The following is a 72089-nucleotide window of genomic DNA, read 5'->3' on the forward strand; positions in this document are numbered from 1 at the left end:
GGCTATATCTTTTTTAAGATATGGTGATCGGAATTGCACACAGTACTCAAGGTGTGGCTGCACCATGGAGTGATACAGAGGCATTATAATTTTCTTTGTCTTATTTTCTCTCCCTTTCCTAATAATTCCTAGCATTGTTTCATAGGACCCTAAATTTGGCTTCCAGAACCTTATTCCCACATTTTCCTATGTTGTTGGTACCCATATGTACCAAGACGGCCGGCTCCTCCCCAGCACTGTCTAAAATCTTATCTAGGTGATGCATGAGGTCTGCCACCTTTACACCAGGCAGGCAAGTAACCAAGCGATTGCCATGTCCACCAGCCCACCCAGGTATCTGCATACCTAATGATTGAATCTCCAATTAATGATTGACTCTCCAATTAATATGGCCATTCTAACCCTTCCCTCCTAGGTAGAAGCTTCTGGAGAAATCCTGGGTGCAAGAGGATGTTGCATCCCCTGGAGGCAGGTCCTGGCTACATTGGAGGTTCTGGAGTTAGCTTTCTGTAATATAAGTACACTTCCTGCCTCTCCAAGGTGATCCTCTCCTGTCAGATGACCTATCTCCTCCATGGCAGCACAGAGGTTGCCAGACTGGAGGTGGAAGTTCTCTACTATGTCCTTGTAGGCCTCCTCTGTCTGCCTCAGCTCCTCCAAATCTGCTACTCTAGCCTCCGTTCTCTGAGTGCTAGGAGCTCTTTGCATCAAGTACACACATATGACCTCTCACCAAGTGTGTTTTCTCACGAATCTACCATTTCTGCCACGTTTTGGCACTTTGCATCCGTTAGAATGCTTTCCTGAACTGAAAATTTGGCGCGAAGTAGGGTCTAATATTTGGCACCTTATATAGAATTCTCTGTATATTTGCAATGCGGTCATCACACTACAACTATCCATTTAGGAGGCAATTCTATAACTAGGAGCCTAAATGCAGCTCGCTGAGCACGAATTCTGTAACAGTATCTGCGCACCAAGATTCCATTAAAGAATACTAGCGCAAATTAGCAGCTGCCTATAGTTATGCATGCCTGCATATGCCATGTCAATAGCAGGTGTAAATGCACACACCTAAATGCAGCACGTCACTTCTATAAGTTACGTGCATAAGTGGGAGCCCTACCTATGCCCCACCCATATACCACTCATATGTTTGCTTCCTTGCATTTATACACAAAGGGGTAGATTCAAGAAAGGGCACCTAAGCTTAGGCACCAGGATGCAGCGTGCTATATGCGAATTCTATAACAGCAATTGCACGTGCAATCGCCATTAAAGTTACTAGAAGAACTTTGACCCCCCCCCCCCCCCCCCCCCCCCCCGGCTAGAAAACGTATATTGAACAGATAAGCTAAATGGCTATAGCTAGAGTTCCGAGAACAGATTGTATGTAGACACTTGCAAGAAGGAGGAGAGGGTAGGGGAGGGAGGTAGGGAAGGGAGGGAAGAGTTGGGGGGAAAAGGGGGGGAAGGGGGGATTGGTTGGTTTGTATAAAAGATGGTAAGATGAAAGCATTATGTTAATAAGTACTGCATAGTTGTTTGATAATTTGTATCTTGCCTAATAAATATAATTTAAACATAAAGTTACTAGAAGAAATCTGCATATATGCTCCTAACTTCAAAGGCCGGTGTAAGTGCTCGCGTCTAACCGTAGGCAGCTAGGCGTGTATTCTATAATGTAAGCGCATAACTGCTAGGAACGCCCTGATCCGCCCTGACCCTTCCCATGGCTGCACCCTCCGACTACGTGCATGTTATAGAAACACCGACTAAGGGCAGATGCACATGTAACTGCTAATTGGCAGCAATTAGTATCAATTGCAGCCTATCATTGCTCATTTATACCAATTATCAGCTCATTATTTACAGGCGTAACTCGCCTTATTCTGTAACTTGCATGCACAACTTTCAGCACTACATATAAAGTTGGGTGCATACATTTATAGAATCTGGAGGTAAGCGAATTGTGGACCTAAAGTATAGAATAGCTCTGAGCAAGCACGCTTCAGCGTACACTTACCTGCTTACATGCTAGTATTCTATCATTTTAGCATGCAAATGGCTCTTACATTTAGGTGCTAAAGTTGTAAAGCCCACCTTTTTGATGCAGCTTTTAACTCCTAACCCTTATTCACTTGTTCAGAACCCTTATTTTATCATCCTCACTTTAATATTCCCTTATCTCTTGTTTGTCCTGTTTGTCTGTCCTAATTAGATTGTAAGCTCTGTCGAGCAGGGACTGTCTCTTCATGTTCAAGTGTACAGCGCTGCGTACGTCTAGTAGCGCTTTAGAAATGATAAGTAGTAGTAGTAGTAGGTTAGTGTAGGCATGCCCAAACATACAACTTAACTGAATAGTGGCTGAATATTACCCCTACCTAGATAATCTGAACCTGTCTTCAGTCCACCCCAAACCCAGCTCCTTACCATGCGGATCGTATAGGGAGTTTCAGATGGATTTTTGGCCCGTGATGATCCAAATGAGTGTCAAAATTCCTCAGAAAGTAAGCTATGCATTCTCTTGCCACTGGTACACGTATAACCCAGTTCCTTTTAGCACAAGAAAATGATTAGAATGCAGAAAAAGGTACATTTTGGAGATTGCTGGGACTGCCAGCACTGGTGGTCTCTAGTGTACAATTCGCTGTTCCGAGATCAGTCTGCAGAAGATGACGGTGTACAACCTACTCAAGATTAAACTCCAACCAGGTAAAGTTCAGTCAAGTTTGAGTTTGAAAGAAAAAAAATAAGGGGCCTTTTACTAAGCCACGTTAAGTGCCTACGTGCGCCCAACATGCGCCAATTCCAACTCACCACCTGGCTACCACGTGGCCCTTGCAGTAATTTCATTTTTGGTGTGCATCCGGTACGTGCGTCTGAAAAATATTTTTTATTTTCAGGCATGCGTCACATGGCCATTTGACGCACGTAGGTCATTATCGCTCAGTTACCACATGAGACCTTACTGCTAAGTCAATGGCTGGTGGTAAGGTCTCAGACCCAAAATGGACGCGCACCAATTTTAATTTTGCAGCACGTCCATTTTCAGCGAAAATTTTTAAAAGGCCTTTTTTACAGGCGCGCTGAAAAATGGATCAGCGTGCGCCCAAAACTTGCGCCTACACTACTGCAGGCCATTTTTCAGCGCATATTAGTAAAAGGACCCCTAAATTTCGCCTTACTCCCTGGAAAACCCCATTAAATCTTTCCCTCTAGATCACAGGAAGATCCAGCTTAGACCCACTAGGACAAATTTCCTTAAGTTCATTTGCATTTTCCACAGATTTTTCCTGCGTGTGTCTTTTGCCATTAAATAAAAAGGAATGTTGAATGGATTCAATGAACTCACACACATCCACAGATTTAGAGGACTGGACATCAAAATCTCTCATGAAGAGAGTTGGACATCCCTAGCTGTAGGATTATCAACTCTATCTTTACTGGCACAAAATCTTTCTGTTTGGAATAAGTCATCCAGGTCAGCCATCTATTTCACTTCTTGTCTCTGTGAGTGCTCATCACTGTTACCAGACTCCCGTGTGTCCAGTTGCAAGAGGCAAAACATAAGAGCAAGTGACTCTTAATCAGAGGTGTCTAATAGGCCAGACTGACTCATACTGACGGGCACAAGACAGTCATAGAAAAAAGAGAAGCAGACGACCCAAAGCAACAGCAAAACAGTGCAATCACTAGATGCTTTGTGTTCAGATGTTTATGTTTCTTAGATTCTTGATCTATGACCATTCTGTGGTACAACCAACGTAGTTTATACAATTATATGCAGGTACTTTCTCTGTCCTCAGAGGGCTCACACTTAAGTTTTTGTACCTAAGACAATAGAAGGTTAGGTGACTTAACCAGGGTCACAAGGAGAATTGGATCTCTTCCCCCTCCCCCAGTTCTTAGCCCACTGCACTAACCATTAGGTTACTCCTCCATGTCTGATGATCAGCTGTAAGCCCTACCTCCAAGTCACTTTCCTACCACCACCCCTTACCCACCAACAAGCTCAGCAGGGTGCTTTGACCTCAAGAATAGTCCCTCAGTGTAGATATTCTGATGTTCCTCTCGCGAGATTGGGGAGCACCTCAAATTGACCTGTTTACCAGTCAGAATGCAAAGCTTCCTCTCAACTGCTCCATCCTATTTTCTCTCTTACATCACACAGCAGACGCATTAACAATTCCATAGACTTGGTCATTTCTTTACACTTACCCTTCAGTTCCACTCATACCGAGAGTACTGCACAAATTCTTTACAAACATTGGCGTAATGATTCACATAGCACCCTATTGGTATTGACAAACTGGTTCCCTCTCCTCCAAAACCTGGAAGTTCTACCTCCAGTTCCAAGCACTGATCAGATAAAAGGAGGGCCAACTATTTCATCCAGACTCCAAGTCTCTAACCTTCAGAGCTTGGAAATTGAGCAGTATCTAGCTTCTATCCTTAGAGTTCCACAACCCATTCAGGACATCTTAATAGCTTTCCATTAGGTGAATGTACACATTCAAGTGGAAACGATTTTCAGTCTACTAAAGGCCATGATCCTACTTCGTGCTTTTCTACAATGATTCTACAGTACTTATACCACTTTTATTATCTTGGACTTCAAACCTCTTCTATATCACAATATAGTCCACTTTCTCTGGAGGCCAATTATATTGTAAACAGAGCCTCGCTTCTTCTTCAAATCCCACCAAGCAAATTGATTCAAAAAAGTAAGTAATAGTTATTGATTTGACACACTTTTGTAAGTACTAATCAAAAACTACTGCCCCCCACCAAAGAACCCTGCTAGGCTATCTGCTTTTACCACATTCTGTGGCAATGAATACCAGAGTTTAACTACACATTGAGTGAGGACATATTTTCTCTGGTTTGTTTTAAATTTACTACTTTGTAGCTTCATTGCGTGCCCCCTAGTCCTAATATTTTTGGAAAGAGTAAACAAGCGATTCACAACTACCTGTTCCAATCCACTCAGTATTTTATAGACCTCTATCACATCTCCCTTCAGCCATCTCTTTAGCCTTTCTCATAGGGAAGTCATCCCATCCCCTTTATCATCTTCGTCACCCTTCTCTGTACCTTTTCTAATTCCGCTATATCATTTTTCAGATGTGGTGACCAGAAATTTAACACAGTAGTCGAGGTTTGGTCGCACCATAGACCAATACAAAGGCATTATAACACTGTCAATTCTGTTTTCCATTCCTTTCCTAATAATTCCTAACATTCTGTTTGCTTTCTTAGCTGCTGCTGAACACTGAGCGGAATGTTTCAATGTATCATCAATGCATCCTTTTTCCTTGGGCAGTGACTCCTAATGTGGAACCTTGCATCACGTAGCTATAGTTTGGGTTCCTCTTTCCCACATGTATCACTTTGCACTTGCTCACATTAAACGTCATCTTCCATTTGGATGCCCAGTTCTCCCAGTCTCGTAAGGTCCTCTTGTAATTGTTCACAATCCTCTTGTGATTCAACAGCTTTGAATAACTTTGTGTCATCAGCAAATTTAATTACTTCACTACTTATTCCCATCTCTAGATCATTTATAAATATGTTAAAAAGCAATGGTCCCAGTCCGCTATCTAGCCTCCTCCATTGAGAATGCTGACCATTTAACCCTACTCTTTTAACCAGTTCTTAATCCACAATAGGACATTACCTCCTATCCCATGACTTTCTAATTTCTGCAGGAGCCTTTCATGAGGTACTTTCTCAAATGCCCTTTGAAAATCCAGATACACAACATTGTTTATTCACCCCTTCAAAGAAATGTAGTAGATTGGTGAGGCAAGATTTCTTTTGACTAAATCTATGTTGGCTTTGACTCATTAATCCATGCTTACGCATATGCTCTGTAATTTTGTTCTTTATAATTGTCTCTACCATTTTGCCTGGCACAGACATCAGGTTCACAGGTCTATAATTTCCCAGATCACCTCTGGAACCCTTTTTAAAAATTGGCATTACATTGGCCACCCTCCAATCTTCTGGTACTATGCTGGATTTTAAAGATAAATTATATATTACTAGCAATTGCTCTTCAAGTTCATTTCTGGGATTTTTATTTTAGTTACATTTGTACCCCATGCTTTCCCACTCATGGCAGGCTCAATGTGGCTTACATATTGTATACAGGTACTTATTTGTACCTGGGGCAATGGAGGGTTAAGTGACTTGCCTAGAGTCACAAGGAGCTCCCTGTGCCTGAAGTGGGAATCGAACTCAGTTTCCCAAGACCAAAGTCCACCACCCTAACCACTAGGCCACCCCACTTGGATGTATACCAACCGGACCAGGCAATTTGCTACTCTATTTGTCAAATTGCCCTATTACATCTTCCAGGTTTAAAGAGATTTGTTTCAGTTTCTCTGACTCATCAACATTAAATACAATTTCTGGCACTGGTATCTCTCCCACATCTCCCTTGGTGAAGACTGAAGCAAAGAATTCATTTAATCTCTCCACTATGGCCTTGTCTTCCCTGAGTCCTCCTTTTACCCCTCAGTCATCTAATAGTCCAACTGATTCTTTTACCAGCTTCTTGCTTCTAATATAACTAAAAAGGTTTTTACTGTGTTTTTGCCTTCAACTCAGCCTTCTTTTCAAAGTAAAGAAGGCTGAGTTGAAGGCAAAAACACAGTAAAAACCAGTGGTGGGAGGCGGGGCTGGTGGTTGGGAAGCGGGGATAGTGCTGGGCAGACTTATACGGTCTGTGCCCTGAAAAGGACAGGTACAAATCAAGGTAAGGTATACACAAAAAGGAGCACATGTGAGTTTATCTTGTTGGGCAGACTGGGTGGACCGTGCAGGTCTTTTTCTGCCGTCATCTACTATGTTACTATGTTATGTTTTTAGTTATATTAGAAGCAAGAAGCTGGTAAAAGAATCAGTTGGATTATTAGATGACTGAGGGGTAAAGTCAAATCCAAAGTGCTGATAAGGAAGACAAAAAGTATTTTCTGGTATTTTTGAACAACATCTATGCATGATGTACATTTTTGACCTTTGCAGGGGCTCCTCTAAGGTTTTTTTTTTACCACTCTCCTAATTTTATCATAGTCTCCTTTTGAAAGTTGAATGGTAACGTATTGGATTTCCTGTGTGTACTTACTCCAGTTATTTTATGAAATCTGATCATGTTATGGTCACTAATTATCAAGTGGCCCCAGCACCATTACCTCCTGCACCAGATCATGCGCTTGACTAATGACTAGGTTTAGAATTGTTCCCCCTCTTGTTGGTTCCTGGACCAGCTGTTCCATAAAGCAGTCCTTGATTTCATCAAGGAATTTTACCTTCCTAGCATGCCCTGATGTTACATTTACCCAGTCAATATTGAGGTAATTGAAATCACCCATTATTATTGCGTAGCATAATATGAGGAATTTTCAGAGTTATTGATTTTGATGGAATCTGATACAAATGTATATATATATAAAATATACAGCTGCAAAGACTTTATCAAATAAAGTGGTCTAACTGTCACCTTCCCCCTGGAGACTACTGATAACAAAAGCTAGCTGGGTGGATACTTACAGTCAATCATCACATCTCCAAAGAACAAAATCTGCAATTTCGGATAACCTAAAAATTCTTGGGGTTACCATCGATCGACACCTAACACTTGAGAGCCATGCGAAAAACACAACCAAGAAGATGTTCCACTCAATGTGGAAATTAAAAAGAGTAAGACCTTTCTTCCCTAGGACTGCTTCCCGCAACCTGGTACAATCAATGGTGCTTAGCCATCTAGACTACTGCAACACACTCTACGCCGGTTGCAAAGAGCAAATAATCAAAAAACTTCAGACAGCCCAGAACACTGCAGCCAGACTCATATTCGGCAAAACAAAATATGAAAGTGCTAAACCACTACGAGAAAAGCTACAATGGCTCCCACTCAAAGAACGAATCACATTCAAAATTTGCTCCCTAGTTCACAAAATCATTCATGGAGAAGCACCAGCCTACATGTCAGACCTGATAGACCTACCAACCAGGAATGCTAAAAGATCATCCCGCACATTCCTTAACCTGCACTTCCCAAACTGAAAAGGTCTAAAATACAAACTAATGCATGCATCGAATTTCACCTACTTCAGAACACAGTCATGGAACGCATTGCCGCGCAACTTAAAAACGATTTACGAACTAACCAACTTCTGAAAACTACTGAAGACTCATCTCTTTGACAAAGCATACCACAAAGATCAACAAATGTGAACATACACATTTCCTCCATATATATTCAGAACTGTCTTATAATATCTGTTTGTTACTCTACTATCATGTTCTATCATTATCATGTTACCATGATTCTTCTGTTAACTAAATTGTCTATTCTTCTAATATATCTTCACCATTCATGATGTATTGTAAGCCACATTGAGCCTGCAAAGAGGTGGGAAAATATGGGATACAAATTCAATAAATAAATAAATAAATATTGACAGCAATCACTGAAGTTAACAAAAGACAGCGAAACTCCACCTAATCTGACAAAAGAAAGCCCATCTACTCTCAGACAAAGACTCTTTTAATCCTGTCAGATACCTTCTGGATGTTTATCACAGCAGATGTCCATATAGAAACTCTTATGGTATCATTAAAACATGTGACCAGTTACCATGCTCTATCTCAAAACTAGATGGAACCAGTTTTCAGATATCCCTTTTATTGGAACTAGTGCATCCCATCTGACTTCAGCCTATGGTCCAACAAGAAAATATTAAACTCTGGAAAATTCTCAGATCTCTCTCTGCCTCTTTGTCCTCTCTGCTGCTTCCTGATGGACCTTCACTGAATCCCTGGGCCTTGCTGGCCTTCACACACATCCAAGATAAGACTCTCTCCAGGCTCCAGCACCAACTCTGCAACAAAAAGGCTTCTTTTCCAGCAAGGACCTCCTTCATCACTCCAACCAGCAGCCTCCATCAAAGTGAGTTACCATTAATCCAGCCTAATTTATAATTTAGACTTTTCTAATCTTGTAGCACATTTCCCTTGTGTAAGATCCCTAAAAACTGCCTCTTTTTAATATTATTGCAATACCTGTACTGTAAATAAACCTTTTAAAGTTAAATATCTGGTCTTTATGTTCTGAGCACATGTCCTTAAACCTTACAGTACAGGTTAATGTAATTCCCCAAAAATATATCCTTTCACAGTGGCGTTCCTAGGGGGCACCCCCCCTGGCGAAAGAACCCCCGGGTGCACGCCGCTGGGGGGGGGGGGGTGCCACGCACCTGTCCGCTTCATTCGTTTCCATGCTCCCTCTGCCCCGGAACAGGAAGTAACCTGTTCCGGGGCAGAGGGAGCACAGAACGAACATAGTGGACAGGCACGCGGCCCCCCCCCCCCCCCAGTGGCGTGCACCCGGGGTGGACCACACTCACCGCCCCCCCCCCCCCCCCCCTTGGTACGCCACTGTCCTTTCATTCCTCTTTCTTACATATTATTATTTTTACAGTTAATAATTGTATTGCCCAGTTTGTTGACCTCCCTAATTTCTGGTAACATTTCTGCATCTGTTCATCCTGGCCAGGTGGATGGTAGTACACTCCTGTCACTATCCTTTTCCACTTTACACATGGAATTTCTATCCATGAAGATTCCAAGATGTGTTTTGTGTCCTGCAGAATTTTTAGTCTATTTGATTCAAGGCCATCCTTAACATATAATGCTACCCCTCCACCAATTCGATCCACTGAGATATAATTTGTACCTTGGTATGACAGCGTCCCATTGGTTATCATCCTTCCACAAGGTCTCAGAGATGCCTATATCTATCTTTTCATTTGATGCAATATATCCCCCATCTCATTTCTTAGGCTTCTGGCACTTGCCCTTTCAAATAATGTTTGTTGTTCCTATTTACAACGCGCTCACAGTGATAATTTGCAATCTTTAAAATCGATCTGCTCTTTATTTAAAGACACTTAGAGGCTCGTTTTCAAAGCACTTGGACTTACAAAGTTCCATAGGGAATTGCTGAAAAAAAGACTTAAGGATTTAAATAACAAATTTTATATCAAGAAGGGAGTAGGAAAGTAGACAGGAACTGGAGGGCAGGGGGAGGGGAGGGGCAAGTGGAGTGGCTGACTAGGATATCATACAGCAAGAGGTGTCAGACCACTTTCCTTCCTGCAACACTAGTTGCTCTGATGCACCTCCCTAGTGCATTTACCCTGAGTCAACAGCAGGACAAACATTTCTTCACATGTCCTCATTTTTGGTCTCAAGGTCAGTCTTGTGATAAATGTTGTGGGAGCCTGGGGCTCTTATCACAAAACTGGTCTTGGCACTGAAGATTGTGGTATTCTGGAACCTTGTTATACATTTTTCTTTGTTGAATTCTTAGGCTTACGGGGGGGGGGGGGGAATTCTATAAGTGGTGCTGGAAAAAAATCAGCGCTAAGTGTGATTTGATAAAGGGCATGGGCCCTTTATAAAATAATGAGGAGTGTCAATTCCCGCACCTAACTGTGGGCGCCAGACCAGGGGCGTAGTCAGACAGCCAGTTTTGGGTAGGCCTGAGCCTAAAATGGATGGGCACAGAATTCAAACCCTCCTGACCTCCCCCCCCCCCCCCTCCACTCTGCTGCCTGCTCTCCCCCTACCTTCAAACACAAAATTTTAAATATCTGAGCTGGTGTGGATCCCCAGATTGCACCAGCTGAAGATTTCTTCCTCCTTGGGCAGCCAGTGCCAGAAGTCCATACATGCTCAGTGCTTCCGCCTGGTGAAAACTGAGCATGTGCAGAGGGGCCGGTGTGTGGTGCCAGCTGCCGTTTGGAAGAGCATTGGCTGCCTGACGAGAGGAAATCTTTAGCTGTGGAATTTGAGGATTCCCACCAGCCATAGCAAGAGAGCCACAATTTTGGGTGGGCCACAGCCCACCCGTAGCTACGCCACTGTCACTGAAACCTGTCTGGTAGCTAAGATAGGCACGCTGAGGTCGTACTCTGTAACTATGTGCACAATTTTTGGGAACACCCCTGTCACACACAGGGTCGCACCCCTTTTTGAGTTAGACGCTAGTAGAATCAGGTGCCGTGTCTTATACAGTAGTGCATAGCCAGATGTGCGTGCAAATTTTAATGCTTGCCAGTTAACTTCAATAATTGGTTGATAGTTTTGTCTGGCCACATATGACCCAGCAGTGAATATCCGGGTCATAAAGCCAATGGTGGTCGGCGAAACACTATGGGGACCTTTTACTAAGCTGTGGGAAAAAGGACACAACGGTAGTGGCAGGGGCCATTTTCCTATGCGCCAGGGCCCTTTTTATCGCAGCAGCTAAAAAGCCCCCCCCCCCCCAAAAAAAAATGGCCATGCGGAAAGATACCTCTCACCGCATGGCCATGCAATGAGGAGCACTTACTGCCACCCACTGAGGTGGAAGGGCTCATGATGGCTGATTACTGCCGGGTTAGCGACAGTGGCGTAGCTACGTGGGGCCAGGGGGGCCTGGGCCCCCGTAGATTTAGCCCTGGACCTCCCTGCCGACGACCCTCTCGACCTTCCCTCCCGCCGCCAACCTGCCGTCAACCCGCTGTTGCCTGCTTTTGCTGGCGGGGGACCCCAACCCCCACCAGCCGAGGTCCTCTTCTTCCGCAAAAGGCTTCCTTCTGTTTCTGATGTTCTGCACGCAGGACATCAGAAACAGAAGGAAGCCTTTTGCGAGAAGAGGACCTCGGCTGGCGGGGGTAGGGGTCCCCCGCCAGCAAAGGTAGGTGATGGTGGGTTGGCGGCGGGAGGGGGATCGAGAGGGTCGTCGGCCGGGGGGGGGGGGGGCAAAGTTGGTGGTGGCGGCGGCGGCGGGGGCGGCAATGGCGGGGGGGGGGGGGGGGGGTCGGCGGCGCCGGGGGGGGCAAAAATGTGCCCCCTCACCTCGGGCTCTGGACCCCCCTCCCACCGGTCTGGCTACGCCCCTGGTTAGCGCAGTGCTAGACAACAAAAAATTCCAGGAAGTACCGGAAATAGCGCACACTTAACCTGGAACTACTGCCAGCGACCGCATTGCCCTGGCTGTAGTTCAGTTTTAGCATGTGGTGAGCTCGCATTGGGCTTACCGCCGCTTTGGAAAAGGGCCTGAGTGCTGCAAGCTGAATATCGAACCCTTAGTGCCTACCAGGCAAACGCACAATTGACCTGCAGCCACCAGTAAGAAACCCTTCAAAAGTTGCAAAGTGTACTTTTCCCTGCATTTTATACAGATCTGTGTTAGTCACAGGTCTGTGTGTTCTGTGAATGCTTTTTGTTGTTGTTGTTGTTGGGGTTTTTTTTTTACACCCTCTCCACTTCAAGAAAGGAAATGTTTTGCTGACGCATTGAAGCAAGCAAAGGATCTCATCCCATGGTGTCCATTCCTGACATCATCACCCATGGGTTTTGGTTAAGTCGGGAAGGGACAGGCTTGTTTGGCTGCTTGTTGTAGTTTCAAAATGATTGACTGAAGTGCCTCTTTACTTGTGATTTGTCGCTTTCTTATTTTCCCGCTCTCAGCATGGCTCCAATACATTCACAGCTGCATTTCTGCTGAAAAGGAATGAAATGAATGGGGATTCATTTTTAATGGAGGACTTTTCGTTGGGTTTGGCACTGATGAAACAAACCAAAGATCCCTCCCATTCAACACGTTTTACCACTCATCTGAAAACAAACGCACATTTCTACTATGCTGTCACTGGAGAAATCTGAATTCTCTGTGGGTTGTGCAATACATTTTGTCAGACCAGTGTAAGAATTACTACAAATGTTGCTCATAACCTTTTGATACCATATAGGACTGTTCTTCGGGTGTCATCTTCGAGGTTCTCAAAACCACACGTTCTCTAAACATTCGTAAAACATTGGTCCAATTCAAGACATACAACCTATAAAGAATTCAGCTGTATTTAACTACCACATCCAAAGGTCAAGCAGTACCTCCATGACAATTATGATGAGGGAACTGTTCAGACCTGACAAAATAACCTTCATTGAATGGTCTTGTTCAATAAGCACTTTGTCCAAGGGCACAGAATAAACACAGTGTCCTTTTAAAGCAAGACTCAAGGACTATCAGAACAGGCCTAGGCCAGGAATAGGAAGGCAGGAGAATTTCTACCCCAAAGAGTTTAGTTTGGAATGAAAGGTGAACAACACAGACAAGAGAATGAATTCACTGGCTAAACAGCTGCAGTATGGCTGGAATCGTTCTTGTGTGGCGCGCTTTTTTCTGACGGCGTTAACAGCTTGCTGGGGGTTTTTCCACAGTCTGATGTTGCGGGGTTCTCTCTCCCTGATGAAGCCCCAGGTGGCGAAACGGGACCATTGGGGAGGCCCTTAAGCAAGCAGCAATAAGCTAAGTAGCTGCGGTTTAAAGCACACGAACTGAACATCTAGGGAGGTGGTTGGTAGAAGACCAGTAACATAGTAGATGACGGCAGAAAAAGACCTGCACGGTCCATCCAGTCTGCCCAACAAGACAAACATACCTTACCTTGATGTGTACCTGCCTTATTCAGGGCACAGACCGTACACGTCTGCCCAGCAGTACTTCCCGCCTCCCAACCACCAGTCCTGCCTCCCATCACCGGCTCTGGCACAGACCGTATAAGTCTGCCCTCCACTATCCTCGCCTCCCAACCACCAACCCCTCTTCCCCCCACCTGCTCCGCCACCCAATTTCGGCTAAGCTTCTGAGGATCCATTCCTTCTGCACAGGATTCCTTTATGCATATCCCACGCATGTTTACATAGAGGTGATTACATAGAGGTCACAGGTCACAAAAATTGTCACAGGTCTGAGGTCTTCTTCCCCTCCGTTACTGAAGAATCTATCTCACAATTTTTGCATGCTGGAATCATTCTTGCAAATTATTATTAGGGGATATGTGATAAGAAGATATTCCTTGCAATACAGTACTCAGAAATCAAACCATGTAGCTTTAATTTGGCATTTCCAACTTATCACTCTAATTGTTGGCCTGAATGATGAAAAAAACAGATGCAGATCCTGCATCATCTTTAGCTCAGAGATCTGTTTTCTGACTCTTTGAAGCTGCTTAAGGCTTCAGATTTTCCTACAGCAGTTCGCCAGTGTTCCAGCTAAATGAGATCATGAAAAATCTGTCCTAAAAGTTACATTTCCTCTGCTGCACTATTTTCAGAGCTGCAATCTGGGTCTGTACTCATACTCCTGCTAATTTAATAGGGGTTATTGGCTCCTCTTCCCTCTCCTGGTCAGAGACACACACAGAGATGGCACAAAGCTAGAGGAGCTGAATAGAATTTCTTGAGCCAAGCTCTACATGCTTTCCTCACTTGTTGACTTTGGCTTCAACCACAGGTCCAAACGGTTTGCTAATGACTCATTGTGAAATGCTCCCAATAAAAAAAAACAAAAATTCCCATGAGAAGAAATTGTATAAACCACAAGACTCCTCAATAACTACCAATAGACTTATCTGAGCAATACTAGTTTATGTCAATATTCTACAAAAGTTGCTTACGTTTGCATCTAACTCTAGAAAAGTTTAAAACATATTTAAGAGGAGACCATCAGCACAATGACTAAACCAGCAGCAACTTTTCAATAAGATGGTTATAAGTCAGCATTAAAATCGGCAAAAATACATTACTAGTCTCCAGTTAAATTATTGGGCTCGTTTTTGAAAGAGAAGGACGCCCATCTTTCGACATAAATCGGTATAAACAAAAGCAGATTTTGGATATCCCCAACTGCTTTCCGTCGCAGGGACGGCGAAAGTTCAAGGGGGCGTGTTGGAAGCATAGCGAAGGCGGGACTTGGGCGTGCCTAACATTTGGACGTCCTTGACCCATAATCGAAAGAAACAAGGTCGTCCCTGACGAACACTTGGACAACTTTACCTGGTCATGTTTTTCTTATGACCAAGGCACAAAAAAGTGCCTGAAATGACCAAATGACCACCAGAAAGAATCGGGGATTACCTTCCCTTATTCCCCCAGTGGTCACTAACCCCCTCCCACCCTCAAAAAATATCTTTTAAAATATTGATTGCCAGCCTCTTTACCAGCCTCAGATGTCATACTGAGGTCCATCACAGCAGTATGCAAGTCCCTGGAGCAGCAGTTTTAGCGACTGCAGTGCACCTCAGGCAGGCGGACCCAGGCCCATACACCCCCCCCCCCCCACCTGTTACGTTTGTGGAGGAAACAGCAAGCCCTTAAAAACCCACCAGAAACCCACTATACCCACATCTAGGTGCCCCCCCTTCACCCGTAAGGGCTATAGTAGTGGTGTACAGTTGTGGGGAGTGGGTTTGGTTTTTTTTTTGGGAGGCTCAGCACACAAGGTAAGGGAGCTATGTACCTGGGAGCAATTTATGAAGTCCACTGCAGTGCCCCCTAGGGTGCCCGGTTGGTGTCCTGGCATGTCAGGAGGACCAGTGCACTACAAATGCTGGCTCCTTCCACGACCAAATGGTTTGCATTTGGTCGTTTCTGAGATGGATGTCCTTGGTTTCGAAAATCGCTGAAAATCAGAAATGTCCATGTCTAGGGACGACCATCTCTAAGGACGACCAAATTTAAGGATTTGGACGTCCCTGGCCGTATTATCGAAATGAAAGATGGAGATCCATCTTGTTTCAAAAATACGGGTTTCCCCGCCCTTGGATCAGGACGTTTTGCGAGGACGTCCAAACCGAAACGTGGACATCCCTTTCGAAAATGCCCCTCCACGTGTCTAATGTCCAGTGTCTAACAAAATATCCATGAACCTTCAAACTCCATGAAAGGCGCCCAAAATGAAGTGCACAATCGGACACAGGTATAGAAGAGGGCTAGTTACACGTGTAACATAATTAACTAATTGGCACTAAATTGGCAATACCAATATTTGGAATTGCTGCTAATTAGATACCAAACAAACCGGGGTATCAAATGAAATAGTAGACCACACAATTTTAAGTTAATACAATACAAAAAAAAAGAAAGAAGGCTCTTTTTTAAAGTACAAATAAATAAAAAAATTATTTATTAAATTGAAAAACAATTACATGTAAAACCCTCCCCAGAAATCTTAATGACTTGGTCATGAGAATGAAGCTAATCACAAAACTGATGAAAAAAAAGCACATTCTCCCTTTAATTTATACAAGAATCTTGAGATGAAATCAACAATCCTCTTTTAAAGGTTATAACAAATAATACAATTAGCTACAATACTTAATTCAACATAGCAATTAAATCCTATCAATACAGTTACTAAATCAGAGCCAGTACAGCCTTTAACAGCAATCTTAAATTATCAGGGGCAGTCAGCATTTGTTCCATGCATTCAAAAAGATCCCTAATTAACTCTAAATGATACCAGCTGTTCTCTATAAGGATTTTAAATCAACATCTTGATTCCCTCTCAGCGTCTAAATTTAGCTAGAAGCAAAGCGGCAGATAAAGCAAATAACGAGAGAAAACAAAACACTGTTCAAATCATTCAAGAAATCCTTAGGCAGTTTAAAAAGCACTCCAACTGCTTCCCTGTAAAGCTTCAATTCAGCATCTTAGGTCCTTCGTGGCATCCCGATTCAGCTGACACGTGCTACTCACATGGTAATCAGGCAGCGCGTGGCAATATGGCCGCACTCTCAATTACTGCTGTGAACACCCCCACAGTAGACTATAGAAAACTAGTAAAACAGGCCCGTTTCTGACACAAATGAAACGGGCGCTAGCAAGGTTTTCCTCGGAGTGTGTATGTTTGAGAGAGAGAGAGAGAGAGAGAGAGAGAGAGAGAGAGAGAGTGTGTGTGTGTGTGAGAGAGAGAAAGTGTGTATGAGAGATGGAGTGTGTGTGTGAGTGAGAGAGAGACAGACAGACAGAATGTGTGTTTGTGTCAGAGAGAGAGAGAGTGTGTGAGAGACAGAGTGTGTGTGTGTGTGAGAGAGAGAGAGAGAGAGAGAGTGTATGTGAGAGACAGAGAGTGAGTGTGTGTGTGTGGGGCTCCGAGTTCCATGACCCCCTCCTTCCCTCCCTCTCCTCCGAGTTCAAGGCCCCCCTTCCGTCCGAGGTGCAGGCCCCCTCTCTCCCTCCCTCTCCTCTCCCTCTCTCTCCTCTCCCTCCTCTCGCTCCTCCCCTCTGAGTTCTTGCCCCCCCTCCCTCTCCTCCCCAGCATGTTCCATGCCCCCCTTTCCTCAGAGTGTGTATGTTTGAGAGAGAGTGTTTGGGTGACACATGGAGTGTGTATGTGAGAGAGAATGAGTAAGAGAGAAAGAGAGAGAGACAGAGTGTGTGTGTGTGTTTGTGTTAGAGAGAGAGAGAGAGAGAGAGAGAGAGAGAGAGTGTGAGAGACAGAGTGTGTGTGTGTGAGAAAGTGTATTTGACAGTGAGTGTGTGTGTGTGTGAGAGAAAGTGAAGCCTTCAAGCCTTGAAGCATTCGTGTGCTCTGTAAGGCTCTATCTCCTCAATTGACAACACGTAATTCCGGAACGTTGCAGGAATGCTTCAAGGCTTGAAGGCTTCACTTTCTCGGCTTCAGAATGTTGGAGGTGTGTTTTATTATATAAGGATTATTTTCCACCATTGGAAACTCTGGAATTACCACTGGGCGCCTGCGCTACCTCAGCGGTAGGGTCGATATAGCACACGCTACTCACATATTAGCCCTGCCGCTGCTTAGTAGGGACTGTCCTTCTATGTTAAATTGTACAGCGCTGCGTAACCCTAGTAGCACTTTAGAAATGCTAAATAGTAGTAGTAGTAAAAGGGTCCCTCAGACACGGATCAACCTAATTCTATAATTCCACATACAACTTTTGGAAACGTCTCCGACATGCCCTTAGCCACGTCCCTTTTTAGATACACGTTATAGAAGTTGCACGCAGACCTTTAGAGAATAGCGTGTGGCAAGAGGTGTGTGCAACTGCCAAAGCCAATTTTCCTGCAATAATTGGTTGCTAATGCCCAATTATTGATAGTTAAGGGCTCATTAATCAATTCAGTTGCCTGTACATCTTGGGTGCACGCCCACAATTTGGCACGGAACTCGGTACAATATATAGAATCCAGGGGTAAGTTCTTGACACGGTTTAGTTAAAGGGCCCCTTTATGACTTGTCTATATCTACTTGTACTTTTAGGGGTCGACATTCAAAGCGATTCAACGGGCAGGAGAGGATCCTGTTAAGTCACCTGTGCGTGGCTAACCGGAGACAGTTAGTGCCGCTGAATATCTCCTCTAACCGCCTAAGCCAAAATTGGCTATGTTGTGAAGTCAGGGGAGGAGCCAGCACTAAACCAGATTAGGTAACTGGACAAACTGGACCACATACAACACAGTCCTATCTTTGTCCAGCTTCAATTGTCTGGTTAAGGGCTGAATATTGGCCTCAAATGGATAAGTACTGGCTGGTTGCACATACCCTGGATAGTCAATGCTGGTAGCTGGCCATGACTACTCAAGCATAAAGCTGTCAGAAGCTAAAACATCGCTCACTGCCACCAGTTGGATATTCACCCCTTAGTCATCTTCTTTCACTTCTCTAATCTGATAATTGAGCTACTGTTTAAAAATGTTTCTTCTCTTTTCTTCCCTTTATTGGTTTTGGATATCTCAAGACGTGAGCTGGATCTGCTTCTCCATAGGCAATCTTTCCTTGGAATGATGGTTTGCACTTTTTCTTTTTACAGTTTATTAATTTATATTCTGCCTATTAACTAAGCAGATTCCCAAAAATATACATAATCATAAAATCAACATACATAAACAAACAAACAAGTAACCAGAAAGTAAGGCTGCAAGTCAACCCTGCCTGAAACAAACAAGAAATAATAGCCATCAATACCAATGGCTATAATGCCTACATTAAAAAGCTAAACAGCAAGGTAGGGTAATACAAATAGACTTCCAAGTAAAATCCAAAAGACAACTCCAAGGATGGAAACAGAGGTCAATTTTATTGATGCATCAAGCTAAGTCAAGACGCGACACGGAGCCGGGTTTCAGCATGAAATATCTGCTTCAGGAGTCACAAGAACTACACACACACAAAAAAACATATCAATAAACATATATAGAAGTGAATATCATGATGGTACAAAATGTTGGACCTTCATCAGGTTACACCCTCTTTTTTCTCTTTGTATTAAAAAGTTGCTAAAAACAAATGCGTTTTCAGCAACTTCTTGAAAATGTTGGTGTCATTCAGTTTCCTGATCTGTACTGGAAGTCTATTCTACAGAGTAGGCCCTGCCAAGGAGAATGTTCTCTGCCTAGTCTCCTCAAAATGAACTTTCCTCACTGCTGGAATGATAAACCTACAAGCGCCTTCAGATCTGAGGGTTCTGATTGGACGATAAATTCTCCAACAACTCCACTCCTTTCTTCACAGGCAACCAATGAAAGTCTTTCAAAATGGGACCGATATGCTGTAGCTGTGAACATCCACTTACAATTCTTGCTGCTGTATTTTGAACAATCTGCAATGCTCTTAATCTAGACCTTGTGAGGCCCAAAAACAATGAGTTACAATAACCTAACCCACTAATTATTAAACTCTGAACTGTCAATCTGAAATCCTCTACAGGGATATTGCCTTTTCCTCTACTTAACATTCTCAATTTACAAAATGAGGTTTGAACAAGCTTACGAATATATGGTTTAAACGACAACTAAGCATCAAAAATTACACCCAAATTCCGAACTTGATGCACTAAACGGATCTCTTCATCACACAACTTAATCCGATCTGGCACTTGATCTCCAAAAAACACTCCCAGTCAGCAGAGCCTCTGTCTTCTGAAAAGCCAGCTTATTTTCTTTTAACCACTCAGAAATGAGCACAGAAATAGATTGTAACTGATCAATCACCCTATCCATCTGAATATCAATAGAAAAGAAAAACTGAATATCATCCGCATAGACCCTGTGGTGTACATTTAAGGTCTTCAATAGATGGCACAACGGTAAGAAATAGATATTAAATAAAAATGGTGACAATGAGAAGCCTTGTGGCACTCTCATATTGACATCTCTTAATTCTGACACCTGGTCGCCAATCCGACTTCTTGCTTTCTATGTTCCAGAAAAGATGAGAACCATTCCAGATATTCCACATGCCTTAAGTCTATTAATCAAAATACTATGGTTAACCATGTCAAACACCGCCGAAAGATCTAGCATACCAGAAAATAACAAGAGGAATGATCCAACCCTTGACTCATGATATCAACAGTAGACAGCAATAAAGATTCTGTACTATGCGTTCTGCAAAATCGATACTGAAATGGGTCCATAATTTTTGTCTCTAATTGTTTCAACACTAGTTTCTCAAGCATTCTCACAATCAAGGTTAAAGATGAAACTGGTCTAAAGTTGCTCAACACAGACTGATCCAATGAGGCCTTCTTAAAAAAACGGTCTCTGCTACTGTCTGAAGCACTAATGGGGAACACCTACCCTCAGAGGAATTAGTTAAGTCGGACAGTCTTCAAAATAGACTGCACCTCTGCAGGTACCGCCAGTTCAAAACAATTCCAGGTAAATTCATCACCAGATAACTGAACCTCGTCAGGTAACCGGGAATAAAATACATTACCTAGTTTTCTAACTTTTTCTTTAAAGAAATCTCCACATTGCTGTGGTGAAGTAATACTCAAATTTCCCTGAGAAATAGATGCCTGGGTAAGGAATCTAATCACTCCAAAAAGTTCTTTGAGGTCTATTTAATGCACACCAAACCTTATCTTGAAAATAAAGACCCCTTGCCTGGTTCATGCATTCTCTGTACACATCCAACTTTAAATAATATAAAGCCTTGACATGCCAACATTTGTTTTTCTTGCTGTTTTTGATGATATACAGATTCAAACAGGTCAGCCTGAAACAATAAGTAGGAAGTTGTATGAACTTCTGAAATACTATTGTGCATCTCAACCTAATGTGATCACCCTGTCCTTTAGGAACTGTCCCCCAAGACTTTTAATTGATTGGGAAGTTTTTTCTGCGTCACAATGGAGCTGTGGGGGTTTATTTTGCATTCATATAGTTCTCCATCTGGCAATTGCTCAGGAAATGTTTAACAAAGAAAGGTCAAGAGGATAGAGTTATATTGTACATCCACCACAGACCTATCAATAGAGTACATCATTTTATTAAGATGTTTTAACGGCTTTACTTTATATGATATCACGCTTCACCACACCGCCTGAAGCATGTTGCAATAATACATTCAACTATAAGTTGACAATAAAAGCAACCCTACAGTCCTCTCACTATCAACTAAACAGACCTCTTCTGACTAAAATCCTTCTCATAAAACAATGTTTCCAATTTGTTTTAAAAGTAAAATAATAATTTTCACAACCCATCTCTAATGGCAATGAATTCCACAACTCAGATCCCATCACCATTCTCAGAAGCTGAAGAAGTGAAACTGAATTTAATTCCCAAGTTGACGCTTCTGTGTTTGACTTGCCATCAGCTAGGATGATGAGTGGATGGGCCTTCGTAAGATCCTAGGCAGCACCATACACACCCTCTTCTGCATAGTCTCTGACTGCCGATTCTGTTACGGTTGCAAGGTCTCATAGCTGGGTGGTGGTGTGGCATACATAGTACTGGGATCGGTCCTTGTCTCTGGCTCAGCCCCAGGCCGCGTACTTCTGAGCAGTGCGCTGTCTGACAAGCTGCGTTTGTGGCCACTGGCACCGGTGTCCTCATTTAATGCCCGATATGTGGGTGGCAAGTTCTCTTCTTTCACAACATGAGGGGATGTCACACATCGCGTATGGTATGCCAGGCTGCAGTTCATAACCTCCTCATAGGTTGGCACTGTGCCAGCATTCATGTTACTGAAAAAAATTAAAGATGCCAGTCAACTAAAACACCTTAACATTTAGTAAACAGTTAACAGTGCTAAGTACTCCTCACACCACGGAATCCTGCATGCTCCCTTATAGCATCACTGCATTCTTCTGGTTTCATTTCTATGGGGTCAGATTTACAATTCACATGACCCTAGGCTCAAAATCATTGGTGTCTTCCCCTATGTCCCCCTCCCTCATTGCTGGCAGGAGAGAGGGAAGATGGCTTGGTTGGGGGAGGGAAAAGAGAAGGGGAGAGTATCCTGCCCAGAAGAAGTACACATCCTAACAACAGTGACCATTGGGAAATTCAGCCCTGCACTTCCACTGTCTGTAGCCAATAATTTTTCTAACTGCTGTCCTGCCCGTGTACACTTATACCACCCAATCAGTATGTAGCTGTGAGCCTCAGAGGGGCCTGCAAGCTTTACTGTTACCCATGGCTGAATACCTCAAGCTCACAGCTCACCTCTAAGTTCAGAGACAATTAAACTAACTTTGTCTCCAAAGTTCTAAACAACAGAGAGGAATGATATTTAAAAAGGATTTTGAGACCCAATAACCAGAGAGATGGTAAGTATAAATTACTTTTTATTTAAAACCTAACCTAGGGTATTGAAAATATGTTCAGGTTAACAAAGTTAGTTCTTTCACTCATAAACATATATTCAAAACAATTCTTCATGTAGAGCAATTTAACCAGCAGTTTTTAAATTTCTTTAACAGTTACAGTAATACAGTGAAACCATCAGATAAGTACTGACCAAGTTATCTTACTTTCTTTCTTTTACTCTATAGCTATAACTTTCTTTTGTAGTGTGTGTTTTATGAATTGATTCTTTGTGATCTATTTTATGTTTTCCAGGTGCAGGCACCCAGAACCAGTCCCCAGAAAAGGTAAGTTTTACTAAACCCAGTGACTTTTCAATGTTCTTTCCTTTGCTGTATGAGGAGGTGTAGACTTATCTTTACTTTGGTCTCTCTTGAGGTTTCTTTTCTTCACCTTGCTTGACCGTGGGAGCTCTTTTCCAGCAGCTTTAGAACCTACTGCCTTGCACTTTTAAACAAATAAATAAGAGAAACTGTCTAACACCAGGAACAGCCATAACTAGTGCACAGGGATTACTGGGGCTTTCTAGCTGAGAAAATAAATGTTAATTTTGCAACCCTAAATAATTTTCCTATACTTTCATTGGATACCCTAAGTAAAGAAGGGCACTCTTCTTTGAACACTGCAGTCACACTGCCCACAGCAACTAGGTCTCTCCAAAGATAGAGTATACACACACACATACACAGGCTTCCATTAGGTAAAGTAGATCAAAATAATAGTCTGATAAGGCCAAAAATCACCAAGGACTTAGAACAGAGGGATCTACAATTGAAAGAAGAAAGAAAGAGGACTAGAGGTTAATGTTTCAGAAGGCTACAATGAACAAATAGTGTTTGTAAGGGGACAAATCGGGCAAGGAATAAGATAACTAACCTCATGCCTCCAGTACATACTTGGAAGATGAGCTGGACAATAGCTCCACAGCATCGTAAAAGGAGCCCTTAGTGTGACGAAGTGAGATGCAGGAACGCTTCCCTCCCCAAATAAATTTCCTAATCAGACCATTCCATATGCTCGAATCCCCGGGTTTAATGATAAGGGGTAAATGTTGGAAAATATATATTCACTTTTGGCAAAAGCACCATCTTTAGAAGATGAATACAATCCCCCAAGGAAAGTGGTAAAGGCATCCATTTTGACAAAAGCAACTTAGTGTCTTGCAATAATTTAGTGATATTCCATTGATAAGGATAGTTCAGATACCCCAGGATTCTCAAATCTAAATATCTCAATGTAGGACCTGCCCAACGCAATGGAAAAACTCCTGGCCAGGAGTTACTTAAATTCTCCCATGGGGCAAGGCTTCAGGCTTATTTTGATTAATCCACAAACCAGAATACCCGCCAAAGTCCTCCAGAATTGATAGTACTCTAACTAAAGACTGCGAGGGGGTTGACAACGCAATCAAAGTGTTGTGAGCAAACAGTGCTAGTTTGAATTATGTACATCCCACTCTAATGCCACAAATCACCTGACCATTCAATAGCTTTAATGCTAAGGGCTCTATTCCCAAAAGGAATAATGTGGGGGATAAGGGGCAACCTTGGCGTGTGCTCATCTGGATGTCAAACTTCAAGGACAACAACCCATTGACCAACACCTGCACCCACAGCTGTTTATAAAGAAGCTGTATCATGTACAAAGTAGGTCCCTGGAACCCATAACACAAGAATACCTCCCACAAATAAGACCAAGACAGGGGTGTCAAAGGCTTTTTCAATATCGAAACCAACAAGCATGAAAGCTACTCCATGGGTGTTAGCGTATTCGTGTTAGTGTATTCCATTGCAGTGAACATATACCTTACATTCGCTACTGCGTTACCACCTTTGACAAACCCAGCCTGATGGGAACCCACCAGCTTTGGAACAATGTCTAATAAATGATTAGCTAATAATTTAGCATAAATGTTTGCATCTACATTGAGAAGAGAGATCGGTCGATACAAAGACTTAAGCTGAGGATCTCAACCAGGTTTCACAATAGGCAGCACTGTGGCGCCATGCATCGTTTCAGGAAGTAGGTCTCGCTGTACTACTGCCTCATACACAGCCCACAATGTTGGGGGTTACACGCTGAGCCAAAAGCTGATAGTATTCAATAGGTAACCCATCAGGTCCAGGGGTCTTCTGAAATGACATAGTTTTTATAGCAAAACCCTATTTTTTAATAGAGGTCCTTAATGATTGTGTACTAATTTTCCAATTAATTTTCCAACTGACGTGGGGCCATTTACTGCCTGAGCCACCTATTTAGAAGGAGATAGGGGCTCACACAATTCTCCCATGGGAAATAGCGCATGCCAAAAACAGAACTATCATAGGGCGCCTGGGCGTGCCTGACGGCAGTGTTATTTTCCCGTGGGGTAGCCCTATCACCCTTTTGTAAAAGGGCCCCATAGATTTTATCTATTGTGCTAAAGGTTACATTTTCATATTTTAGTATATGGATGCATAATTCTGATTTGTGCTGGTGCAAAAGAATTATGACCTTATGAAGTAAACTAATTGTCCTCCCTCTTTTTATATGGATGAAATAATTTTCATACGTATGTATTTCTCACATATACACAATTTTTGGATACGAGGTACTATGGGGGGGCTCATTTTCAAAAACAGAAAATCATCCAAAAAATGGCACAAAGTGGCAGACGGACGTATTTCTTAGAAAAACATCCAAATCGCTATTTTTTAAAACACATTTTTAAGACTTCTTCTATACAGTTCATCTGTAGTGTGTTCGAATCACAAGGGGGAACGTCAGGGGAGCAATATGGGCATTCCCACAACTTCAATGCTTTTCTGCCATAATGGAACAAAGCAAAAACGTCCAGGCCTAAAAAAATCTATGTTTTGGTCTGGACCTATTTCAATAATGAATAAGTCATAAAAAGGTGCCCTAAATGACCAGATGACCACTGGAGGGATTAAGGCATGATTTCCCCCTTACTTCCCCAGTGGTCACTGACCCCCCTCCCACCCCCAAAAATGTGAATGAGTACCAGTGGCGTAGGAAGGGTGGGGCAGTGGGGGCGGTCCGCCCCGGGTGCACGCTGCAGGAGGGTGCAGAGAGCGGCCGTGTGCCTATCGGCTCTGCTGGTTCCCTGCTCCCTCTGCCCCGGAACAGGTTACTTCCTGTTCTGAGGCAGAGGGAGCAGGGGGCCACTGGAGCCGACAGGCGCGTGGCTGCTCTCTGCACCCTCTAGCAGGTGTCATTGCACCTGGGGGGGGGGTGTTATCGTGCTGCACCCTGGGGGGACGGACCCCGCTGCACCTGGGGGGGGGGGGTGCGCAGCGGCAATCCGCCCCGGGTGGCAGCCGACCTAGGAACGCCACTGATGAGTGCATACCAGCCTGTATGACAGGCATCAGATGTTACGGCCAGTCCTATTTGAGCAGCAAGCAGGTCCCTGGAGTAGCCTAGTGGTCGGTGCAGTGCACTGTAGAGAAGGGGACCCAGGCCCATATCCCACTCTAACTGTTACACTTGTGAAGGAAAGGGTGAGTCATCCTAAACCCACCAAAAACCTACTACACCCACATATAGGTGACACCTGCAGACATAAGGGCTATTGTAGTGATGTACAGTTGGGTACAATAGGTTTTTGGTAAGTTTTGGAGGGCTCACCATATAATATAAGGGGGTAACAGTGAGATGTGTACCTGGGATCTTTTATGCAAAGCCCTCTGCTGCACCCCTTAGAGTGCCCCACTGCTCTGCTGGAATGTCTGCGGTTCCAGTCTACTAAGATTGCTGACAACTCAGAAATCCCAATGGCTTATTATTGTGCGTTTTTCCTTGGACATTTTTTTTTAATGGTCACAAAGGAAAAATGCACTGAGCAAATAACGTCTAAAAACGCCTAGGAAATGGCCATTTTCAAAAGATACACATTTTTCAGGTTCAAAAATGGCTATTTTCACCACTTGATCTTTGGACGTTTTCAGCAAAATGTCCAAAGTTGGATTTAGAAAATGCCCTTCCACAGGTTTAAAGTTTTCACTATACTTTGAGGTAAAATTCTTATTTGAGAGGAGGAGTGGCCTAGTGGTTAGAGTGGTGGACTTTGATTCTGGGGAACTGAGTTCAATTCCCACTGCAGCTCCTTGTGACTCTGGGCAAGTCACTTAACCCTCCATTGCCCCAGGTACAAATAAGTACCTGTATATAATATGTAAGCTGCATTGAACCTGCTACGAGTGGGAAAGCGCGGGGCACAAATGTAAGAAAAATAAATATTGGAGATTCTAGATGGAATGCTGCTACTATTGGAGATTCTACATGGAATGTTGCTACTATTTGAGATTCTACATGGAATGTTGCTATTCCACTAGCAACATTCCATGTAGAATCCTGCCCTTGCAGATCAGCTGCGCAGGCTTCTGTTTCTGTGAGTCTGACGTCCTGCAAGTACGTGCAGGATGTCAGACTCACAGAAACAGAAGCCTGTGCGGCTGCATTGCTGATCTGCAAGGGCAGGCTTCTACATGGAATGTTGCTAGTGGAGGAGAGCCTAGTGGTTAGTGCAGTGGACTTTGATCCTGGGGAACTGAGTTCAATTCCCACTGCAGCTCCTTGTGACTCTGGGCCAGTCACTTAACCCTCCATTGCCCCAGGTACAAATAAGTACCTGTATATAATATGTAAGCTGCATTGAGCCTGCTATGAGTGGGAAAGCGCAGGGTATAAATGTAATAAAAATAAAAATTTGGCTCATAGGTTTGTGCAGGCAGAAGCCAAAGCATGGTCATGTAAGATCATTTTAAAACTTGATATTTTATTGAAATTTTTTAAATAAAAAATATTTTAAAATAAAATTCATTTTCTTCATCTTCTATAAAACTTTCCATATTTTGCTCTCTTTCCCAGTCCAATCAAATTAGGAAGTGAAATAACTTGTCTGTTATCTTATGGTCCTTGACTCATGATCAGGAAAGGACCTGCGCTTCCCACAGACCATGGAATCACACTGCCGGAACTTGACTTGGCTGAATCACTAGAGACCTAAACCCACACAACCAGTGGTTTCTACATACCCTTGGACTGAATATTTTAATGACTGTATAAACCTATCTTTAAGCATTCATTCAACTGTGGTCGTTAGCCCCTTGAGAACAAATTCCTCGCTTCCTGTGTATTTATGTTATCTAGTAACCAGGGGCGTAGCCAGACTTCGGCGGGAGGGGGGGTCCAGAGCCCCCCGCCGCCACAGTCACCACCACCAACAACAACTTTGACCCCCCCTGCCGACGACCCTCTCGACCCCCCCCTCCGCTGCCAACCTTCCTCCGCTGCCACCTACCTTTGCTGGCGGGGGACCCCAACCCCCGCCAGCCGAGGTCCTCTTCTTCCCACGCAAGGCTTCGTTCTGACTGTTTCTGATGTCCTGCAGGACAGCGACGGCGGGTTGGCAGCGGGAGGGGGGTCGAGAGGGTCATCAGCAGTGGGGTTCAGGGCCAAATCTATGGGGGCCCAGGCCCCCATGGCCTCACGTGGCTACGCCACTGCTAGTAACAGAGAGAGAAGGTGTGTAGGACCAATCCTGTTGATTTGGGGGATGAGCACAAAGATGCCAAGGGCAGGCCATCCTAAAGTGTGAGATTTACCAACTCAGGGGCCCTTTTACTAAGCCGTGTAGGCGCCTACGTGTGCCCACTTCATGTCAATTTAGAGTTACCGCCCGGCTACCGTGTGGCCCTTGCGCTAATTTCATTTTTGACGTACGTCCACCACGTGCGCCGGAAAATAATTTTTATTTTCTGGCGCACGGCAAAAACCGGGCAGCAATTGTCATTCTACACGCGTAGACGATTACCAAATGGTTATCGCGTGAGACCTTACCACTAAGTCAATAGCTGGCGGTAAGGTCTCAGACCCAAAATGGACACGCGCCAATTTTACAAGACTCTCCTCTGCACCCCATTTGACCGCTTCCCATACCCCTTGTAGGTGGGCATTACTGGTTAAGAACCCCTGTTTTAGATGAATAACCTTTGGCCAGATATCAAGTTGTGCAGCCAAAGGTTATGTGTTCCCCAGCCCCAAAATTTCAACATCAATCATTTATGTGGTTAACTCTAAATACTGACCTTGTTGGATCACTACAGCAGTGGTTCTCAACCGTGTCTTGAAAATACACCTAACCACTCATGCTACTTATTAAGGGCGTCCTAAAAATTAGTTGTGCCTTCAGAACAAGGCATTGTATTTATACTTGGCATAAAAAGGCACAGTAGTTTGGCAGACATGATAGCTTGATAGGGCATGCTTTCCGAAATGGCTCCTTTCCGAGAACCGAATGGCCTCCTAGTGCAGTGCTTCTCAACCCAGTCCTTGAGGCACACCCAGCTCGTCAGATTTTCAGAATATCCACAATGACTATACATGAGATAGATTTGCATGCATTGCCTTCATTATTTATTTATTTGTTTGTTAGTTACACTTATACCCTGCGCTTTCCCACTCATAGCAGGTTCAGTGCGGCTTACATAGTGGTAGGTTACAAAGTGTAGTAGACAGAACGTATATTACAGTACATGTGAGATGAACAGGGGAAGGGGTAGTATTGGCAGGAGAGAGGCGGGGGATAGAGTGGAATTAGTAGGGGATGGGGTATGACGTAGATGTGGGATAGGTAGGGCAAGGATAAGGGCATTAATAGAGGACAAAGTCTAAGATAATATGGATTGTTGACTGATCTGTTGTTGTGTGGGAGGGCCCCTAGGTTAAGTCGGGTCATGGCTTCACTCCTGCGTGGATTCTCTGGTGTATTGTGATGGATAACCTGAAAATCTGTGCCTCAAGGACTGGGTTGAGAAGCACTGTACTAGGAGGCCATTCCTTAGGTGGTTCTCGGAAAGGACCCATTTCGGAAAGCATGCCCTATCGAGCTATCATGTCTTCCAAACTACTGTTTGCCTATAAACGCTTGTTGCACCTGTCCTCAAAACCCAACACACAATGGGTTGAAAACCAGAATTGGCTTGTATACCTTCTGCAGACTTGGGGACTCTATGGAAATCCTTTAAAACATTAATTGGGATTGGATACATGATTATAAATATGTGATTCCTTCCCATTGCTTTGGCTTGACCATTTGTCCAATAAGATTTTGCTAAAAGTGTAAGTTGATTGGTGTGTTCACTAACTCATTTCTTCATTACTGTTTGCTAATGCCATTTTTAGTAATCTGGGGTAAATATTCAGCTGGCGGCGGTGAGTGTTTTGCTGATCGCCGCCAGCGCTATTCCCTGGATAGACAATACTGAGCCATGTCCGGGCTTTGGCACGGAATATCTGGTTTATGCAGTACTGGCTAACACATAGCTGGTGAAGTTGAATTTCAGAACTTAACTGGCCATGGGTTGCCGCAGTGCTGGCCCAAGGCAAGATGCTGCCTGAAGCGGAGCTAAAATGCCACCCCCCAGGGCCGAGATGTGTTTACCTGTTTCATCACGTTCCAAACCCGGCAGCGATTCCCATACACTGCCCTGCCGCCGGCACCTGCCTCTTCCCTTTAGTGAGGCTGCCTGAGCCTCTGATCAGGAAGTTACATCAGAGAGGCGGCCGCAGTAAAGGGAAGAGGCGGGTGCCGCCGGCAGGGTAGCAAATGGGAATCGCTGTCGCTGCCGGGTTTGGAACGTGACGGAACAAGTAAATGCCACAAACGGGGTGGCTGCTCCCTGAAGAGTGGGGAGATGCCACCCCTGGAGTGCCGCCTGAGGCCCCCCGCCTCAGGTGGACTAATGGTCGGGCCACCCCTGGGTTGCCGCATAATGATAGGACTGTGTTTTATGCGATTACCCTGGTCTGTGAAGTGCTGAATATAGGCACACCCAGAACGCTCCTAAAAGTGCAGGTTCTCACTTAGGCACTAACCACTAATTTTCAGCAGTGATAACCAGTAAGTACCACTGAAAATGAGCAGATATCCCTAAACAAGTGGCCATTTGTGGCTGGATAAATCCTTTTGAACATCAACCAGATAGTATTCAGTGGGTGCATGGTTGTATTCTAGGGATGTGAAAAGTAGTAGTTATTCTAAGTTCCAGTGCTCCCAAAAGCTGAATACACCCTGCTGTTGTCAAAATATTAGTGCCCCATTCCTACTCAGCCAGGAATCCCATCTATACTGCGTATTGTACTGGTTGAGTTTAGTGGTGGATCAATAGAAACACTAAAACACAGGTCTGGTGTTAGACATTCAGGGGCCCAGGGCAGAAACCGGAGAGGGGGGTCCCAAAAGCTACCCTTCAGCCTTTGCCTTCTTTAGCTTGAGGCAGGTTTGAGGTCCCCTGTGGAATGGGACCCAGGGCAATTGCCCTGTTTGCCACCCCCTAATGCCAGCCCTGCAGAAACACAAGAAGAATTTGGAATGCACCCACTTTGCGATCCACTGGAAGCATACACTTCTCTAATTTCTTATAACTGCCATTATTACTGACCTGTTTGTTAGTTTCTTACAGGGCTCGGTGCTGAGATAATGAAGTGCTCTAGGACGGCGATACTGGTACCTTTGTGACACTGGCCCAGCATTGGCTTTCACAGACCAGAGCAATCCAAAAAAGAGCAGGAATCCACCAACCCCACAACAGAAGAAGCTGACAGACCGGAGTAATGCACTGGGGGAGGTCTGCAAGGCTTGGCTTTCTCTTCCAGGTGCAGTGTTGGAATTATTAGCAGGAACAGGATCCACCTCTCCATCGCTCCACCAGGCAAAGCAAAGGGTTCCTGTCACCAGAAGCACCGCACCAGTGATGGTCACACCATAACGCAAGGAAGAAGTCATTCCGAGCATGCAGACAAAAGGTCAAATCTCAGAGGGCTCAATATGTAAATGCAACGGGGCCTGTGACATGCTGTAATGAGGGGAAAAGTATAAGTCTGTTGACATGACTTCTCCAGCACTGCTGATTTGGAGCCAAGTAGCTCACTGCTCATCAATGGCCACGTTTGCTATGCATACTGTAGATAAAGAAAAGCCAATATTAATTCTCTATGACCTGCTTCAGACCCTGGTCCACCCTAAGCATGATCTTATTGATTTTAACAACTTTCTATCATACTTAAAGTTCCTACAATCTCCTCAACATCTCGACTACGTGTTTGGACTAGATTGTAAGCTCTACAGGGTAATGGCTGTCTCTTACGTATGTCTGTAGAGGGCTGCAAACCTTGTAGTACTATGAAAATAGTAAGTAGAAATATAGAACATGATGGCAGAAAAAGACCATTCCCCGGAGTCTACAAATGGGGCACAAATTTCCACATAATCTTGAGATGAGCGTGCAACTAAACTGGTTGACAAACCAATTACTGCCAATAAGTGGGTGCTAACAATTATCGGCGTTAATTGGCAACATTTTGGATTTGCACATGCATCTTGCTAGGCGTTATTCTATAAAGATCCATGCGCAGTTATTATAGCGCGCATGGGAGGGTCATGGGCAGGTCAGGGGTGTCCACTAAAGACGCACGCAAGGGATCCGCACCGAACTTACACGCCAGGGTTTACATCAGGTTTCAACTGGTGTAAATCCTTGCACCCAAAGTTTGGTACAGAAATCAACTGTACATGCTATTCTATAAACGGCATGCAACTCAGAGAGCTGTTTAGTTCTTCACACGTTTTTTTCAGCGCTGTTTTTTTTTTTTGAGTGCTGCTTACTAAATCTAGTCCGTATGACCTATTCAGCCTGTCCATCCAAAACAATGTTCCAGTGTCTAGAAACCTGTCCTCTCCCTTGGAGCACATCTGTATTTGCTCCATACTTTCTTGTTTCTGATCCTCTAGGCGTATAATTGAGCCACTCCTTTGTGTTATCGCTACAGTACTACTCTTGCCTCCTCCACCTCCACCGACAGGCTGTTCCATGTATCTACCATTGATTCTGTAGGAAAAATACTACTTTAAATTACTCCCGTCTATGCCCTTTCACCATTATCCATCATTCAAGAACCTCTTGTCTACTGAAATAAGCTGAACTCCTGTGAATTTATACCTTGGAACTATTTGTATGTATCTATAATGTATATCCTTAACCCACCTTTCCTCCAGGATAAAAGTGTTTGTCCTCTTATGCTTTACGATGAAGACTCTTGACCATTTTAATAGCCACCCTCTAGACCAACCCCATCCAGCTTATAACCTTTTGAAGGTGTGGTTTCCAGAATTGCATACAGTAGTTCAAATGAGATCCCACTAGAGACTTACTTACAAAGAGGCACCATCACCTCCTTTTTCCTGAAGGCCATTCCTCTCCCTATGTACCCAAGCACCCTTCAGGCTTATCCATCACCCTATCTACCAATTTGGCCGCCTTAGGGTCATTAGATCACCTCCAGATCCTGCTTTTTTATGTGTACTACCCCCTCGGGTTTTTAAAGACCAAATGCAGAACCCTATCTTCTTAGCATTAAATATTAGCTGCCGAACACTAGACCACTCTTCCAGCTCCACTGAATCCCTGTCCATGTTTTCCACACCTTCTACGAGGTATACGCTGTTATAGATTTTGGTATTATTTGCAAAAGGGCAAACCTTTCCACACTGACTCTCTGATATATCGCTGGCAGACATACTTAAAAGAGCACGAACCACGCAGTACACCACGGGTAATGCCACCTCAGACTGAACGTCACTTACCACAACCCTTTGTTGTCTCCCACTAAACCAGTTTCCAACCCCGTCAATCATTTTAGAGTCCAAGTCCACCACATCTAATGCTCTTCACTAATTCAACTCTCTGGTTGTTCAGTCACAAACATTAATGAATCAGATGCATCTGACAAGACCTACCTCTGTTAAAACCATGCTGCCTCAGATCATGTAATCCACTGGATTCCAGGAATTGCATTATTCTCTGTTTTTGCAGCAGCTCCACTAATTGTCTCGTCGCCCAGTTCAGACTCTTCGAGCAGCCTGTAGTTCCCAGCCTCTTCCTTGCACTTTATGTGAGGAGGGACCACATCCGCCTGTCTCCAGTCCTCCGGGACCACTCCCAGTTCTAAGGAAGCTTTGAAAAGGTCACACAGTGGAGCAGCCAGAACTTCCCTAAGTTCCCTTAATACACTTGGATGCATGCCGTCCAGTCCCATCGCTTTGTCTGCTTTTATTTTAGCAAGCCCCTCGCGAGCATAGTGTTCCAAAAATTATTTCAGGTACACCTCACTTCCACTCCTATTTGTTATCCTTTCTCTGCAGTTCTACTCCTGGCTCTAAGTGGACACTGAACAGGGATATTTGTTAAGAAAGTCTGATTTTGCCTCACCAGCTTCTAAATATTCTTCTCCTTTATCTTGCACTTTGACCTGTCATTAATACCTTAAAAAAAAAGTCTTGTCCCCTGTTTAACTTTATTGGCTATTTTTTTTTTTTAATTATTATTCCATTCGTATCTTTGCTCTCTAGTAGCCTGGCTGTCTGCATTTTTTTCTGCAAGCTGATGTAGTTTATAAACACTACAAATCAAATAACAAAAAGGTAATCCACTAACTGAAAAATAACTTAAACAAAACATTTTTTTTGAAAAAGGAAGGAAAAAGCCTCAAAGAGCTCAAAAGCTTGACAGATTTAAAGAGCTAAGCTGTTCACACTGCCCCAGTATATATATCAAGGAGGATTAAGAGTACTGCCAACAAGTGGAGGAGTGGCCTAGTGGTTAGGGTGGTGGACTTTGGTCCTGGGGAACTGAGGAACCGAGTTCGATTCCCAATTCAGGCACAGGCAGCTCCTTGTGACTCTGGGCAAGTCACTTAACCCTCCATTGCCCCATGTAAGCCGCATTGAGCCTGCCATGAGTGAGAAAGCAGGGGGTACAAATGTAACAAAAATAAAATAGATACTATTGGAGATTCTACATGGAATGTTGCTACTATTGGAGATTCGACATGGAATGTTGCTACTATTGGAGATTCTACATGGAATGTTGCTATTCCACTAGCAACATTCCATGTAGAAGCCTGCGCGGCCACATTGGTGATCTGCAAGGGCTGACTTCTACATGGAATGTTGCTAATAGCAACATTCCATGTAGAATCTCAAATAGTAGCAACAGTGGAGGAGTGGCCTAGTGATTAGGGTGGTGGACTCTGGTCCTGAGGAACTGAGTTCGATTCCCACTTCAGGCACAGGCAGCTCCTTGTGACCCTGGGCAAGTCACTTAACCCTCCACTGCCCCAGGTACAAATAAGTACCTGTATGTAATATGTAAGCCGCATTGAACCTGCTATGAGTGGAAAAGTGTGGGGTACAAATGTAACAAAAATAAATAAAAAATGAGACTGATTGAGATATATATTTTTGCATATCATTTAGACAGCTCTTTTTTCTCTTTAGAGTTGCCTTGCCGTCTGGGACCCTGAAGCAGCTAAGCAAAACGCCGGCCATCGTTGGCCCGGGGGCGTTTGAATAGCTCGATGAATGTTGGCTTGATCTTGCATCTTACATGAGTTTTCTCGAGATAAGTGCTTTATTGTACTATGCATGTTAAAGATTTCAAACAGCAAAAGACTTAAAAGAACAGAAATGGATAACTAAAAAGTATAAAGTTTTTCGCTTGGAAGGTTTTTTTGCTAATGATGAAGAGGAGATCAATTAGATCCGTTTAGTTCTTTAAATCTGCTAAGATTTTGAGCTCTTTGAGGCTTTTTCCTTCCTTTTTCAAAAAACTTGTTGTTTAAGTTATTTTTCAGGTACTGGATTATCTTTTGTTATTTGATTTGTTGTGACTCTAGTTTATAAGCACTAACCTTTTTCTTTTTATCTTTCTAGGGATCTCTTTTACCTCTTACCTTTACTTACTTTGCTAACAAAACAGGCTTGTTGCCCTGACAATGTCTCCTTTCATATTTTGAGAATACTGGACTTAGAATGCAAGTTGGAAAGAGAATTGCGACGATGGATTATACATTTGCCACTCAATCATCGAAGGAACTGATGGATATTTAATCTTTGTATGGACAAGCAAACAAGTTCATATGAAAATCTATGAGACTTGTTATAACGGTCAGCTGATTTTTTTTTTCAACGTTTGTCAAGAGTGGTTCAGCAGTGACGTTATCATTGGAACGGCAATAATATGTTATAAAAAATATGCTGGATCCTGTAGAGGAAAACTATATTCTGGTAGATTGAGTGCTTTATACATTTGAGTGAACATCATTACTTCAGGAGAAAGAGTGAGATACAATTTTATTGTTGGTTTTGAGTGTGAATGGTTAGTGTGAATAAGTATGTGTTGTGTGGTGAGGATATGAGAGTGAATTAAGCTACTACTACTACTACTACTTAACATTTCTACAGCACTACTCGAGTTACGCAGCGCAGTACAGTTTAACAAAGAAGGACAGTCCCTGCTCAAAGGAGCTTACAATCTAAAGGACGAAATGTCAAGTTGGGGTAGCCTAGATTTCCTGAATAGGGGTATGGTGGTTAGGTGACATTGAAGAGGTGGGCTTTGAGCAAGGATTTGAAGATGGGCAGGGAGGGGGCCTGGCGTATAGGCTCAGGGAGTTTATTCCAAGCATGGGGTGAGGCGAGGCAGAAAGGGCGGAGCCTGGAATTGGCGGTGGGGGAGAAAGGTACTGAAAGGAGGGATTTGTCTTGAGAGCGGAGGTTACGGGTAGGAACGTAAGGGGAGATGAGGGTAGAGAGGTAGGGAGGGGCTGCAGATCGAATGCATTTGTAGGTTAGGAGGAGAAGCTTGAACTGTATGCGGTACCTGATCGGAGGCATAGGTAAATCCATTAGTTGGAATAATTATAAAAAACAAGTGTTCAGTTACAAAATAAAGTTAAAGTTGAAAGCATTATATGCATTATACGTATTTATGTGTTTGGTAAGGTATTAATATATGTAATTAGATTGAAATTAATTTACTCATTAAAGTAATAATGAATATGCATGAGATAGATTTGTATATAATGGAGGTGACAGGCATGCAAATCTCTTCATGCATATTCATTAGGGATATTCTGAAAATCCGACTGGCCTGTGGACCCTCAAGATAAATTCTGAAAAATATCCAGGCAAGTTAAACCATCTTTCTGGTTTCAAGACAGTTAATTTTTACACATAAATCCAGACAGATGGCAATCCTAGCCTCCTGGGTCCTGAATACGTTAGGGCTCCACCTTTTGAGACCTAGGCACATGCCTAGTTTGCTTATGCCTTAATCCGATCCTGCCATATGGTGATTACTGAATCCTAGATGATCACCCAACTGGATTCCAATAGTCGTCGTAGCAGTATATGATCCTTCCAACGTTCTTCTTACTCCTTTAATTGGAGCATAATATAAGACACAAACACACACTGGTCGATATTCAAAATGATCAGTTAAAATCGCTTGTGCATCGCTATCCGCTAATTTTCAGTGGCACTTAACCGGTTATCACCACTGAAAATTAGAAGTTAATACCAAAATGAAAACTAGCTATTTTGAGGGCGTTCTGGGGAGGAGTCGGCACTTGGCCAGTTAAATGCCTTTATTCAGAACTCAACTGGCCAGGGCAGGGGTAGGCAACTCCGGTCCTCGAGAGCCGCAGGTGGGTCAGGTTTTCAGGATATCCACAATGAATATGCAGGAGATAGATTTGCAAGCACTGCCTCCTTGGTATGCAAATCTATCTCCTGCATATTCATTGTGGATATCCTGAAAACCTGACCTGCCTCCGGCTCTCGAGGACTGGAATTGCCTACCTCTGCACTAGGCTACTCCTCCACTGGCAACATTCCATGTGGAGGCAATGCGGCCGTGCAGGCTTCTGTTTCTGTGAGTCTGACATCCTGCACGTACGTGCAGGACGTCAGACTCACAGAAACAGAAGCCTGCGCGGCCGTGTTGCTGATCTGCAAGGGCAGGCTTCTACATGGAATAGCAACATTCCATGTAGAATCTCCAATAGTAGCAACAGAATCTCCAATAGTAGCAACATTCCATGTAGAACCTACAAATAGTTTCAAAATTCCATGTAGAATCTCAAATAGGGAAAGGGAACTGGGACTTGACATGCCGCCTTTCTGAGGTTTTTGCAACTACATTCAAAGCGGTTTACATATATTCAGGTACTTATTTTGTAGCAGGGGCAATGGAGGGTTAAGTGACTTGCCCAGAGTCACAAGGAGCTGCAGTGGGAATCGAACTCAGTTCCCCAGAATCAGAGTCTGCTGCATTAACCACTAGGCTTCTCCTCCACTAGCAACAGTCCACGTAGAAGCCTGCCCTTGCAGATCAGGAACACGGCTGCGCAGGCTTCTGTTTCTGTCAGTCTGACGTCCTGCACAAACATAAACAGAAGCCTGCGCAGCTGATCTGCAAAGGCAGGCTTCTACATGGAATGTTGCTAGTGGAATAGCAACATTAACATTCCATATAGAATCTCAAATAGTAGCAACAGAATCTCCAACAGTAGCCAACATTCCATGTACCACTGCACTAACCACTAGGCTAGGGGTAGGCAACTCCGGTCTTCGAGAGCCGCAGGCAGGTCAGGTTTTCAGGATATCCACAATGAATATGCAGGAGATAGATTTGCATACCAAGGAGGCAGTGCTTGCAAATCTATCTCCTGCATATTCATTGTGGATATCCTGAAAACCTGACCTGCCTGCGGCTCTCAAGGACTGGAATTGCCTACCTCTGGACCAGGGTAACTGCATAAAACACAGTCCCGTCTTTATGCAGCAACCCAAGGCCAGTTAAGTTCCGAGTATCGACGTAACCAGCTACGTGTTAGCCAGCACTGCATAAACCAGATATTCAATGCCAAAGCCCGGGAATAATGACGGCAGTGGTCAGTATAATGCTCACTGCCACCGGCACAGTGAGAGTTGTAATGAGGTGAGGTAAGATTTGCCGACTACGCATTCTGGATTTGTTTTTAAGTGGTTTGGGAGTTTTCTATCTCAAAGATCTTACAGAGCAATGACGAAAGGTCTGTTGTCTAGTGCATAGCACGTAGGCTGAAGAGTTCCCCAAGGATCATCCCTTTCCCCAATTCTATTTAATTTTCTGATGCAGTCATTGGGTGCTGAGTTAGAGAAACTTAATGTTAAATGTTACTTCTATGCAACAGGAGAATAGCCGGAAGCCCATTTTTTTGGGGGGGGGGGAGGGGGGGTTCAAAGATGGACTGAGGGGGCTAAGTATTCTTTCCCTCTTCCACCGCCACATTAAAATATACCTTATAAAATATACCTTAGTTGTCAGGTGTGGAAATGGAAGTATTCCATAACACGGTGCCTAAATCCTGGGAATGCCTGTGACCTGCCCGTGACCATCCCTTGGACAAAATAGCTGCAATCTAGGACAAACTTACTGCAATACAAAGAAATCCACTGTAGGAATATGCCTTGTAGTGACATCCGGAGCTGGAAAAGCTGAGTAAAATCATAAAAGATCTCTATGATTTCTGGAGGATGATTCCCGAAAAGAGAGATTCCCAACTCCGCTGGTACTGGCTTTTGCAAAAACCACCTAATCTGAAACAAAAATGAGTGAAGGAATTGTCATCTTTTTGACATTTTAAAAGAGAGTATTTGACAGCTAGGGTCTTCTCTGCAGTTTCCCCAATGCTTTGGTACAAATTGTCTTTTGAGCTTTATTTATTTATTGTTTGCATTTGTATCCCACATTTTCCCACCTCTTTGCGGGCTCAGTGTGGCTTACAATAAGATAAGAATAATGAAAATACATTTGTTACAACTTGGTTATGGGTTATATTGTACAAGTTATGCGAGATAATCGAATTATCATTAGGAATATCCCAATGGGACGTCAACATGAAGCTTAAGGGCAGTGTTAAGACACAAAAGCATATGGTGTACATATTTCTGTGAGTAAGTGTATGAGTAGTGTTCACTCTGAACCATTAGGGTAGTGTTACAGCAAGGTCTTTAAAGGTTTTCTTTCTTTAAGTATCTCTCCTTCTGTATTTAGTACCAGCTGGTGGGTCTGGAAGAGACATGTGTCCTACAGTTGAGGACGGGAAAGAGTGAAAGTTTTTGAAAATTGCTTCACTTTATTTTAATATATTGCATTTTTTGATGAAATGTTATTGTTCACTGCTCCGATAATGTTTTAACTTGTAGGCAGTATACAAATATTAAATATGTATTTCTGACCTGGCTTGGCCAATAGGATACTTGGCTAGATAGACCACTGGTCTGACCCAGTATGTTCTTATGTATGAAAAATAAGATTCTAAGAGAAACTCCGACACATACCTCCGACCCACCCCCATCCTCCCACCCTGTCAGACTGTCATAATAATGCTTGAATGTTTTCACTTATATACACTGTCAGCCAGCACATTTGCTTATTTCCGATCTGACGAAGAAGGGCAACCTTCGAAAGCTAATCAAGAAATGTATTAAGTTATGTCCAATAAAAAAGGTATCATCTTATTTTCTTTTCCATGTTTTATTTTGTTTGATTTCTATAGATTCTACATGGAATGTTGCTATTCCACTAGCAACATTCCACGTAGAAGTCGGCCCTTGTAGATCACCAATGTGGCCGTGCAGGCTTCTGCTTCTGTGAGTCTGACGTCCTGCATGTACGTGCAGGACATCAGACTCACAGAAACAGAAGCCTGCGCAGCCTTCTACTGTACATGGAATGTTGCTAGTGGAATAGCAACATTCCATGTAGAATCTCCAATAGTAGCAACATTCCATGTAGAATCTCCAATGGTATCTATTTACTGTCATAGTAATGCTTGAATGTTTTCACTTATATACACTGTCAGCTAGCACATTTGCTTATTTCCGATCTGAGGAAGAAGGGCAACCTTCGAAAGCTAATCAAGAAATGTATTAAGTTATGTCCAATAAAAAAGGTATCATCTTATTTTCTTTTCCATGTTTTATTTTGTTTGATTTCTATAGATTCTACATGGAATGTTGCTATTCCACTAGCAACATTCCATGTAGAAGTCGGCCCTTGCGGATCACCAATGTGGCCGCGCAGGCTTCTGCTTCTGTGAGTCTGACGTCCTGCAGTCAGACTCACAGAAACAGAAGCCTGCGCAGCCTTCTACATGGAATGTTGCTAGTGGAATAGCAACATTCCATGTAGAATCTCCAATAGTAGCAACATTCCATGTAGAATCTCCAATGGTATCTATTTTACTGTCATAGTAATGCTTGAATGTTTTCACTTATATACACTGTCAGCTAGCACATTTGCTTATTTCCCATCTGAGGAAGAAGGGCAACCTTCGAAAGCTAATCAAGAAATGTATTAAGTTATGTCCAATAAAAAAGGTATCATCTTATTTTCTCTTCCATGTTTTATTTTGTTTGATTTCTATTGATAACCTTAAGAGTGGACTAACACGGCTACCACACTCCTCTACTTAAGAGAAACTTGGAAAGAGGAGAATGGCAAAAGTCCCTGCAATATACCAAACTGTAAAACCACCAGCACAGTCACCCACATGGAAACAATATTTATTTATTTATTTGGTTCACTTGTATCCCACATTTTCCCAGCTTGCGCGGGCTCAATGTGGCTAACAAAGTTACAAGAAAATTACATAATACAGCAGGTTATAATAGTTGTATGAAAATTAACAAATACAGTAACATAAGCTGCTAATTATGAGAATACGGATGGGAAAACAGGAGCAACAAAAGGGAAGCAGACCTAAGTCAAAAAGCGGGAAATCAAACAAAGCGGAAATAGGGGTTTAAATAGTATTGTGAGCTGTGGGATAGACTTTATTAAACAAATAAGTTTTTAGTAATTTTTTTAAATGTAGGGTGATCCGTTGTCTCTTTCACTAGTCTCGGCAAAGCATTCCAGGATTGCGGGATGTTGTAGGAAAAAGAAGAAACGTAGATTTTTTTTTGTTACATTTGTACCCCGTGCTTTCCCACTCATGGCAGGCTCAATGCGGCTTACATGGGGCAATGGAGGGTTAAGTGACTTGCCCAGAGTCACAAGGAGCTGCCTGTGCCTGAAGTGGGAAATAAACTCAGTTCCTCAGGACCAAAGTCCATCACCCTAACCACTAGGCCACTCCTCCACTGTTGCTACTATTTGAGCTATTCCACTAGCAACATTCCATGTAGAAGTCGGCCCTTGCAGATCACCAATTTGGCCCCGCAGGCTTCTGCTTCTGTGAGTCTGACGTCCTGCGTCAGACTCACAGAAACAGAAGCCTGCGCAGCCTTCTATATGGAATGTTGCTAGTGGAATAGCAACATTCCATGTAGAATCTCCAATAGTAGCAACATTCCATGTAGAATCTCCAATAGTATCTATTTTATTTTTGTTACATTTGTACCCCGCGCTTTCCCACTCATGGCAGGCTCAATGTGGCTTACATGGGGCAATGGAGGGTTAAGTGACTTGCCCAGAGTCACAAGGAGCTGCCTGTGCCTGAAGTGGGAATCGAACTCAGTTCCTCAGTTCCCCCAGGACCAAAGTCCACCACCCTAACCACTAGGCCACTCCTCCACTTGTACTTTAGATTCCTGCAGGAAGGATAGTGCAGAATAAGATAAGATAAAAATTTTGTGTAAGTGCGATCCTATTCATGCTCCCCTTCTAATGTAGTTATATATTTCTCAATGCAGAAGATTTGAAGAAGGATGCTAGATTGGGAGACAGGCCAGATGTTAATCATCTCATAGACATAAAACCACACACCATAGAGCAGATCATGGTGAGACCCTCAACTGGGAAACAGATTTCGAACTAGACCACAACAATGTTCCTTTGAATATTTTCATCATCAGGTCATTGATGTAGTGGTCTAGTTCGAAATCTGTTTCCCAGTTGAGGGTCTCACCATGATCTGCTCTATGGTGTGTGGTTTTATTTCTATGAGTATGGCTATTCTTATGTTCTTATGTGTTCAGTGCATGTCTTCCAGCGCCTAAAATTTCAGTGACCTTTTCAAAATTTACCCCCGATTGCATAGCAGGTTTCTTGTTTTTCTCTTGCTCTGATTCCAATAGTGTAGTGGTTCCCAAGCCTGGTCCTGAAGGCACCCCAGCCAGTCAGGTTTTTGGGATATCCACAATGAATATTCATGAGAGATATTTATTTATTTATTTGTAGCATTTATATCCCACATTTTCCCACCAATTTGCAGGCTCAATGTGGCTTACATTTGCCGTAATGACGGTTGCCATTTCCAGGTAACAGAATTACAAATGGTATTGCGATAAGGTGCATACATACATGGAACATATAAGGAACATAACATATATGGCACAGATCGTGGTATATATATATACCGTGTGCATATATAAATGATAAACAAGAATACATTATGGTATTGCATGAAGATTCCTGAGTAATAAATTGGATTGTAACATACATTAGGTCATCGACTATAGAGAGATCCTATTCGATGTAAGGTTTAAAGTGGTAGAGCTTGATTATTCATAGTAAAGAGGTTAATCAGTCATGTGATAGGAGTTCGGATTTGTATAGATCGTGTATAATTTTATTATTTAGTGTTTAAGATGGATGTTGATGGTATGCCTTCTTGAAAAGATCTGTTTTCAGAAGCCTTCGGAAGATGGTTAGGTCTTGCGTTGTTTTTATGGCCTTCGGTAGTGCGTTCCATAGCTGCGTGCAGATGTATGAGAAACTGGTCGCGTATGTGGATTTATATTTTAGCCCTTTACAGTTAGGATAGTGGAGATTGAGGAATGTGCGTGATGATCTTTTTGCGTTCCTGATAGGCAAGTCTATAAGATCTGACATGTAGGTCGGGGCTTCCCCGTAGATGATTTTTGTGGACCAGGGTGCTGACTTTGAACGCAATTCATTCTTTTAGTGGGAACCAGTGTAGTTTTTCCCTTAGGGGTTTGGCGCTTTCGTATTTCGCTTTCCCAAATATGAGTCTGGCTGCACTGCCTCCATTGCATGCAAATCTCTCTCATGAATATTCATTGTGGATATCCCAAAAACCTGACTGGCTGGGGTGCCTCCAGGATCAGGTTTGGGAACCACTGCAATAGTGCCTCTGTTAAGAGGAACTAAAAAAAAAAAATTGCAGTTCACAGTTTGCTCAGTTATTGAAGTTTCTTAATTAAGAAGGCGTGCTTGACTTCCTCATTTTGAAATCATGAGAAAAATGCAGCTAGTTATGGTGGAGTGTGTAACATACCTGCCCCTGTTTGTCTATCTCCTTTTTTCTTACTTTGATGATATCAAAGCTCATAAATTCACTTGTCCATGAATGTAGAAACAATGGTAGAACGTTTAGTACTGACATGAAAATAACTTCTTTCTGGCCAGAGAACTTGGATAATAAGAGGGGCACATTCTATTGACTGGGATTTATTGTCTCCATTGAAATACCCCAGAGTAACACAATCTTTCAGGAAATTGTATCTGAGAATTCACTGTACTCAACTGGTGGTGTATTTCAATAGAAAATCAGTTAACGAGCTTATCTTCCAATCAGCTACCTACAAAAGACAAAATAATCTGAAAGAAGAGATCTACCAACAGAAGTTTAGAGGTTAACCTGAGCTTAATAACATTACATTACATTAAGGTGCTTGTATTCTGCAATTACCTGTCCAGTTCAGTGTGGATCACAAAGGAAGAAATCTAGGCCATTCATAGAGAACAACAATGCTCATGGTAATAATTATAATAATTTTTTTTTTTTTTGTACCCCACACTTTTTCCCACTCATGGCAGGCTCAATGCGGCAGGCAATGGAGGGTTAAGTGACTTGCCTGGGCCGGGAATCAAACTCAGTTCCTCAGGACCAAAGTCCACCACCCTAACCACTAGGCCACTCCTCCACTGTTGCTACTATTTGAGATTCTACATGGAATGTTGCTATTCCACTAGCAACATTCCATGTAGAAGTCGGCCCTTGCAGATCACCAATGTGGCCGCGCAGGCTTCTGCTTCTGTGAGTCTGATGTCCTGCACGTACGTGCAGTAGAATCGCCAATAGTAGCAACATTCCATGTAGAATCTCCAATAGTATCTGTTTTATTTTTGTTACATTTGTACCCTGCACTTTCCCACTCATGGCAGGCTCAATGCGGCTTACATGGGGCAATGGAGGGTTAAGTGACTTGCCCAGAGTCACAAGGAGCTGCCTGTGCCTGAAGTGGGAATCGAACTCAGTTCCTCAGTTCCCCAGGACCAAAGTCCACCACCCTAACCACTAGGCCACTCCTCCACTCACCTTATTGATACTGGGAAATTGCTGTAACCATATTAGTTCAAAATATATCAAATCTATACAAGCAACCAACAGGGCAAAAGTTGCTCCCATCATGCAAGCTGCAAACGGGGCCATTTTACTAAGCTGCGTAGGTGCCTCAGTGTGCCCAACGTGTGTCAATTTGGAGTTACCGCCTGGCATTTTTTACGTGCGTCCGCTATGTGCACCGGAAATTAATTTTTATTTTCCTGCGCACGGCGGTAATCGTCATTCTACATGCATAGATGATTACTGCACGGTTACCGCGTGAGACCTTCTAGTTCATTTTCGAAAGTGATCGCCGGCCATCTTCCAACACAAATCGGGAGATGGCTGGCGATCTCCTGAATCCGGCGAAATTGATGTAATCGAAAGCCGATTTTGGCCGGGTTCAACTGCTTTCCATCGCAGAGCCGGCAAAACATCAAGGGGGCGTGTCGGTAGGGTAGTGAAGGTGGGGCAGGGGTGGGACGGGGGCGTGCACACGAGATGGCCGGCTTCGCCTGATAATGGAAAAAAAAAGCCAGGCTTGACGAGCATTTTGCAAGCTTTACTTGGTCCCTATTTTTTCAGGACCAAGCTTCAAAAAGGAGCCTCAACTGACCAAATGACCACTGGAGGGAATCGGGGATGACCTCCCTTTACTCCCCCAGTGGTCACCAACCCCCTCCCACCGAAAAAAAAAAACAAAAAAAACTTTTTTCCCAGCCTCAAATGTCATACCCAGCTCCCTGACAGCAGAATGCAAGTCCCTGGAGCAGTTTTTAGTGGGTGCAGTGCACTTCAGACAGGTGGACCCAGGCCCATCCACCCCCTACCTGTTCCACTTGTGGTGGTAAATGGGAGCCCTCCAAAACCCACTGTACCCACTTGTAGGTGCCCCCCTTCACCCCTTAGGGCTATGGTAATGGTGTAGAGTTGTGGGGAGTGGGTTTTGGGGGGGGGGGGGTTGGGGGGCTAAACAACCAAGGGAAGATAGCTATGCACCTGGGAGCTACTTTTATTTTGTTTTAATTTGTACAAGTGCCCCCTAGGGTGCCCGGTTGGTGTCCTGGCATGTCAGGGGGGCCAGTGCATTACAAATGCTGGCTCTTCCCATGACCAAATGCCTTGGATTTCGCCGGGTTTGAGATCGCTGGCATTTTTTTCCATTATGGCCAAAAACCGAGGCCAGCCATCTCAACCCCGGTGAACTCTGACATTTGGCCGGGCCCAACCGTATTAGCGAAGAAAAAGATGGCCGGCCATCTTTTTCGAAAATACGGTTGGCTCCGATCGCTTGTGGCGCCAGCACCAGAGATGGCCGGCCACCTATTTGGTCGGCGCCTTTCCATTATGCCCCTCCACACCACTAAGTCAATGGCTGGCAGTAAGGTCTGAGACCCAAAATGGAGATGCGCCAATTTTTTGCCGCACGTCCATTTTCGGCAAAATTTTTTAAAAAGGCCTTTTTTTTACAGGTGCGCTGAAAAATGGATCTGTGCAGAACCAAAACACATGCCTTTACTAGCGCAGCCCATTTTCGGCGCACCTTAGTAAAAGGACCCCTTATAGTTGGTCAGAATATAGAAAAGAAGTTTCTTTCAAAGCTAACCTAACCAGACCCTTCAAAAAAATATGCTGGTACTTGGTGAGGTCTAGGACAGACTCCCAAAAATTGCTCCGGGATCATCAACAATTTATCATCATGAGGTATAGATGTGTTCAACGAGACCACATCTAATGTGGCCATCAGAAAAGGAAAGTCCATGGAACTTCCTGCAAATTCCGTAAGAACCGAGTCGTATCTCTGACATACGATGTACCTTCTTCTACCAATGGTTTCATAAACCAATCCAGATATATTGATAAAGGCTCCAGAAGGGAATTTTGTGATGACATAATTGGTCACACAGGAAGTTTATCCAGGCTCTCGTGAATTTTTGGAAGAATATTTTTAAAAAAGCAAGTATACTTGGAAACTGAGAATTCAAAAATTGGAATCCAGCGTGTGTCAAAAAACCTTCATTCACACCGGCTTGTGTGATCTGCAAAATTTCCTGTTTTAAGCTATCTGTAGGATCTTCAGTCAGACATTTATATATGTAACGGTCTTGGATAGTTGCCCCATCACTTCTTTTTCCCCCCAGTTAGATAGAAGTCTCGTGTTTTTTGGACTCACGTTTGTTTTTGGTGTTTTTGTATTTGTGTGTGTGTGCACAAGTCATCTTTAATTTTTTTTTTTTTTTTAGTTTTAACATTTTTATTGATGACACTCTGAAAAATACATCATTGTATGCACATAACTTATGTGACATAACACACTCTCAAAGAAGAGGATATTGAAGCAATACAATCAACAAACGTATCATCAACAGTTTTCAATTTCTTCCCCCTATAAATCTGACACCCGCCCTCCCATCCACCCTCTATTCCCCGGACTTCCAGATGTGAAAAGGCTAGTAATAGCGACATTCAAGTGACACCTGCTTTAATGTTAGAAGGAGAGCATGAGTAAGATCCTCTTATGTAGTATATACTATTCAATGCAGAAAATGTTAAAAAAGGATGCTAGGCTGCTGAGACAGGCTGGACATTAAAGACAAAAATCAACTCATAGTTAGATCACACACAGCAAACCAAGGTGACGCCTTTATGGGAGTACACTGCATTAATTACCTTATAATCATCTCAGAAGAAAACTTACAATAACCTAAGAACGAATGACTTTAAAGATATTTATTGCATTTGTATCCCACATTATCCCACCTCTTTGCAGGCTCAATGTGGCTTACAATACATCATGAATAGTGGAAATAGAAGAGAATATACATTTGGTTTACAGAGAGTATTGGTTACATGGTGTTGAAATACGTAATAGTTTTAAAGTAAAAGACATTATAAGACATTTCTGGATATATTAAAGAATATACAGTTACATGTGCTGATCTTTGTGATATATCTTGTCAAAGAGGTTTTCAATAGTTTACGTTATCAATAGAAATCAAACAAAATAAAACATGGAAAAGAAAATAAGATGATACCTTTTTTATTGGACATAACCTAAATGTATTAGGTTATGTCCAATAAAAAAGGAATCATCTTATTTTCTTTTCCATGTTTTATTTTGTTTGATTTCTATTGATAACCTTAAGAGTGGACTAACACGGCTACCACACTCCTCTACAATAGTTTACGGAAATTGGTCAATTCATAGACCGTCTTCAGGTGGCGTGGTAACGCGTTCCAGAGCTGTGTGCTCATACAGGAAAAGGTAGATGCGTGCATTGATTTGTATTTCAGACCTTCACACTTGGGAGGATGAAGATCAAGGAATGTGCGAGAAGCTTTTTTTGCGTTCCTGGGTGGTAATTCTATTAGGTCTGACATGTAGGCTGGGGCGTCCCCATGGATGATTTTATGGACTAGGGTACAGAGTTTGAACGTGATGCGTTCTTTAAGTGGGATATAATTATATCAGACACTTTGAAATTAATAAGAAAGGACTGAACAAAAATCTGGGCGTTCTGACTCATTATGAGCTATAGAACTAATCTTTGCAAAAAAAAAAACCAAGAACACAAACAGCAAAGGTGACAAAAAAAAAAAGTCCCAAAACAAATGGTGCTGTGCAGAAACGTATTGGAAGGTATTAAAGACTCAGTACGAGCCATATTTTGGCCATAAGGCCTGCCTCAGGAGTCAATGCCAGCAAATACACAATCAAACATATAAATGGCAAGAGGCGTACTCACTCGCAAATGCGCAGTAAAGACCCTCTCTGTCCCTCCCCCGCGTCAATACATGATGACGGGGGCGTGACAGAGAGGGAACCTGCGCACCTGCGAGTGAGGGAACCGCCTTCGCCACCGCTCCCCCCCCCAGGGTTGCCGCTACCGCTCCCCCCACCCACCCGGAGTCGCCACCGCCACCCACCCTCCACCCGGCCCGGGGTACCTGGCTTCACTATTCAAACCGCCGGAACGCAGCACACAGCTCATCTGAGCTGCCGTTGGCCTTCCTTACCTGCTTGTGTCCCGCCCTTGCCAACGTTACGTCACACAAGGGCAGAACGCACGCAGAGAAGAAGGAAGGCCGACGGCAGCTCAGATGAGCTGTGTGCTGCATTCCGGCGGTTTGAATAGTGAAGCCAGGTACCTGGCCCGGGTGGAGGGGTGGCGGAGGGGACTCCGGGGGGGGGGGCTTTCAAACCCTCCCCCCCTTCCTTTACTAGCCCGTTTTTATGGGCTCAACGGCTAGTGGTATATAATCTTGAAATGTACATGAACAACTGCACCAATATCGCATGTCAAAGATATATCCTGCCTTAATGTAGTGTTGCAAAACAGCTCTGTAGACAAGCTGGTATTGACTCCTGAGGCAGGCCTTACGATCGAAACACGGCTCGTGTTGGGTCCTTAATACCTTCCAATAAATTTCTGCACTGCACCATTTGTTTTGGGAGTTTTTGTCACCTTTGTTATGAGCTATAAAATTTTACTGCCTGTCACCTTCTAATCACTCATCAACCTCTCCCCCACCTTTTCCCTTCCAGATTATCACTGGAATAGCTTTCATGATTCATCTACAGTGATACCTCGGTTTTCGTCGATAATCCGTCCGAAAACAATCGGCGAAATCCGAAACCGACAAAAACCGAGGCAATCGTCGGGGGAAGGCTCAAACCCTTCAAAATCTCTCTCATGCCCACATCCTGGGCAAAAACAACGCCACGCTGAGCAGGAGAACGCGTGGGTCGCACTTTGTTTTCGCAAAATTAGCAGCGAGGTCACATAGGCATGCTGACGAAATCCGAGACAAAGTTTTCGCGAAAAAAATCGACGAAATCCGAAACCGACGATAAACGAAGCCAACGAAAACCGAGGTATTACTGTATATTGCCAACTTTTTCTCAATCTGTTCTTACCCGAGGAAGATAGTGTTAGCTCCCAAAGGGCTAGTCAACAAATGTATTTAGGAGCCAGCCCACAAAACATACCTCCAAATATTGAAACCCTGCAGCCAGCGTTTAAAGTTATAGCCATGTATTCCACACTGACCAATACCTAGATACTGGCATGGAATATTTGACTCTAGAGTGAAGGTGGAGGTTATCTGAGTAGTGATGATATTCGGTTCTCGTACCCACATAACTCTCCGGATAGTTACCCAGGAACTGGCACTGAATTTGGGTAGTCCCCAGCCAACTTCTGGTTCTGCCTTGACTCCACCCTGCACTGCCCGAATAATGCTGGGGCAGTGATGCCACTGAAAAGTATTGCTCCAGTGAGCGGACTTATCCAGGAAGGAGTCACTCCTACGCAGATAAGTACTGATGAATAGGAGTCAGTGGCTCAGACTTTGCAATCTCCCCTCCCCCCCCATTCTCTCCAATGAAGTTGAAGACCAAGGTGGGAGAGAGATCCTCTTGGAGGTTTACTACAACTGCTTTGGGGCCCAACTTACTAAGGCTGTTCCCCATTCCGCTTCCAATACAAAAGAAAGCTTAGCAAATCAAGCCACTGGCAGAAATACACAACCAGCAGCCCCCCCCCCCCCCCCGACCAGTCGCTCTCTCTCTTTCTCTGTCCCCTCACTCTCTCTTTTTCCCCTACTGTATCTCCATCCAGTCTCTCTCTTATTTCATTCCCTTACTCTCTCATCACCAAGTCTCTCTTCCCCACCTTATCCTATCTTACCACATCCCTAAATCCACCTCCCCTCTTCCCCCATTCTCTATCTCTGTTAATGGCTCTCACATCCTCCCTGTCTCCTAACCTTGGAGACATCTTTGATTCCTCTCTCTCCTTCTCTGCGCATATTCAACAGATCGCCAAAACCTGTCGTTTCTTTATCTACAACATTAGCAAAATCCGCCCCTTCCTTTCTGAATACACTACAAGAACCCTTATCCAAACCCTTGTCACCTCTCGCTTGGATTATTGCAACTTACTTCTCACTGGTCTTCCTCTCAGCCATCTCTCTCCTCTCCAGTCTGTCCAAAATTCTGCAGCACGACTTATTTTCCGCCAAAATCGTTATACCCACACTAGCCCACTCCTCAAGTCACTTCACTGGCTCCCTGTCCGCTTCCGCATACAGTTCAGACTTCTCTTACTGACCTTTAAATGCATCCATTCTGCAGCCCCCCATTACCTCTCCACTCTCATCTCTCCCTACATTCCTCCCCGTGAATTCCGCTCACTGGACAAATCTCTCTTGTCGTCCCCCTTCTCCTCCACTGTTAACTCCAGGCTTCGTTCCTTTTCCCTTGCTGCACCTTATGCCTGGAATAGACTTCCTGAGCCTCTACGTCTAGCTCCATCTCTACCTGTTTTCAAATCTATGCTGAAAACCCACCTCCTAACTACTACTCAATTGCCTCCCCTTGTTCCTTCTCACTCAGTACTTCCCTCACCCTTAATTGTCTTGTCTGTCTGTATTATTTTTTAGATTGTAAGCTCTATTGAGCAGGGACTGTCTCTCTATGTCAGGTGTTCAGCGCTGCATGCATCTGGTAGCGCTATAAAAATGTTAATAATAATAATAATCCCTTCTTTTACAATCAACCAGCCCCCAACATTACATAGAACTAGCTACATCCCCTCATCTAGCTCTCATCACCCACCTAGTGACTCCTCACAGCCATTGTCTACTGTTGGCTAGCCGTTAAGTGGAATGGAGGCGTAGCCTACTGGTTCAAGCACTGAGCTGGCAGCCCGGGAATGATTCAAATCCCACTGCTGCTCCTTGTGATCTTGGGAAAATCACTGAACTTTCCATTGCCTCATGTACCAATAGACTGTAAGCCCCTTGGAGACAAGGATGTGCTTAGTGTACCTGAATGCTACTACTGAAAAAGGTGCCATAGTGTTCCGTATGATACCCACATTGGGGGGGGGGGATAAAATCTCACGGTATTTTTCTTTTATTATAGGGGAGGTCCTTGATACAGCTCGTACTCGAGCGAAACATGCATGTCGGGCAACAGAGCCCCTGGGTCTGATATTAAAAGGTAAGTACAAACAAAGTTTTAAAAAACATACCTAAAAGATTTGTAAAAAATCGAGTGCACCGATGAAGAAGTTGGTGTTAATTACATTGCCATATTTACATCTTTGGCAATGGACACCGCTGAGGTCACCAAAACTGGGTTAAAATAATATGTGAAAATTCTGGTGGAAGCATTTGCTGTTCAGAAAAGATATATTTTCTATGACTGTCTACTGGATCCCTTAGGAAGTATATTTCAACTACTGAAAAAGGTACATAAACCATTGAACCAGCATTAGCCCAGCTCTCCCAACCTCCAGTTTTGTCTTACTCTGCAGTCCCCTTTCTGCATCATATGACTCTGAGTACTAGCTGCATAATGCAGGAATTACTACCCTGATCTAGGGCAGTCAAGCCTTGTAAGACTAGTGTGTGGTATTTTCTGTACCATGCAGCTCAAACTCACAAAGCATTAGAAATTAGGCACAAATCATGGGTGCCGGGGAGAGGATTTTTTTATCCCACAGTGTGACTGGGCACCTGGGATTTGTTGTTAGTTCAATAAATGCTATCATAGTAACATAGTAGATGACGGCAGAAAAAGACCTGCATGGTTCATCCAGTCTGCCCAACAAGATAAACTCATGTATACCTTAACTTGATTTGTACCTGCCTTTTTCAGGGCACAGACCTGCATGGTTCATCCAGTCTGCCCAACAAGATAAACTCATGTATACCTTAACTTGATTTGTACCTGCCTTTTTCAGGGCACAGACCGTACAAGTCTGCCCAGCAGTATTTCCCGCCTCCCACCTCCGGCACAGACCGTATAAGTCTGCCCTCCACTATCCTCGCCTCCCAACTACCAACCTCTCTTCCCCCACCTGCTCCGCCACCCAATTTCGGCTAAGCTTCTGAGGATCCATTCCTACTGCACAGGATTCCTTTATGCACATCCCAAGCATGTTTGAATTCCGTTACCGTTTTCATACATGCGTGTTGTTAGTTCAATAAATGCTATCAATTTTTTGGTCTTTTATTTTTGTTAACCTTCATTTCTGTGCATTAACACAGCTACCACATTTAGAAAGGACCCAGCTCAGGTTTGAGAAAAACAGTTTTTTTAGGAAACCTGTATTTGATCTACACAACTAGATGTAAAGTTGTGAAATCGTCTTCAGGATGGACAGTGACAGGGTCAGACTAAAGGCTCAGCTACAGCTCTGGAATTACTTTAAGGTGTTAAGAAAAATATTCATCAGAGTTTTGAACAGATACAGAATGGGAGAAAACTCTTTTCAGAATAATTTGAAAGAAGTGGCAACTCTTATGTTCTTAAATGAAACCAACATAAAATATTTCAAGATCTTGTAATCTAGAGTTCCTGTGGGTGCCACTCAATTTTTAATTAAAAAAAAATCTTATTTAATTGTTGCATTCATTTTTTTGTATTTGAGAGATGCGACACAGATCTGGAACAACCCACAAAGCCAAACAAATGTTTTAAATTAGGACAACAATTAAGTGTTCCACTTCCAAGCCAACTTTCGCTGTAAAAAACCATAAACATTGCTTAATTGGCCACTCAAGGGCAATGAGTTGACACAATGGCAGAAAGAGCTGGAATTAAAGCTTTTATTTTAAAAACTGGATTTAACTTTGGACCCACTTCCTGGACATATAAATATGCCATTTTACAAGCATAAACAACTTTAAATGTTATGGGTTTAAACAACCTGAGGCGCTGGAATGAAGTGAGAGCTTTTTGCTCTGTTTATGGATCTTAAAACAAGGTGACCCTATTTCTGCAGTAATGTTTGGACAGGGGACAAATATAAACAAATATGGATGAGTCTGTGCTGCAGAAATGTTTGTGGTAAATGGCTATATAGGAAAGGGTTACCATATGGCTCCAGAAAAAGGAGGACGGATTGAGCCAGCCGGGTTTTACTTCCAGTGCTTTCAATGGAAGTAATTGAGCCAGCCGGGTTTTACTTCCATTGCTTTCAAATGGAAAGCAATGGAAGTAAAACCCGGCTGGCTCAATCCGTCCTCCTTTTTCTGGAGCCATATGGTAACCCAGAGAGCACCCCCCCCCCCCCCCCCCGAGCTCCTTTCGGAAGATCTTAAAGTAACAAGATTCGGAAAGAAGAGCAATTCGGTCTGAAATTCAGTAGGGTTGCCAACTGGCTACAGATTCGTCCTACAGGGTTGATCCAGCCCTGGGTTTACCCCACTGCATGCAGGAACTTGTAGTCTTGCTTTCCCCAATAATCCAGTTTGCCAATCAGAACTACAAGTTCCTGCATGCAGTGGGGTAAAACTTGAACTGGATCAACCCTGTTGGGTGAAATCTGGAGCCAGTTAGCACTCCTAGAGGCAGATGCACTAAAGCTAAATGAGCCTTTAATGACCCTCCAACGAGGAAAATTTGATCCGTTGCATGCATCAAAGGGCTTTTACCGAGGAAGCCAGCAGCTAACGAAAATGGAATGGAGATGAGCAATTAGTGTGAAAACCCCATTGAAACGACATGAACTAACCTTTTCCGATTGCCTTTACGCAGGAAAAAGGCAGGAAATCTAACGAGAGGTCTGGACCTCTCGTTAGGACAGCTCTGTGCCAGGAAAAATCATTAAGTTAAAAAATAAACAAACTTTGAGCCAATCCCAGCGCATTAGCAGAGCTAAAAGCGCTGTGATTGGTCCAAAGGACGTCAGAAAACACATCAAATAAAAAAAATAAAAAAGGATCGGGAGGGGGCAAGGGCGCTCATCAGGAGCGTCCTGTATGGACGGCCTTGCCCCCCCCCCCCCCCCCCGCTGCTCCCCACTTTCCGCCGCTCTCCCCCCCCCCCCAAAAAAAGCAAAATTCTAGCAGCCCCGGCCCCCCTCCCTTCCTCACTACTCTGTCTCCCCCCAGCTCCGCCTCCCGACATCCTCCGCCCTGTGCCCCGCCCCCTCTTGGGGTCGTCACCGCCATTCCCCTCCCTCTTACCGGGCCCGTGCAGCGCCTCTCTCCTCTGTCTGAAGGCGCTGCACGGGCAAGAAGAAAGCTGATGCCTGCCTTCGCCCAGCTTCTGTCGCGCGTCTCTCTCCTCCTGCGCCCGCCCCTGTCTGACGTCAGTAACCTACGTAGGGGGGCAAGGACGGCCATACAGGACGTTCCTGACCAGCGCCTTTGCCCCCTCCCGACCCTTTTTTTTTATTTTTGTTTTGATTTGGGAGCCATGTGCTTGTGATTTGACTGTGTTTTGACTGTTTGTGGCATGCGCAGAGCAGCTAACATAACGCTTGGCTGCTCTGCGCATGATTTGGGGGCCGATTAACGATGTGTATTGTGATTCTTTGATACATTGTACGTTTCAATACCGATCTCAGCATGTGTGACTTTTTTTTTGGTGCATTTTTCGTTATTTTAAAATCGTTAGGGACTTTAACGATTTAGATTTTTTTACGTTTGGTTGCTGCATCTGCCTCCTAGTCTGAAGTCGCAGCAAACCCACCTAACATCATTAGAATAAACCATGTTCAGTCTTAATTAGGTTACACCAATTTCACATCTCCATGCACCACAAAAAAAGCAGCAGACCTTCTTTAAGATTGCGAGGCCAATGCACAGAGGTCACCATTAAATATGGAAGCCGTGGGTGACCCATGCACAAAGAGGATGGCATGCAAATGAGATGCATGGTAATTTAACAGGGATGCACAAAGGTCGTCATTAAATTTACATGCATGCCACCCCCTTTGTGCATTGGTCACTGTTTGCAACTCGGTAAGCTCATTTGTGGCTGCAGTATTTAATGGAGGGGAGGGGGGTCACTAGACTACCATGGACTTGTTTTAAGTGAGGGGGGCTCGAGGGGGGTCCACTGGACCACCTTGGTTATTTAAAGTCATGGAGGTACCACCAGGGATTTGGGGGGGCAGGGGCAAAGAGGGTGGGTCCAGTGGACCAAAAGGAATTTTGTGGAAGGGGAGGGGGGATCACTAGACCACTATAGAGTATTTTTAAGTTGTGCAGGGAGGGCTCACGAGGGAGTCTGCTGAACTCTAGTGGATCCCCTCTCAAGCACCCTCCCCCCACACTTAGAAAAACTTCATGGTGAACTTTGCGGCTGAGGGGAGATATGATAGAGGTCTATAAAATAATGAGTGGAGTTGAACGGGTAGATGTGAAGCGTCCATTTACTCTTTCCAAAAATACTAGGACTAGGGGGCATGCGATGAAGCTACAGCGTAGTACATTTAAAATGAATCGGAGAAAATGTTTCTTCACTCAACGTGTAATTAAACTCTGGAATTCGTTGCCAGAGAATGTGGTAAAGGCGGTTAGCTTAGCAGAGTTTAAAAAAAGGTTTGGACGGTTTCCTAAAGGAAAAGTCCATAGACCGTTATTAAATGGACTTGGGGGAAATCCACTATTTCTGGGATAAGCAGTATAAAATGTTTTGTACTTTTTTGGGGATCTTGCTGGGTATTTGTGACCTGGATTGGCCACTGTTGGAAACAGGATGCTGGGCTCGATGGACCTTTGGTCTTTCCCACTATGGCAATACTTACGTACTTATGTGTCAATTGCAATTGACAGCTTCGAGTTGCAAACAGCGACCGATGCGCAAAGGGGGATCCATGCATCTCATTTCCATGCCACCCCCTTTGTGCATCGGTCACTGTTTCTGACTTGGTATTTTCTCCCCCAGCAGTTATATTTTATGGCTACCTTTGAGCATCGGCCCCTAAGTAGGAAAACAACATAAACAACTGTCCCGTTCATCTTACTGTGAACTAGGAAAGGGCCTCAAGACCCAGAAAATGTTCAATTCCCAGCCTAAGCCCAGACCCTGCACATCCCACTTTTGGAGGAAATGAAACAAAAACCTACAACTCACTTGCAAATGCTGGTCAGGTGTCCGCCTTGGCACAGACCTGAGCTCCTGGCAGTATTTATTTATTTATTTAGTTACATAGTAGATGACGGCAGAAAAATTACATTTGTACCCCGCGCTTTCCCACTCATGGCAGGCTCAATGCGGCTTACATGGGGCAATGGAGGGTTAAGTGACTTTGCCCAGAGTCACAAGGAGCTGCCTGAAGTGGGAATCAAACTCAGTTCCTCAGGACCAAAGTTCACCACCCTAACCACTAGGCCACTCCTCCACTGTTGCTACTATTTGAGATTCTACATGGAATGTTGCATTCCATGTAGAAGTTGGCCCTTGCAGATCACCAATGTGGCCGCGCAGGCTTCTACATGGAATGTTGCTAGTGGACTAGCAACATTCCATGTAGAATCTCCAATAGTAGCAACATTCCATGTAGAATCTCCAATAGTATCTATTTTATTTTTGTTACATTTGTACCCCGCGCTTTCCCACTCATGGCAGGCTCAATGCGGCTTACATGGGGCAATGGAGGGTTAAGTGACTTGCCCAGAGTCACAAGGAGCTGCCTGTGCCTGAAGTGGGAATCAAACTCAGTTCCTCAGTCCAAAGTCCACCACCCTAACCACTAGGCCACTCCTCCACTGTTGCTACTATTTGAGATTCTACATGGAATGTTCCAACATTCCATGTAGAAGTCGACCCTTGCAGATCACCAATGTGGCCGTGCAGGCTTCTACATGGAATGTTGTTAGTGGAATAGCAACATTCCATGTAGAATCTCCAATAGTAGCAACATTCCATGTAGAATCTCCAATAGTATCTATTTTATTTTTTTACATTTGTACCCTGCGCTTTCCCACTCATGGCAGGCTCAATGCGGCTTACATGGGGCAATGGAGGGTTAAGTGACTTGCCCAGAGTCACAAGGAGCCGCCTGTGCCTGAAGTGGGAATCAAACTCAGTTCCTCAGTTCCCCAGGACCAAAGTCCACCACCCTAACCACTAGGCCACTATTTATCTTCAGCCTATCTATAAAATCATGGTATGAACACATTTCATACACAAACACCCTCTCCCCCCCCCCCCCCTGAATAGGGCACATGGGATTGCACTAGGTAAGGGGCTGATTTCTATATAAGCCTGTGATTGGAAGTCTGGCAGCTGCTCACAAACCTCTGCATCTTGGAAAGGGCCATTGATTTGATATACTGCCTTTCTGTATGCAGGTACTTTTTCTGTCCCTAGTGGGCTCACAATCTAAGTTTGAACCTGGAGCAATGGAGGGTTAAGTGACTTGCGCAGGGTCACGAGGAGCTGCAGTGGGAATTGAACCCAATTCCCCAGGTTCCCAGTCCACTGCATGAACTGAGGGAGGTGAATCGAACGATTTAATTCCATCGATTCTTTTAGGCTCTTTGGTTTCTGGTGCTTCAATAATAAAGTCGACAACTAGTAAATATTTGAGGACTACTTGGCAAAAGTGGGGAAAGAAAAAGATCATATACGAAACACACAAAAACGAAGGGGAAGATAATAATGTATCGTTTTAATGAAGTTCTGCTTTTTGAAATGCGCGGCTTCTGGTATTGTTTGAATACTACTACTACTTAGCATTTCTATAGCGCTACAAGGCGCACGCAGCGCTGCACAAACATAGAAGATAGTCCCTGCTCAAAGAGCTTACAATCTAATAATAATTAATAATTGAATAATTAAGGAAAGTTTGTTATGCAAACACTACCAGAAGCCGCGCATTTCAAAAAGCAGAACTTCGTTGCTTTATGTATTAAGCGAACACTTCCACAAATCACTATATCGTTCGGTCTTTCACTGAATCCACGGTGTAACTTAAAGCTCACTCAGCCTGTGGCATTAAAGACCGGTGCGTCAGAGCGCCTTGAAAACAAAGAGACCAGTCAGAGCTCACAAAACAAAAGGGAAGTTTTTGTACCTACCTTCATCTTATCTCTCTGTGCAAATAATATACTGCAAGGTCAGCTTAAACTATCCTGTGGACAGTCACATTGCTCATACTTACGCTCCTCGGAGGGAAGGTGCAGCTCTGTTTCCATTCTCAGACTGATCCCTATCTACAAATCGAATCTGTCTTCGTCAAGTGTCAAAACTTGCCCCTTTCAGGTCAGAGCCAATCGGGGAGGCTCGGTGTGTACCAGAGCTCCCCCTGCCGGCAGGAGTCCGGGTTGTGTGAGAGCAGCGGTAATCGGGATCAATCGAACGCTGGAGTGAGGCTCCCACGGCACATTCGGAACTGGATCCTTTGTCAAAGAGGGAAGTTGCGCCCTAGTCTTATCCCTAGAGTAGGGGGTAACTAGAGTCTCTTGGAGAAGAAGATTTTCTCCTGAGTTTCTGCCTCTGCTTGCAGTGCTTCCAGCACGGGTCGTCCTGTAAACAGCTCCTTTAATAACTCTTCTTAAGTAGAACAACAACCATTCCAACTATTCACATGCCGTGTGCAATAATAATACGTGCAAGAGAACGCTGCTCTTGATGTTCACTACCAGATCTTTTGAGACGCTCCCTAACCTGCCAGCAAAGCCATCCAGACTTCTTCCACATATCTTCTGCTCCACGCAGCCGGTGGAAAATATTCAGATCTGCCTGATTTTAACCCAACAAAAATCCTTGTGTCAGATATAACCTTTAATTGACTGACTGTATAGCTGTTTTTTTCCCCCTTGATGACTGCCTGAAGATCTTTTTCCCTATTTTTATCTACGCAGAGGTCGAAGTCATGATTCTACAAAGTGCTATTGCTTTAAAAAGTAGGTCTGATGCTTTAACTTAATGTGGACTTTGCTTACAGAGTTCATCATTGTTTTATGCAGAAGAGCCAGTAAGAGAAACTCCTCCACAAACCATTGTAACTGGACAATGTGTTTTGTAGTCTACGGATCTTTAATGTTTATATGCAGAGTAAATTCCAGGCAACCCAAGAAAGCACAGTCTGCAAGCCCATGCCAAAAAGAAAAAAAAAAAAAAAAAGTCTTAATACAGAAGAGGGGGCTTTACAACCCAGTCTGCTTTCTTAGTTCCCACAGCTGTGTTTGAGAAACAAGACTTATCAAGTCTAAACTGTATGGCAACTCACTCTACAAAATGAACTTTTCCACAGATTTCCCCTAAAATTAGCCTTGCTATCAGAAGATAGCGGAACTCTGAGCTTCCAGCTTCCCTAAGGCTATTTTCAAGACTCTTTAAAACTGGTTGAAAAACAACTCCTTAGGCCAGACTCAGAGAGATGTGGTAGCCGTGTCAGTCCCAGTGGCGTAGCCACAGGTGGGCTGGGGTGGGCCAGGGCCCGCCCACATAGCGCTCAGGCCCACCCAACAGTAATACACATTTAGCAGTAGCTGATGGGGATCCCAATCTCTGCTAGCTGAAGACTTCCCCCTGATGGTAATGAAAACGCTACTGTCCACGATACCGGCACCTGCACATTCTCAGTTTTCAGCATCTGCCTGCTGCAGACTGCCAAGGTGGAGAGAAGCATTTTTCCACCAGCTGAGATATTTTTTTGGTGGGGTGGAGAACACTTGGTGCCCACCCACTTCTTGCCTAGGCCCACCCAAAATCTGCTGTCTGGCTACGCCCCTGGTCAGTCCACTTCTAAAGCCAGTCAATAGAATAAAATAAAACATAGAAAAGAAAATAAGATGATACCTTTTTTATTGGACTAAATACATTTTTTTGACTAGCTTTCGAAGGTAGCCCTTCTTCGTCAGATCAGAAATAAGCAAATTTTGATAAGTAACAGCATATATAAGTGAAACGTCAAAGTATTTCAGTGACAGTCTATAAGAATGAGGGAGGGGTGGGCTAGGTGAGAAACAGAGAGGGCTGCGAGGATGGGGGACAGGGAGATATGCATGGTGATCAGAGGGTGACAAAGCAGTGAAATTTCATGGTTTATAATGGGCTAGAAAACCCAGATCTTTGTTAAGTCCTGTCTGGTTGGTGGGTGTCAAAATATTTAATCATTTTGACTTTAAAGGTCTTGTGTTCCTGTATTGTTTTAAAGTTTCCAGACTCAGCAAACGGAGCTCAAAATTAGGCACAGTCATAATCCACACTAAGCTAGTATTCTGTAAAAAGCACCCTGCACAGAACACCAGCTTCATGTGCATTTTGCCCCTAATTTTGAACATAAGTACTTAAGCCCGCCAAAAGCTGGTGGAAATGCTCACACCCAACTGATTGTTCTGTCCTTTGACAGCCTTGCACTAGTTTATAGTGTGACCCTAAAATGTGTTTAATGCCTTTACTGCTATTCTCACTTCAAAGGATTTTCACTGCTGCAGTTCTCACTGCAAGGATACGTGAGCAAAGCATTGTGTGTAATGTAGTTCACAGGTAATGCAGCCACTCCTGCCTGTCTGTATAAGAACTTTTACTATTGGACTTCTCTTTCTCAGCCAGGCTTGGCTCCTTTATCTTCCTGTTATCATTTCCTGGTCATCCTTACTATCTCTATCCTGAAAGGTCAGCCAGGTATGACCTTTCCCTCCAATCGAGGGCTGTCCTCTAGGACCACCCTTGCCACCTGATGGCAGGCTCTGTCCCCATTGGTCTATTTACCCCCTCCCTGGGCCTGTGTGAGCCCTTCTTGGTCTCTCTCTCTCTCTCTCTCTCTCTCTCTCTCTCTCTCTCTCTCGAGGCATTCTCCATCTTGCTTCAGACAGCACTTGTCCTGCTGAACTCCTTGCAACAAACTTGGTTTTTTACCTTGAATATATGTTCCTAATGAGATATTGCACTCTCCAGTCACCTAGCTCTGAGCCACTTCTATCTGTTCAACTATTTTCTCACCTCTGCAATAAAGCTGCCTCTCTTCAGATTTCTACCTCCAACCACTGATACAGCTCTCAGAATTACGGAGTCTCTGTGCCCTGGAGCAACACTTCTGAACATCTGACTGTGAGTAAATTATCTGTGTTTATTCAATAAAGGAAATTTCAGAAAAATAAAGAGACTTCAGGTGTGTGCCGGTGTGCCAAGGTTATACTTCAAGATATTGAGACTTTACAGTTAACAAGTCTTAAGAGGCTTGACACAGATACTAAATCAATAGTCAATCCCTAATATTGGGTAAATCAATAAAAGTTTCCACACTCTCAAATGAAATGATAATAATAAATTATATCACCAAAGATTTAGTATTTATGTACTGTAATATTTTAATATTTTAAAGAAGGGAAACACAGGGAGAGTTCAGTACAAGCTGATCCTTCAGCCGAGCTTGTTTGTTAGTGAGACTAGCCGTAAAAACGGCTCACTATCATGCTCTATACATCATCAATTCTCCTGAACTTTGAAATCCTTCAAACATTTAGTGCTTATTTTAATAACACACAAGTATGTGATGCATCAAAAATTCAAGTGTGGAAAATTTTAGTGAAAGTCCCTGCAAAAATGACAAGAGGAACTCTAAAAATAAATCAGTTCAAAAATCCTGCTTAGTTTAGAGAAATCCATGACTGCGTATCAGCTTGCCCTGAAAAAGCTAAATGCAGTTGGTTACCCTTCTCAACCGCGGTCCACGTGATTCGCAGTCTGTGCAATGACCTATTGCATAAATCAAAAATAGGACAATACCACTACGTTTGAAACAAATACAATTTTACCAACCAAAGTGGCTCAATCATTTAACAGTTGCTATTCATCTTATGTGAGGAGGAAAAAAGCCTCTGTATTCCCGTTTCAGTACATACTTGTGTCTGTTAAACCGGGATGGAATCTTCATAGGCTGAAAAAACCTCCTCATAACTTTAATCAACAAAACAGCAATCACATCACATTTGACGAACACTTATCTTTAGTGCCGCCCATGCAGTTGCAATTTAGCTTCACTCTGATACGCCCGACGGGGTCCCGTTTCGCCGTCCCAGGCTTTCTCAAGGGAAACACGTCATGCTGCGATGTGGATCTACAAATAAAAGCATGACCTATTGCAAACAACTGTTATGTTATTTAAGTCTAATGTTCTGTTTTATCTCCTTACGAGTTCAAATTGGATTACAAATTAAGAAACCAGTCATTTCTGGGATTAAACATCATGTCAAAGAAAATAATAAAAATTGTATATCTTCCATGGAAAACTGAAGCACATCCAGGATGTAACAAAGAAGACACTTGCTGTGTTATCCCTGGACCCAGGTTTTTTTTTTTGAGGGGGTACTTGGAGGTACTGAGTACTGGCACCTTTTCCATTGTCTGCTAAAATTGACCCAGGGTCCCAGGGCTGTGCCAACACAGTAAGCGCGGTATGCGCCGCAAGGGGGCGCCTGCCTTCAAGGGCGCCGTGCCATAGTTGTATTTTTTTTTAAACCTTACTCCTCCGCTCCATCCCTTATTCCCCGGCGCTTTAAATTTACCTCTCTCCGCCTCCGACATCTCCACCAGCCTTTCCTTCGCTTGTTCGTTCCCTCTGTGTCCCGCCCTCAAGGAAATGATGTCAGAAGAAGGTGGGACACAGAGGGAACGAACGAGCGAAGGGAAGACTGGTGGAGAGACGTCAGACAGGCAGCGCTTTCACTGACGCTGCGTAGACGTCGGAGGCGGAGAGGTAAATTTAAAGCACCAGGGAGTCGGGAATGGAGCGGAGGAGGCTCAGGCTGAATGAGAAGTATGCTCAGAGCCTCCTCTGCAGGCCAAACCCAGCCATTTCCTCCATCGCGCCCCAGACGGCAGCTTGGGGGAGCAGCGCTCGGCTCTTTGGCACTGCCCAGCTCTTCCACGCGCCTTGGAGCCAGGGGGGGGGCGCTCGCGCGCACCAACTGATAGTCTGCAGGGGGGCGCCAACTGATGGTCTGCAGGGGTCGCCAGAGACCCTAGGCACGGCCCTGCAGGGTCCCCAAGTTTTAATGAAAGAGCTCAGGCTCTACACACCAACTCTGCCTTGTCATAGATCCTGTGACTGGTTGCAGGGGACCTGGCTGTTGTGGGGTGGGTCCCTCGGTGATCACTCCACCTCTGAAGGGTGACCTGGCATTTGAGTACTGCCACTTTTTTTGCTAGAAAAAATGCACTGCCTGGACCTAACTGAATGATTTTATCTACCTGCCCAAAAACAAAAGAGTAACTTTCTAATGCTGACCTTTGGGCTTGTAATCAGAGATGACTCTGCAAACAATCCTGATGATCTGGTTAGAAAATACATCAGTCATTTTGCTGCGCCTTCTCTCCCTTCCTACTGCTCCTTCAACTGTTCTCACTGCCTGGTCAATTACTGTACAGCAGAGTTTCCCATACTGTGGGGTCATGGGGTCACAACCTGGGCGGGCTCTCTATAGATGCATCATTATTCTGCACCTTTGGGGAGGGGGTGCTCGCACAATTTTATTTGGCTGCAATCACAGGGTCATGACAACAACACTGCTGTATAGTTGCAACTTGTTCACAGCACAGAAACACTAATTACACAATTACACGTTGGGTAAAGTGATGTGGTAGCCATCTTAATCCACTTTTAAAGGTAATAAATAGACATGAAACGAAAATAAGATGATACCCTTTTTATTGCACTAACAATACATTTTTGATTAGCTTTTGAAGGTAATTTTTCATTTCTTTTTTTTTTTCAATTCTCTTTATTGTCATCAGTACAATACATGCTTATAAAATGCATGATCTAGTACAAACCACCAACTCTTATAACATCAAAACTTTCGTCACATAAAAACATAACCAGTGTACATAAAGCACAATTGCACTAACATTTTCTTCTATACCTTCCCCTCCCCCCTGCCCTGAACCCCCCCAGGCCTGCCCCCCCTCCCCCCCTATATGATCTTCATCGGTTCTAGGAAACCTTACTATCTTAACATATCTTCTAGTTTCTGCCAGAGCACTGCGTACTGCCTGTTATCTAAATTTGGAGATTTCTTATACAATATGTTCTCGTGCTTTGCTATATCTTTAACCTTTGCCACCCAACAGGCATAGGGTACTGGTTCCGCCCTGATCCAACACTGCAGGATAGTTTTTTTTGCTGCCAGGGTAGCCATATATAAGAACCTCCTCTGCGGTTGAGAGAGCCCCTGTTCCAGGAGATCTGCCTGGTCCCCCAGTAACAACGCTGGATAGGACCATTCTACCGTCCCCTGGATTATTGCGTTCAGTACCCCAAATATTTGATTCCAAAGTTCTAATTTAGGGCATTCCAGGAAACTATGCAGGAAGGTGCCTATGCCTGCCTGGCATTTGGGACATATGTCTGATTCCCACAACTTCATTTTCTTCCCCTTTTCACAAGTGATAAATGCCCTATGTAGCAGTTTAAACTGGGTTTCTTGCCAGTCTGCACATTTAACAAATTCGGCTAATGACACAAACAGGAAATCAAACTGAGGCTGCGTATATTCAGTTCCCAGCTCTCTATTCCACGCAGCGACAGCTCCTCCCCTCCCCCCATCTGGTATAGCCATCTTCGTCAGCTTGTACCACATAGATAATTTATTGGCCTTCGGGGGTAAACATATCACTTTTTCATCCAATTTCCCATATGACCATCCCTTCCCATACTTCCTCCACACCTGTAGCCAGTAATGTCTTGCTTGTAGGTATTGTAACATGTGATTGTTTGGAACCCTCCATATTTCCTTCACTTGCGAGAAGGGAGGGAAGCCATCGCTCTCCGTGGGTACCAAGTCTCCCCAAGTCACACACCCTTTTTCTGCCCATCTTTTAAATACAGATGGTCCCATACCTGCCGGGAAGTCTACCAGCCCCACTATTCTCTGAAAGGGCGAGACAAACGGGCTTCTATCCTGTCTGCTCCTCCACCACTTCCATGCCAAGCGGAGCGGTGTAAGAAAGCTATACTGCTTGTTTGCAATGGTACCCAGTCCTGGTGATGTGTGTATTAAATTTATGAACGAATATGGTTTACACCAGTCCTCCCACCATTGGTTTGGAGTAAATTTTGATTGGCCACTGATACCTTCGTAGATTATACGCATCAGGGCTGCCACATTGTAAAGTCGTAACTCAGGTAGGTTAAGGCCTCCCCCCTCCCTGTTACGTATCAACATCTGGTGTCCTATGCGTGCACTTTTATGCCTCCAAATAAAGGATCTTATAATGGATCTAAATAGCCTCTCGTCCTGCCTCTTAATCCATATAGGTATTGCTTGCAATGGATATAATAGCTTTGGTAACAGAACCATCTTAACTAATGCTATCCTGCCATAAAGTGATAGGGGGAGATCTTTCCATCTCTCACAAGTTATCCTGATCTTATCAATTTGTTCCAATATGTTTTTCTTATACATCACTTTAGGGTTAGTACTCAAGAAGATCCCCAAATAGCGCATTGCCTGTGATACTGGTGGTATAGGGAGCCTGCCAAATCCTGGTTTATCTTGGGTTCCTGATAGTGGGAGTAATTCAGATTTTTCACAATTGACCCTTAACCCCGATACGTCCCCGAATTGCTTTACTAAGAGTAGTGCCTGATCTAGGTGAGTGAATGCGTCTTGCAGATACAAAAGGATATCGTCTGCAAATAAGTTGATGGGGATCTCCTTCCCCCCCACCATGAGGCCCCTAATCCTGTCGCTTTGTCGTATTTTAATCGCCAATGGCTCAATTGCCAGCAGGAACAGGATTGGCGATAGTGGGCACCCCTGCCTTGTTCCCCTTTGTAACTCAAAGTCTTCTGTTAGGGTGTTATTTATTATCAGCCTCGCTCTCGGCTTAGTGTATAGAGACTTAACCCATTCAATAAATCTACCACTAATCCCATATTTTTCCATCACCCAAAAGAGATACTGCCACGATATGCTGTCGAAAGCTTTTTCCATATCTAGCCCCGCTATCACCTCGTTCCCTTTTGTTCCTTTATAGGTGTGTATTGCTGCCATTGCCCTAATAAGATTCATTGAGGCATATCGACCTGGGACAAAACCCGCCTGGTCCTCCTGTACCACTCCAGAGAGCGCCAGATTCATTCTTCGCGCTAAAATAGCTGCAAGAAGTTTGACATCCTGATTTAACAGGGATATGGGTCGGTAAGAACCCACCTGGCCAGGATCCTTTCCTGGTTTAGGGATTAAGATAATATGTGCTAGATTTTGATTATTTTTCCCTTCACCTTCACCCCCTGATAAGTCATTATAAAAGTCAACCAGTGGTTTAGTAATATCTGTCATTAAGATCTTATAATATTCCGGCCCATATCCGTCTGGGCCTGGGGCTTTAGTCAGTTTTAATGCTTTAATGCCTTGCCTGACCTCCTGCTCTGTTATAGGGGCGCTTAAGTGTTGTGCCTGCTCTGTGTTCATCTGTGGTACCTGTAAGCCCTCAAAGAAAGCGTCCCTCTTTGGTAGGTCCAAGTCCCTTACTGCGTATAATGACTGGTAGTAGTGAACAAATTGTGTATGTATTTGAGCCTCTTCTTGGTATACTCTGCCTGCGCTATCTTTTATTGATGTAACAATCTGTCTTTTCCTATACGGTCTCACTAGGTTTGCCATAAGTTTCCCTGCCTTATTGCCCCATTGAAATAATTTGAATCTCTGATAGTATATATCCCGTTCTGCTCTGGCATTAAGCAATTGGTCAATACATTTACGGAGCCGACCCAGTTTCTCCCTGTGCTCTTTATCCATGCTTCCCATATGTTGCCTGCGCACTTGCTGGTACTCAGCCGATAAAGTTAATAACTCTGCCTCTGTTTTTTTCTTTTTCCCAGCGGTATACGCCAGTATATGGCCTCTCAGAACAGCCTTGGCCGCCTCCCAGTATATCACTGGACTCACTCCCGGGGTATTATTATCCCTTTGATAGTCTTCCCACTTCTCTCTCAAGTATGTTTTAAACGCTTCATCTCTATATAGTGCCGGGGAGAACTTCCATATCCTCTCTGAGGTCCCCTTAGTATATTCTATAGAGTACCCAATAGCTGAGTGATCTGACAGTGTGTTGTCTAGTATTTGTGCTGCTTTTGAGACTGGAAATAGGGCCTGTGATACAAGAAAGTAGTCTATTCTAGAATACGAGTTATGTGGATTAGAAAAGAATGTAAAGTCTGAATCATAGGGATGCAGAATTCTCCACACATCTATCAACCCCAGTTGGTGTATCAGAAAATTGACTCCCCTATGTTCCCATCCCTTTGTTTTGGGTTTACTTGGTTTACAATCAATAGTGGGGTCTGCAGTAATATTGAGATCTCCTCCCAAGATTCTCTGGTATTCCGGGTACCGCGCCAACTGTGCTACTATATCTGAAAAGAATTTATGGTTATAGGTGTTTGGCCCATATATGTTGCAAAGGCTGAGCTTTCGGCCCCACAGCTCTCCCATCACTATAACGTACCTTCCCTCTTTATCTTGTAATACCTTGTGGATGGCTAAAGGTAGCTGTTTGTGTACCAAAATAGCAACTCCCCTTTGTCTGCTGTTAAAGGATGAGCAAATTACCTCTCCCACCCACCCTCTCTTCAGTTTCACATGCTCTGAATTGGACAAGTGGGTTTCTTGGAGAAAGGCTATGTCCGCCCCTTCCTTCCTAAGCCAGGATAGTATTTTAGTGCGTTTAACTGGGGAGTGAACCCCATCTACATTCAAAGATAGTATCTTCAAGTTAACCATCTCCCATTCTTTTTTCCATAATCTGCATGTCGTCTATTTTAATCTTTTTATGTTCCCGGTTGGCCTCCCAGCTGGACCCACCAGGAACTTTCTGCTCCTGAGTATCGGTTTCCATCATAGAGTTTTCCCATCTTTCCCTTTGCAGGCAATTCTCTTCCCCCCCACCCTTCCCTTCCCCTCTCGAATTCCCCTTGCTGTCCCCTCCCCCCTCATTCACACAGTCCCTAATTCTTCTCCCTCCCCTCCCTCCCCCTTCCCCTTCATATCTCTTCTGATTCCTCCTCTTCTTCATCCTTCTCCTTCCCGTCTTCATACAACAAATACAAACATCATTACTCCTCCCTCGAATACTTTGCCCAGTGATACATCCCCTATCCCCATATTCCATTATCATCTCCCCCTCTTGAAAACAACATTACACAGTCCGTGTACATAACATTCTTTTAGCTTGCTAGAATTATCTCTTAGAATATTGCTCGAGATCTCTGTACTCTGCTTCATTACCACAGTTCCATGTTTACTACATCACCTATTCGCTTAATGTCAGACTTCATAGGATCAGTATCTTTGTTAATAACCTGTTCATGGCATTTTTTGCCTGTTTGGGGGCATGATTTTTCCCGCTGATATCTCAGTTCTGACCCCCGCCATAGGGAATCTCTTGACAATAACTGTTACCCCCCCCATCTGGGACTTTCCAGTTAGGCTCTCGCTGTACGAGCACAGAGTAAAAACATTATTAAATCAAACCAATATATCCCATTCGATCTGTCCCTCGAAGAGGTGTCACCTTCCTTAGCTATCCTCCTGCTGATACCACTCTGTTCAATTTTCCCGTGAACACCTTTCCAGCTAGATTCTCTTTGTGTAATCAAAAAATAAATTCAAAGTTAACGCACGCCATTATATCCCATTCGATCTGTCCCACGGGGAAATTTTACCTTCAAATAGCTATTCTCCTGCTGGTACTTCTCTATTCAAACGTTCCATATACGCCTTGGCTTCTGCTGCTTCTTGGAACATCAGAGCTTTTCCTTCATGCCACACTTTTAGCTTTGCAGGGTATAAAAGCGAAAATCTGATGCCTTTGCTGTACATCTGAGAACACGTGGGAGCCATTGCTCTCCTTAGCTGCGCCACCGCCAGGGAGTAATCATTAAACAATAAGAGCTTATGTCCCTTGTATTCCAGCTGTGCTTGCCTAGATCTTCCCTGCTTTAGCAGCGTTTCTTTCTCTCGCCAATTTGTATAATGAGCAATTGCTGTTCTGGGTTTATTATCTCCTTCTTTCCTGCTCCCGATTCGATGCGCACGGTCGCACTGCCATGTGCCGATATCTTCTCCTAGGCCCAACTGCGTCGGTAGCCACTCGCTAAAGAATTTATATAGTTCTCCCTCTTTTACTTCTTCGGGAAGCCCTACCACTCGCAGATTGTTGCGTCGGTTTCTATTCTCTTGTTCCTCTACCTGTGCCTTGAGGGCTGCTGCTTCTTTCTGCAGGTTCTCAATCTGGGCCGCCATATCCGTTGTTGTGTCTTCTTGGGTAAGCATTCTCTGTTCCACCTCTGTTAGCCGGCGGGCCTGCGTGTCAAATTTCTCATTAATTTCCTCAACCGCCGAATGGATTTTGTTCAAACGGTCTTCCAATGCCGCTGCTACAGTTGAGGAAATCTCTTTCGCCCAATCTCCCGCGTTTTTCTCCGGCCCAGGTAGGGAGTCTGAGGGCGTCGCCATCTTGGCCGCCTTTCCTGCGGGAGTGTGCTTTTGTTTTAAGGCGCCCTGATTTCTAGTGGGCATGCCGCTTGTCCCGTTTCTTCGATTGCAGTCCCCTTTTTGCTGTGCGTTCTCTGACCTTTCGCTCTATTCTGGGGTCTTTCAGGGTATAAGAAATGTTTCATATAGCCGGTTTTTGCAAAGGATTCGAGGGAGCTCTCCCTTCTTGCTGCTGCTCAGGAAGCAGTCATCACGTGACCCCCCGTAATTTTTCATTTCTGATCTGAAGAAGAGTTACCTTCTCGAAAGCTAATCAAAAAAATGTATTGTTAGTCCAATAAAAAGGGTATCATCTTATTTTCTTTTCTCCGGTTTGTTTTATTTCTATTTATTAACATTATAATTTGTAAATAAATCAGTGCAAACCAATGTTCTAAATGTGCTTCTGCCCTAGTGTCTTACAAAGGATGTGCTTAGTATTCGTGAAGTTTATTAAGTTACTGAGGTTTGTAGAAACCCAATTTAGGAACAACCAATGAACACCTTCCCTTCCGAAAGCTGCTGAAAACTTACCTCTTCAAACAAGCCTACCCAAACAACCCAACTTAATTTCCCGAACTTAATACACAACACTAGCACTACTCATACTCCAACCCTCTCCCCCACATTTCTCCCTACTGCCCTACTCTTTATAACTGGATCATTTCTTGACTCTTTGTACCACACTTCGTATTATCTCTATGATACTTTGTACCATACCTTGTAAGTCCCACTGAACCTGCTGTCGAGCGGGAAAGAGCGGGGTATAAATGTCATAAATAAATAAATAAAAAATAGTGCAGTGGCCTGAAAACCTGGGGAACTGGATTCAATTCCTGCTGCAGTTTCTTGTGACTCTGGGCAAAGCCCTTAATCCTCCATTGCTCCAGGTAAATTTGCTTTGATTGTAACTGCAAAACGGTGGTATATCAAATCCCATCCCCTAATGTGCCGAGTTAGATCCTGTAAATGGCACAAAAATGAGCACTAAGTGACATTTATAGAATAGCATTTAGCACCAGGATCCACACCCAATTGTGTGCACGAGGATTTACACTAGCTGAAACCTGGTGTAAATCCTTGTGCCTAAATTTGCCATATTCTATAACACTACATGCAGATTCTAGGAACGTCCCTGATCCACCCATGGCCACACCCCCTTTTCACATTCCGCATGAAAACTTTATGTGCACATCTTTATAGAATACCAACTAGGAAGATGCACACATAACTTTTAATTGTTGCCAATTAGCACCGATAATAGATTATTAGTGCCCAATTATTGGCACTAATTGGCTCATTATTCAATTAAATTGCACAGACAAGTTTGTATGCAGAATTTTGAGCGCCATATATTGAATTTGGGGCAGATGTGTAAAGAGTGTTTCTCATGGCCACCCAATGGGAAAAAACCCCTTTCACAGATTAGCACCTTGTTCTGCCCTCCTCAAGTCTACCCTCCCTTCCACATGGATGTGAAAAGACACAGCAAAGTGTGTCATGTTAGGGTGAAAGGGGCTGTGTGAGGCATGGATGTGGATTAATATATTTTTATTACTTTAAAATATAAAGAACAATAACACATAACTAGAACCATAAAGTTTAGAAAAATAGAGAAATACAAAACACTAATTTCTGGTTTAGCACTCTGTAACCCTACCCACAAGCTACCCACCTACCCCCACCCCCAGGGTGTGTATTTTTGGGTGTCTTTGTGTATGTATGTGTGTGTCTTTCTGGCAATGCATACAAAATAGATAGAGACAGACAGACGGATGCATCTTCTCCAATAGGTGGACAAAGCCAGGGCCGCCGAGGGGGGGGGGCAGGAGGGGGCAAAATTCCAAGGGAAGTCTGGCACCAGGGTCAGGCCGCTGGTGCTGCAGTCCCCGGTCTCACCTGCCTGCCTCCACGGCTCCGGGTCCCCTTCATTCAAAGCGGCAGTCGCAAATCGCATCTCTTCTGGCCTTCCCTCCCTGTGTCCCGCCCTCACGGAAACCGGAAGTTACATCAGACGAGGGCGGGACACAGGGAGGGAAGGCCAGAAGAGACGCGATCTGCGACTGCCGCTTTGAATGAAGGGGGCCCGGAGTCGTGGAGGCAGGCAGGTGAGACCGCGGACTGCAGTGGCGGGGGGGGGGGGGGGGGCAGAGGCGGGGCGGCCTTGCCCCGGGCCCGGCCTAGTCTCTCGGTGGCCCTGGACAAAG

General features: G+C 43.9%; 1 protein-coding gene and 1 long non-coding RNA gene across 3 annotated transcripts; both read right to left on the reverse strand.

Moving 5' to 3' along the window:
• Window positions 1-12212: 12212 nt before the first annotated feature.
• Window positions 12213-31252, reverse strand: LOC115458959 (transmembrane protein 61-like). Of its 2 annotated transcripts, XR_003940175.1 has the most exons (3): window positions 30909-31252; window positions 18663-21839; window positions 12213-12224 (listed from the first exon to the last, which is right to left on the reverse strand). XR_003940175.1 is itself a non-coding variant. In XM_030188815.1 (2 exons), the coding sequence occupies exons 1-2, from the start codon at window positions 31250-31252 to the stop codon at window positions 21557-21559; spliced, it is 627 nt and encodes a 208-aa protein (XP_030044675.1). In that variant the 3' UTR covers window positions 17380-21556. The 2 variants fall into 2 exon arrangements, 1 of the variants encoding a protein (XP_030044675.1); XM_030188815.1 differs by lacking the exon at window positions 12213-12224 and having other exon boundaries at window positions 17380-21839.
• A 21-nt stretch (window positions 31253-31273) lies between these two features.
• On the reverse strand, window positions 31274-58754 carry LOC115458960. Its single transcript, XR_003940176.1, has 3 exons — window positions 58557-58754; window positions 38785-38947; window positions 31274-31428 (listed from the first exon to the last, which is right to left on the reverse strand). It is a non-coding gene; the product is annotated as an uncharacterized LOC115458960 (long non-coding RNA).
• Window positions 58755-72089: the final 13335 nt, after the last annotated feature.

Source organism: Microcaecilia unicolor, unplaced genomic scaffold (genome assembly GCF_901765095.1).
Source record: "Microcaecilia unicolor unplaced genomic scaffold, aMicUni1.1, whole genome shotgun sequence".
NCBI lineage: Eukaryota > Metazoa > Chordata > Amphibia > Gymnophiona > Siphonopidae > Microcaecilia > Microcaecilia unicolor.

What these genes read in the sequence shown, in the direction of transcription:
- LOC115458959 (XM_030188815.1), bottom strand. Translation starts at nt 31,252, where the DNA reads ATGACTTCTTCCTTGCGTTATGGTGTGACCATCACTGGTGCGGTGCTT. An exon ending in TGTAAGAAACTAACAAACAG is followed by an intron (nt 21,840 to 30,908) that starts GTCAGTAATAAT and finishes AATTTTTTTCAG; the next exon opens with TAACATGAATGCTGGCACAG.